Genomic DNA, 72,089 nt, shown 5'->3' on the forward strand with positions numbered 1-72,089 from the left:
ATCAAGTGTGCTGATGATTTTGTGATTGTCGGCTTACTGCAGGACCATAAGTTGGGCCACGGTCCAGCCTTGGACGGTTTCATCAAATTGTGTGATGACTCACTGTCTCTAAGACAAAAGAGATGCTTATGAACTTTTGCCAAAACCCTCCTGTTATGGCACCTACTTTGATCAGTGGCATAGCTGTGAAGACAGCAAGCCAATATATAAGCCCAGGATGACAAACTGACTTTCGATGCCAACACTGACTCCATCTGCAGAAAAGCCAATCAGAGACTGTTTTTCTTGAGAAAGCTGAGGGGTTTTAATGTTGTCAGATTGCTTTTGAAAATGTTTTATTTATCTTTTATTGAGTCAATTTTAACTTTTGCAATGATTTATTGGTTTGGCAACCTCAGCATGGTTAACAAAAATAGGCCATGAAAGATTGTTAAACTTTGCCAAAAGACCATTGGCACTAACCTGAATGATTGTAGCCACTCAGAGGTCAAAGGCCATCCTGGTGGACCCTCAACACCCTCTTCATGCAGGGAGTAGGTACACTTTTCCTAGGAGGGCCAAATCAAACAGATATCTGAGATCATTTGTTCCCTCAGCTGTTGGGTTTTAAAACAAGCTGTAGGCCCAGTTGCTATTGCACATACTCCTTAACAAAGGACTGATGAACTCTTAGTGCTTTTATAGCTCATTGCAAATTTATTATGATTACATCTACAGTATGTTTACTATATAAGTTTATGTCTTTTGTTGACTACTGTATGCAAACCAAATTGCCCCTCAGGGACAATAAAGACTATCCAATCCAATCCAATATACAGTCTGTTGGTGACCACTTGCTGTTTGAAAGCATCTTTACACTTTATAATGCAGGATATCTGCATTTTTTATTGCATATTAAATTACTCTGTGTTGTGCAGTGCTATATTTTGGTCGTCAATAATTGATTGTGAGTGTACTTCCCCTTCTGTGTTTGTAGCTATTTTCCTTTTAGACAGACCGTAGTTTACTCTGCACCACAAGTTCAGAAGCTAGCAATTGTTTTTCTCCTCTGTTAGCAGAGCAGGTGGGGGCGTTTGGCACTTCTTCTCTCTGTTTGTGGTCTCCAGTAATATTGCATTCACAATGACAGGCTCTATCTGCGGTCACTCTCATGTAGGAGGCACAGCAGGCCTGGCTGTCATTCAAATTAGATCCTGAATAGACACAAGTTTTCGAAGGGTCTCCCTGAAGGCGTATTCACATTAATCACACATTTCCACATGTCCACATTTCCTGTTGATAAATAAGCAACAGAAAAGCCTCCATGATGACTAAGAGTAGATCATGTCATTGGCAGCAAAACATATTTAATGGTGAAATCCTTCTAAGAACACTGTCATCTTGCATTTGTGTATGTAAAATGTTCAAACTAAAAAGTCAGGTTCCAGTTTTATTACTTTAGAATCAGAGATGGAAGGATTTTTCTTTTTTAGAAATTCAAAAAACTAATTTATTGGCAGCAGCTTTAATACACAAGAATGCTAAACTAGTCATGAGACATGTCATGGTGAGATTGCAGGTGCTTTTTGTTGTTTTTTATAGTGTGATTACATGGGGAGTTGGTGGAAAGATGAGAACGTAGCCAGATTTTCTCTCTGCAGCATCAATCAAGCCAAAGACAAATCACAAATTGAAAAAGTAGAAGCATAGCATTCACACTTTCCCCAAATCTGTTTGGCACCACTTCACGACTCAACACGGAGGAAAAAGAGAGAGAAACTGGAGGAAGATACATCACTGCTAAAAACATTTTGAACAGAAATTCACAAAGATAGAGATATCTCCCTCAAAGAGACCATATAGGAAAAGGTCAAATTATAATCTGTTCTATCTGATATGATAACACCAAACTCAAAAAACACATTCCCATACATGAATTTGAGATTTTCAGGGGTTCAATGAAGGAGTTTGAGACTCATGTAGGATATCATGAGCTTAAGTAGAACTAGACACAGTGGGATGAAGGAAAATGGTCTCAGTGAAAAAGTAAAAAGAAAGGGAGCTTTCTTTTAATACCACTGGGTAGTTTCTCAGCACAATGGCAGATCTAGAATTAACCTAAACACAGTATGTGTTGTACATTGCTCCTTTATTGCAGCAGATAAGAGCCAAGAAAGCAGACAAAAGACCTCTTGTTAACGATATTATTTGTATTGTTCAGTCAGATGGAAAGAAGAATACAGAACATATTTGAAGAATTATCTATGTTTATATCAATATTTTATTTACAGTGTGCACACTTTCAATAACAATCTTTCTTTATAATGATCATTTAAAATTAATGAAGAGACCATGTGCAGGAATGAGAAGAACAGAGAGAAAGAGGGGGAGATAAGAATAAAGAGAAAAAGAAGAAAAGACAACAGAGAGGATGAGCTTGATTAAAAAAAACAGAAGAAAGGTACTGTGAGGACAGCAGCGGATGATTTTTCAATTAGTCTTTCAACAGGAGCAGACAGGAATAAATGAAATGAAATGAAAGTACATTAAAAGGGATTTATGAATAACCATTCATACAGAATCAGCACAGTGTGTGACAACCCCACCTCTTTTGGCTGTTGAGCTGGCTGCTTGTCTTTGCTTTTGTGTTTTGTGTTGAAGATGCCCAGCAGGTGTGTTCAGGTAATTGTTTACTGGGAACACTTGGGCCCAGTGTTCCCAGTGCTATGATAGCACACCCCACTTATTCCATGATGAGAGAGAAAAGGGAAACCCTGCTCCCTATTCTCCATGCTCTCCATCTTTGTCTTTGCTTTTCCTTTTACTATTTAATCACTCACGCATACACGCCAACACACTGACGTACTGACTGCCACACCTCATAGCTTTTTGACATTTTTAGTTATTCCAAACAAATTAATGGTATTTTGCTTTAACTTTTTTTTGTGTCGTCTCCCGTCATCTGCATGATTTTTGAGCCAGTCATGACAAGTGTTATTACAGTCTGCAGAACAACGGGTTTATTAACCACTAAAAGTCGTTTTAATCTATGTTTGGCCATCAGGGGGCAGAAGAACAACCGATTTTTTGATAGTGCCATGTTCTCTCACATGAATGCATAATGAAGGAAACATGTTTGAACTGACAAAGTGTATTATATGTTACGCAAATACACTAAAAGATGAAAAAAACATACAAATATGCTGCTGCTGCTGCTGCAGGTATTGCTAGTAGACTGGAGGGGCTGCTGCTCTACTAATTTTAAGATACTTAGCTAATTAGACTCACTCATTACATACACTTAATGTTTGTTCTGAGCTTGTTCATAACAGTTTGCTATTAGTATAACCAGCTCTGCATGGCTGTTACAACATGTCTTTTTACAAACGCATTAGTATTCCAACTTTAGGCTGATAATCACACATAATAAAAAGTGAAAATATGTTTATTTTTGTACTTGCTGCTATGATTCACCAGTCAGTGTCAGCTGATCATTCACCAAACGTCACTTACTTTACAGTTCTACTACCAACATGGCACTTAGTCATGCAGCACAATTTTTGGTTCTGATTTTGCTATATTTATCCTTTATGTATAACATATTATTTTGTGTGTGTGTGTGTGTGAGAGAGAGTGTGACGGTCCAGACGGTGTTATTGTGCCTCAAGCTCTCCTCTGTGACCCCCTGCATGACTTATTTAATAGGTTCCATAGTGAACCAGGTAGACACACACCAACACACATCTTCTCTCTCTCTCTCTTACACACACACACACACACACACACATACAGGTGCATGGTCTAATTTGGTTGTTGTTGACAGCAGTGAGCAAGCGTCAGTCCATCTGTCTACTCATAGTAACAGACTATATTTATATCTGAGTGTATGTGTGTGTGTGTGTGTGTGTGTGTGTGTGTGTGTATTTCAGCATTGTTTGTGGGGTGTGATAGATGTTTTTATGTGTATGTGTCTGCTTGTGTATGTGTGTGACATAGGTGGTGTGTGGGGGCGGCTAGACTGCTGTGCGCTCTACATCCTGTGGACTATGGGAGGCTGATTAGGGTGAAAACACTGAAATACATGCACATACACACTGACAATGTGCACACATGCACGGAAAACATGCACATATGCACTGAAAACGTGCATATACATGCTGAAAATGTTCACACCCCTTCACACACACAGTGGCATATAGGTTACTTGTGTGTGTGTGTGGGTATCTGAATGTGTGTGTGTGTAAAATAATTTGTAGTGTGTAACAGGAAGGCAGGTTAAATCTAGACCTTCCTGTTTCAATGAACTGACTTCCGGACACACTGAAAATGGTTGGCACAGAGCCCCATGCATGTGTGTGTGTGTGTGTGTGTGAGTGTGTGTATGTAAAATAATTTCAGTGTACAACCTGGACCTCCATAGCTCTATGGTGTTGTTCTTACAATGATAAAGACGCAGTTGTAACTGTTAATTGTAGTTGGCCTTTTACCCTGTGTTCAGTCATGGGTAACTGCATTCTGCACTGCATCCAATCTATACAAGGTAACCCAGTAGCCAGACACTTCACTGAACTGTGGCACCATGACTCCATGCAAGACCATTTTCAGTGTCTGGAAATCAGGTCATTGCAAGAGGAGGGTCTAGATCTGCATCAACTTTATGGAAAACGGCCAAAGCCTAGATGAGGGGGGCTATTATTTCATATACATCTGCCAAGAGAAAAAACAACAACTTAAAGGCACAGTTAGAATTAGAAGATATAATAAATAAACTAAAAAATGAATTTAAATGTTCACCTACTAAGAAAACCTGACAGAAACTTGAAACAGCTTGCTCCTCCTTTGACCAGCTTCTTAATGAAAAGGCAGAAAAGGCAATTTTCTATGCAAAACATACATTTTTTGAGTGTAGGAACAAACCAGGAAGTCTACTGGTGCATTTAGTGAAAGGCTGAAAGGAAGACAATATAGTATCTTCACTTACACAAAAATAGTGTAAGACTCTTTGAAGCAAAACATATTATTCAAATCATGAAGGATTTTTATGGAAAACTATACACATCGGAATGTAAATACAGTTGTACTCTGATTAACAGTTTTCTGCACTACCAACTCTGTCTGATGATGCAAGGGCAACCTTATGCTCTCCAATTACTGAACAGGAAGTAAAAGAGGCTATTGGGAACTTACAAACTGAGAAAGCACCAGGACCTGATGGGTTTAGTTAGGAGTTTTACAAGCAATTTGCTAACTGCTTAGTGGAACCTTTAACCAATATGTTTTCTGAGTCATTCCTAAATGGCTGTCTCCTCCCTACCCTTAATCTGGCTCACATATCTTAATATTTAAAAAGAACAAACCAACTGAGAGTCGTTCCTCATATAGACCAATCAGTCTGATCGGAGTAGACTATAAGATACTGGCCCGGGCTACCAGGTTGGAGAGATTTCTTCCAAACCTGATCATTCCCGTCCAAACAGGACTTGTTATTATATACATGTGATGATCATTAAATGTTATCCAGTACTCTCAGACCACCAGAACCAAAACTCTTGCCATTTCATTAGATGCAGAAAAAGCATTTGACGGGGTGGATGGGAGTACTTATTTAACGTAATGAAGAGGTTTAAGCGAGTGACACATTTATCAGTTGGATGCAAATATTGTATTAATCACTAATGGCCAATTTCTTGGTAATGGAACCTGCTCAGACCCATTCTACCTCCAGAGAGGGATGTGCCAAGGTTGCCTCCTGTCACCCCTCCTTTTTGCACTAGCTCTTAAGTCATTTGCAGAAATTATTAGGGAGCATAAATAAATTAATGGAGTTGAATTGGCAGGAGTGGACTACAGAACTGCGATCTGTGCAGATGATGTTTTGCTTTTTGTCAAAAACCCTGAATCTTCAATCCATATAATCCTCTCCATTATAAATGAATTCTCCAAAATCTCAGGTTACAAAATTAACTTACCTGCTAACTGCAAATCTCAATCATTTTTATAAACAAGAATTTTACAAATATCATCACAGGAATTAAAACAGATCTGAATCACTGGCTGGATTTATCCATATCTTGATGTACAGACCAAGCTTGATAAAGATGAACATATTTCTAAGGTCTCTCTACCCAATGCAAATGTTCCCACTTGATATTACAAAAACCACAATTATGATATTGAAAAATTTATTTCTAGATACTTATGTCATGGGAGGAAAGCAAGGGTGAAAATGAAAACACTGCAACTTCCTGTAGAATTGGCCTGTAATTGGGCTTGCCATGCTCGAACAATTTATAACTGGATACATAATTTATTAGAGGCCAAAAAACACCACATTGACTCCTAGTGCTGTCACCCACAGTCATTTCTAAGTTATTTGTGAAGTTATGTTCAGCTCTCTACAGATATTTTTTTAAAAAATGTGATTGTATTCACCACATTAAAATCATGGTATGATATTTCTAAATTGGCAATTTTTCATCATACCTTACACCAGTAATTAATAACAATTTCTTTCTACCTGGACAAGGGAAATGTGTTTTTGAAAAATGGTTTGCAAGCTCCATGGTAGCTCCAGGTTAAATATGAAATATCTTTCACATACTTTTTTGCATATTTGCAGATTAGACATTTTATTTTCACTACCTGCAAGTTTCCTGATGATAAGCATGTTAGGAGCCCTCTCAACTTTTTCTTGCTCCAAATATTACAAAAAACTTTATTTCCCTTCTTTTTATCAGAAGCTGCAGTCCCTGGATCAATACAGCATTGATAAAACCATCAGCACACGGGAGAAGCAATCCAACCAAGCCAAGAAGAGTGGTCTAATGTATTCTCTGTCCTTCTCTACCACAACTAAAACATTTCATAGTATCTGATGTTGCAAAAATGACATAATTAAAGTCACCCGCTCTCAGTTTGAAGGTTAAGCTCAGCTCCTCCCTGCTATTATTCAGGATCATGTGTAGTCAAGTCAAGTCAATTTTATTTATATAGCACCAAATCACAGCAGAAGTTATCTCAGGGCACTTTTCACATAGAGCAAGTCTAGACCGTACTCTTTAATTGTGATTGCCTTCTGTGTGACACTACATATTTTAACTGAGGAGATTTACAGCCTAAGGGGACTTTCCTTATCTGGGAGACTATTTTTTTTCCATGTCAAGATAACTCCCATGTCAGCACTTCATCTCTAATGAACAAGGGCATATTTGACAAAGTCACAAAGTCAGAGGCACAACAGATACAAACATTTCAATCACCAAAATCCCTTTCTCCACCACCGCGTTCACCTTTTCAACGCTGTCTACAAAGATGACCACCACATTGTTCATCTGAGCAGCGGACTTAATGTTGCTGTGACCCACAACATGCCCCACGGCCAGACTGCAATCCTCCACTGAACAAGAGAAAGACGGCGCAATTTTAATACCGAGCTTACTTGTCAGTTTGATCAAATCAATACCGGCATTTAGCACACTGACCAGGAAATGACGGTCAACTGCAAACAAACACACAACCTCCCTATAACCCCCTATATACACACCAACACAGTAACAGCTGTAATACATCAGGCATGGATGTGATGCGTCACATAGGTGGGACAGAGGGGCTTTAAAGCATTTGCCACTTGAACTATTACAAAATAAGACCTGTCTAAATGTCCACTGTAAATTTATTTTCATGTGCTTTCAGCTGTGTGTGAACCAGACCATATTGCCTTTTAACGTTTTGTAATCAAGTTGACCGAGCGTTGCCAAGTTTCAAGTTACAAAAGACAAAGTACAGATTACTCATGTTGTTTTCACTGTTTGTGTTTACTCATGGACAGCTCTCACTATAAATAGGAGGAAAGCGGTGGCCATCTTTTTATTACTCCAGAGAATACAAAGAAGGGGAAGATTTTGGGTACATCCACTGCATCTACAAAAAGACAGTAGGGGACCTTCGATGACCTGGTTGCAGAGCTGGCTTTAGACAGTGCAGCTACTTCAGGATGACTCCACAACAAATGGATCATCTTCTGTCTATCATTGGAACAGAGCTTCATAGCTTCCATCAAACCAAAACAAAGGCTTGCTGTAACATTGAGGTAACAAAACATAATTATTAGGGCTATTGTCTTGAATGTAGCTTATTGATGTCATTTCATACCCTGCTTCATACAGTAAACTTTGCAAAAATAAAACTTGAAATGTAGGACTTTTGAAAAAAATGGCAGCTTCTTCTTGCATTGTGTACCCCACCCCACCCCCCCTCCATCCCAACAACCATCACCTCACCTCCAACTCATAACATGTAGTGGAGTTCTTCTCTTACCACTTTGTAAGTACAGCAGCATAAAGCAAGACATAATCAATTGTAATAAAAGCTGAATCACAAATTCATTACAGAGTTATCAAGGGTATGTTCACACAATTATAATTTCAAGCAACCACACTATGTACAGTTAACAAGACAATATAAATACTGTAAAAATAAAGGAGGTGGGCATAAATATTTAGTAGCCTAATCTCAATAACGACAACAACAACAATATAGTTACATGTATAAATTCACATACACTTTACCTATATAACGCATATCACAACCTTTTGGGTTTGGTGTATTTAGGTCGCAACACCTAACATACCTAAAACTACACAGTATTTACAACATTTACAGATAAAGAAACCCACTCACAACTGCTTACGCACGACCGCCCAGCGCGCTCACTCCTTCCACTCAGAGAGAGAGAGAGAAGGGGGTTGTTTGAATAAAGATATAACATACCTTAAGCAAACCAGGAACCAGGCACAATACTACTGGCACTGGCAACAAAATAAACCCTCTACAAGCCTGTTTTATTTTACTAGAGAGTTCCAGGTCTGTGATGTCCTCTAGCACAGGCCTGCATGCATCAAGTCCCTCTGCTATGCAGGCAAACAGCGTTCTCGAGAGGAAACATGGTGGGGGGCCTGCATGCACCAGGCTGACAGCAATTTCTCTGCCAGCTATGGAATGCCTGTCCTCCCGCACAGCTAAAAAAGTCAACGATAAACAGGATAAAAACAAATCAGTGGTGGCTTGTGGGTAAATATCTGGGGAGGCACAGCACATTCATATTAAGAAGATGTGGCTGGCACCATGGCTGGTTAGATCAGTGATCTAGAGGATTATAATGACAACAGCAGTGAATCACTCTGATTATGATGGGATGTGATGCTGCCTGACATGGTGTTTTATCCTGAAAGACTACACCTCAGAAACCACTAGCCAAAACTCAAAAGCACTGTTAAAATAAATCAAAAGAAGAACAAACAGACAAAGAAATACACCTGTAATACATGTACTATGAAAAAATGCAGTTATACACACCAGAGGAAGTGAGAGCCAAGTTGACGTTTCCCTCTGGTCCTTCAAACATGTCTGACTCTGCCAATGCTTCCATCAGCAGGCGCAGAAACTCTCGGCGGGGGCCACTGAGGTCCACAGCATCTTCCGTGTCATCGGAAAACTTTATGGAGAGCTGTCTGAACCCCCTTATTGCTCCATCAAAGACTGCAGAACAATTGATGTTGAACTTGCACACTACAGATTATCAATTCTGTCACTGAGTTCACTCAGAATTTAACTAATGGGGATGTGTTCTTTTTGCTGCCTAAAAATTTGATTAATAGATCTATCAGTAACTGCTTACATGAACAATGACAGGAGTCTCTCATCTTATCAGCAAAGAGTGAGCGTGGTTCTGTCTTTAAGGGGTTCATTGATGAACTTTCAGAGAAAGGGCTAAAGCTCCAACACTGTTCATTTGACACTAATGGAAAAACATTCAAATTAATGCAGAAAGTTAACCCTAACCCTAACCCATTTTTTCATTTCCAATCCAATTCCCTGTACTACAGTGGACAACAGTGAGGCCTGAACTTAGGTTAGGTTCACAGCGTTAGTTATCATGTCGATACAACCTGATGGAAAGAGAGCCACTGACCCAGGTTTAAGCTCAAAATTATATGACTGTTACCAACGTAAATCCCGCTTCATGAGACAGACTTCAGGGTCTCACTGATTTGTCCTTTGCTGCTTACCTCAAGGTCTACTGATGGCCTCATATAGCAGAGCCCTTCTGCAGACCATAAAAGCATCTAATTGCTGGCCGTTGCCAAGTGTGGATGTAACCAGTTTGTTCCCACACAGCATAAACATCTCCAAACTGGAAAAAAAAATGTATTCATGCACAAACAAACAACCAACCAAATAATTACAACCACAGCCTTACTAAACAACTGTAAAACAATAATTACTACACAATTCACAACTTCACAAGAAGGTGAACCAAGAATCCTCAAAATACCGATAGCCTTCTGTGACTGGCTGCATGCTGTTGCTACTGTCCATGAAGTTTTTGTTTTCTCCAATGTCATTGGTGGTGCACTGTGCCGCTGCCCAATCTGAATCAGCCATAGATGTTAGTTGTGCATGCGCCATTTTACCAATGTCCTGATAAAAACATCAACACGATGGACTAGAAACCACCACTTCCTGTCCAATCTGTCAAAATAAAACCAGGGTGAACATGATAAAACATTGATTTGTAAGCGAATAATGTGTCTTGGAGTGACAGATTGTGTATCCAGGCAATATGCACATATGCACAATTAATCGTGCTCACAGATTTAGGAACAATATTCAGTTCAACATTCCTAAACCTATGGGGAGAGATATTTATTGCACATCACTTCATTGTCCTGAAGTCAGTTCATTGCAACAGGAAGGTCTAGATTGCAAACTCAACCTGCCCTCCTGTTACACTACAACAACTTCTGTGCACACTGAAATTATTTTACACGCACACACTCAGATACCCAAACACACATAAATAGCCTATATCTCACTGTGTGTGAAGGTGGGTGTGAAGGTGGATGTTTCAGTGTGTATGTGCACATTTTCTATACGTATGTGCACATTTTCAGTGTGTGTATGCACATTGCCAATTTGTATTTGCACTTATTTCAACATTTTCCCCCTAATTGGCCTCCCATGCCGATTAGGGTGAAAAACCATGCAGACAATAGAGATGAGCACCAGTGCTGCACCAGCCCACTAACACTCTTTGTGCTTATCACTAACACACACACACACACGCCTTTTTTCATCAAAACATGCCTTATTTACATATCTCCTCTCTTTTTTTTTCTCCTATCCCAATTTCTTTCTTGAAGCAGATGCTCATTATCAGCGGTCATCTTTCTCTTCCTCTCTGATACTGCTTCTGTTTATAGCATGTGTGATGTCAAACTCCTGTAGTGGCAACCATATTTTTTTCGGCACACCCCCTTCCCCAAGCCATCCATATGAGAAATCAGAGGTCAAAGTCAACCACAGAACACTCAAGTACACCAAGCAGTCTAGAGCTGCATCCCAATTCAAAGGGTGGATCCTCCGAATCATGCAGTCCTGAGGACTAGAAGGCAGAACCGTAGACAAAACTAATGTTGTTAAAAATGTATCACCAGGAAGCTGTGCTCAAATTGCCACCACTGTTAAACGAGGAAGTTTCATGATACTACAGGTTAAAATACAAGTTTTCACTATCACTTGAACTGGCCGACAGTATACAAGATGAAAATATATGTCTATGACATGATTTTTTCACATTTTGCATCAACTGGATGTATCAAAGGGGACATAACATGCTTTTTTGTGATTTTCTGTTATTTTATACTCCCCATCTGTGGCGTCACTACAGAAAAGGCATCATGTGGAGACTAACAGTGGCTTATAATGACAGTGTGAGGCTGCTGCTTAAAGCTCCAAGAATCTGTAGCGCAAGCCAAATGTTTTTCAATGTTAATCCCACCTGCTCTGCTGTAATATGAAATCTTACAATATAGATGTATTTGTAGGTTATCTGATTTTGCAAACGGTATTAATTTAGCCTTAACCAACCCTGAACTGAGTTCCATCAGGTTTTTGTCTAGAACGTGGAACCATTAGTGTTCCAGCCTGTATACAAATGTCTGATCATTGTGGAATGTCTTTTGTTGTTGTTGTTGTTGTAGTGATTTCTTCTTTTTTAGATAGTGTTTTTTCTTCTTCTTTGTATTTTACTGAGCTATGTCCTTAATAAAGTCTTAACTGAATTGAATTGTTATGATGTTGCATGTTAAACACGGTCAAAGTTACCAAACTTGAGGTGAACATATGGAAATGCTCCCTGCAAGTCAAAAACCAAGGCTTCAACCTGCTCTGACTGCCTTGTATGTAATGTTACCTCTACTTTCTCCTCGTGATGACATCAGACAGTTGTCTGTTCCATAGCCTTTGTTGCTAAGGTTGTTCAATGGATTGCTTGTATTGTCCTCTCGCATATTTCAGATCAGATTTGGGTTCACACATGTACAGTCGATTTGGGAAGTTTCCATTTCAAGTAAAGAACGAGAAAAAGAAATGAAATCTAACGACTACTGTTTGTTTATGTAGCCTCCCAAGCTGTTGCTGACACAGCTTTCAGATGCTAACCAATCAGAACAGAGTGGGCTCACCAGGAAGAGGGCCTTAAAGAGACAGGAGCTAAAACAGCCTGTTTCAGACAGAGGCTGAACTGAGGGGCTGCATAAAGGGCCAGTATGAGATAAATTAGTTATTTATTAGAGTTTTTTGAACTGTAAATCATGCAAAGATATTCCTGCATCATTGCATGATGTGTCTCCTTTAACAGGACTGACAAGGCACATACTTTAAAACAGTTCTTCAGTTTTCTGCAAATCTGGTCCCATAGAGCATGATAAGATAAGATAAGATAGGCTTTTATTGTCCTGAAGGAAATTTGTCTTGGACACATACAATAGTGCATACTTACACAGACAGTCACCCATACACATGCGCACACAGTACCTACAGCACATAAACAGACTGCCATTAACAAACAAATTGTACACTGCTCGTCTTAAGTCATCATAAAGTGTACATGTGTTCAGTAAGCATTTAAATTAGAAGCAGCATTACAGGGCTTAGCCTTTGGCTAGCTTGCCATTCAGGTCTTTGAAGGATGAGGACGAAGGAGTTCCTAAAGCAGTTGAGCCTGCACTGGGGGACTCTGTAGCGTCTGCCTGAGCTGGTACCCAGGGTGGAGGACATGGGTAGGGTCTGAAATAATTTTTTGGGCTTGTCTGATCATTGTTTCATCAAAGATAGCCTGGAGTGTGGGATGTCGCCTGACTCCTATGATTTTCATGGTTCTCTGTGTTAGTCGGGTGATCTGGGCTGGTAGGGATCTAATTGGGGACCTTCATCCATCTGTAGTTTGCTAACCGTGAGCTTCTCCATACATTTCATCACAATAGAGGTTAGAGCAATAGGTCTAAATTCATTGGTCTTCTGTGGACAGGGTTTCTTTGCAACAGGTGTCATGATAGCCTTTTTCCATTGTGATGGTACAGTGTGAGAGTCTAAAGACTTCTGGAAAATGAGGCACCAGCATTCAAGTTCTCCTGTCAGAAGAAAATATAATAATGCAGCTCTTTATGACTTTCAAATTTATACTGTATCTAATGGCTCCACTTTAAGGAGTAATTTGTGTGTGATTATAAGTAAAATTTTCTTAATTTTTGTCTCATTTGTAATTGTTGTATTAAAAAAATAAGTGTTTCTGGGAAAGAACATGTCACCCTCTATCTGCACATCCATTTCTGATAAGCAAGGTAGCTCAGAGGTCCTACTCCTTAGCCACGTCCTCCAGCTCGTCTTGGGGAATCCAAAGTGTTTTTAGGCCACAAGGGATATGTAATCCCTGAGTGTGTTCTGGATGTGCCTAGAAAACCTCTAAAGGGAGGCGTTCAGTAGGGATCTTAATCTGATACCCAAACCACCTTCACTGGCTCCTTTTGAAGTGAAGGAGCAGCAGTTGTACTCTGAGCTCCCTCCAGATGTCAGAGCTGCTCATTGTGTCTCTAAGGGTGAACCCACTTTCCTTGATCCAAAGGAGGACAGTTGAAAGAAATGACACCAAACTTTGACACTCGAGAAATTCTGCAGCTTGTCAGTGCACCATGTGTCTTAGAGTTATGGTGTGGGTAAAAGTGAAAAGGTTCAGCCATCGCTGGTGAGTCCTGACATCTTTATGGCTCAGCGCTCTGAGATGCACAGCTTCTGCAGTAATTCTTCCCGTTTGAAGTTAAAGCTTTTCCATTTGGTGTTTATATCATGTGTTGTCAGGCAGCTATTTTTGATCAAATGTCCCCCGAAAAAGGAAATTATATTTTCAAGTTTATTTGGACTGAATATAACAACTGGTAATTAGTAAGACAAAAAGTCACTGTGGCTGAACAGTCAATGAAAGGACTGCCACTTACAGAAAAATTACATCAACTAAAATTAAAAAGGTTACTTTTCTACCCACATCGTTCAAGTGGTGATCTCAAGTACAAGAGTGCAAAAGTGTTACAACTTTATATTTGTAGCTTGGTTCATGTGTCTTATGTCAGTTATGCCAACATTATACTCAACCCGTTCTAATCCCAGTTTGTCGGATACTGATGCTTTGTCACGCCCCTCTGGCATCTCATGCAGACACACAAGGCACCCTTGGGTGTCTGCATAGTGACGTACCAGGCTCTCAGCAAAATCCAGTGTACACCCATCCATGGCAATATTACATGTTCAGAGCAACTAGTGTGGTCTGGTTAAGTTTAGGCACAAAAAACACTTGGTTAGAGTTAGGGAAAGATTGTGGTTTGGGTTAAAATGATCACTTGAAATGTTGTCACGGCAACACTAAACACCACAACAAAAAAACGTCCCAAGTCTCAGTTGGAAACGTGATACTCACAGTTGGAAGCGGAAGGCAAACAGTAGCAAAGTCCACCTTTTGCCATCTAAAAATCTAGCCACCCACCCAACCTGCCTCATCCTAAGTGGAAAATGTCACCTTATATAGACATCATCAGTCTCATGGTGTCTAATAATGATGCAAATGGGTTTATAAGTGAGTGAGTCTAAAGCCTGGTGCGTCTACTCTCTGCGTACAGACGCTAAAGGGTTTTTTGTGTCGATATCAGACACTGAGGGACGTGACAAAGTGTCGGTATTTGACACCCTGGGAATGAGAACAGCTGTTATACTATAATGGACTAAATGTAAGATAATATTTTATTCTGGAAATTACATTTGGAAAAAGTTGGGGTTGACAATTATGTGTTCACAACATTGGATCTTCTTTTTGAGTGGAGATTGTTGTATTATGGGTTGTCTGTAGCCTTTAAGTTGCTAGGCTAGTGAGTTTCCCTCAGTCTGTTTATAGTGAGTCTGTTAGTCAGTCAGCGCTAAGTGTTTGGTTAGCTCGGTTTAACCTGCAGGAGTTTCTGAAGGCTTGTGTAATGTGTTTTTCTGCCACAGAGGAAATAAATTCATGACAGCCAAGAACTTCTCCTGTCAAGGATGAGGAGGAGCTCAAAACGACTGTGTAATAAATGCAAATTACAGGAGAAAATAATTTAAACCGCTTCCAAGAGCCTGACAGGAGAGTGTGAATACGTGACTGATACATAATGTGGGATTTACATTCTGATTTAATAGTATTTAATAGTATATCTGGGAAACTTTCCCAACAAGACGACTGTGAAAGTCTGTTGTATCTTTAAAAAGTTTTTTTCCAAAAACAGGTGTTGGAGAAGGAGAAACTGATTGAGACAAGTAATGTAGCAACCAACTCCCAACATCACAAAATCGTTAAAAATGTCAACAAGGTAACATACACAGCAGTCAGATAATCAGACTTTAACCAAACACCAGGTTAGGTTAAACTTATTGAGAAAACACAGACAAAAATTAAATGTTTTACCGAGACTGTCGATTTTTGACATCCATCAAAGTTTGCTGACTGAATTCTTGGCTGAACCTACTGACAAAGTTGTGAGTAGACACAGTTTTCCTGAGCAATGAGGGATTATTGGTGATATTTCAAGTAAGCACACTTTCAGTATTACCCAGAAATATACTATAGTTTTATAATGTCTCTGATTACATGACATTTGATGATACTCATATTAATAATAGCTTCAATGATGACAGACTTTATAACTGCCAGAGGTATCTTTTCTTTATGTTTCTGTGAAATATTTAAAATTTATAAATGTGTTGAAGGATGTTATCTGAACCCATAGTCAGACACATGACATTAGTGCATAAAGGATAATACATGGGCTCAGGGAGGCTGATATTTGAGATTTTTTTAAAACAATGGCTGACCTGACTATGTCATAATTAAATATTTAAATATTTAATCCGGTCTTATATTTGAAAGGACAGTAATTGCGCTGACATCTCATATGAAAACAGATCTCCTAGTTTGACCACATGGCATTTGGCCTGAGTATGATGTCACAGCTTTAGTAGTGATGATATCAAGGCTTTTACTGTATGTCTTGTTGCTTTTGCCATCAGGATACATGGATTTATATTTAAGCTTCTTATATCTAACCAAGTATTTTCTTTGTCTTAGAGATGGTATTTAATGACTCAATATGGATATAAAATAAGCCCCCAGTTAAAGCTCCTTTCTCATGCAGATTCCTCCCAAATTGTATTTGGTATCCACGGTTTTATTATAAAGTAATGTGGGTGACAGAAAAGCTTCTAATTATTTCTTACTTTTCAAATTTTCCAGAGATGTCAGAACTCATCACAGCTCAGACAGCTTGATATATTTGGACTTGACAGCTTTAAAAAAGCAGTTAGTTTGCTTCTCTTGCTTCCCACCTCCCATTCCTCTCTGTCTGTCTCAGCCATGTATTAAATATGAAAGACAAATGCAACTGAAACCTCCATCTCAGTGCTACATTAACAAGGTTTCCACTATTCTGCCCTGCGCTGCTTATCAGTCTTCTTTTTCTAACATTCAAACTTTTCTTAATATACAGTACCAGTCAAAAGTGTGGATACACCATCTCATTGAAGTGAATGGGAAGGTGTGTCCAGACTTTTGACTGGTTCTGTAATTTACCTCAAACATCCATCTCAGCAGGCTGTTGTTGCAATATTATTTGACACATACAACACGCTTGATAGATTTGAATTGAATAACATTTTTGCTGTTTTTAGGAAGTCTGGCTTTGAGGTTGCATTTATCTCTTTCGTCTTTCTGATGGTTTCTGTACTTGCAACTGAAATTTACTCTGTTTATTTAATCTAAATGATTATGTAAAGGATGCTCCCTCTCTCCTCTGCTGTCTGTTCTCTCCCTTGAGCCCCTCTCAACAGCCGTTATGTCATGTTTTAAAGGCCTATCTTGTGATCAGGTAGAGCATCTTTATATGCAGACGATTCACTGCTGTATGCGTCTAATCCAAAATATCCATCCATTTTTTAAACATACTGTATAGTGTCAGTCAATTCTCTGTTTACTTAACATCAAAAGGTTTTTATTTCATATGATACATTTTAATGATACAGCACAGATGCTGCATACAGCCAACCCTACATGTTTTCACTTTAGTTTGGTGAATATTTTGTGAAATATAAACAAACACACAAAAAAAAAACATCACTGAGAATAGACTGAGCCTCATGACAACTAAACCAGTGTTGTGTATCATCTCAAATTTTTCAGTGCTGATACAAAATGAAAATTTAATAATATAAAATTGTTTTTTTCTACAAATCTATTTTTTCATTTAACACAATATGCCAAGCTTCTCAATACATCACGGTTTAATTTTGTCCTAACACAGAGAGAATAATTATTTTGCCCGAATAAACTTACCAACGCTATGATTAATATCAGGAAATATTCCATCAAATATAAAGTAAATAAAACTGAAAATCTGACTGAACATTAAATGCCAACTTTTATTACTTGACAGTTTTTGATTTTTGATACCACAAACAAATTTAGTTTTATACATGAATAAACATTTTAAACATTATACTTTAGATATAAGTTTGTCTTAAAATTAATCAGATTCTAGTTGTAGTTTGGTTAGTTGTGGAGAGATTTGGGATTTGACATCCCCATAAGAGTTGCCGTGTTATTGCAAAATGAAAATATGAAGCAATTTAACCTAGAAATTATGTCAATCAACACATTCAACAAGTGCGTGTAGCAAATGGCTAATTAGTCCACACATCTATTCAGAAACCAATGAGGAAGGTTTAGGAGGAATTCAACAATATTCCTTGAATATTTGCCATGTTATTCCATGAATGACAGCCAGGGGAGACCCAGTGACTGGTTCACTGATACGATCAGGTACAGGAAACATTCATATTTGAGTCTCACTGAAGATAATTTTTTGTTTTTTAGTTGACAGTCGAAAATGCTGAGAGACAAGAAACATTAAAATTGTTACCAAGCTATATGACAGAAATGTAAAAATCACAATAATGTCAGATATATCGTTATAAAATCTTGATTAAACTGTAATATTTTAACCTCACATGTGTGAACTACTGTTATATTTACCTCACATGCTCGCTGTGACAAGAACTGACAAACAGGGAGGGAGAAAAATGAACAGAACAGAAAAAATCAATATAAATGATCCCGGTGGTCGGGTGAGGTTTTCACAGTGAATATGGAGCTGATATGAATTGCTAAATACGCTTGACATTTTTCACAAAGTACATGTTTGAGTCCATACAGCTGCCCACCTGGATTTTAACACACACACACACACACACACACACACACACACACACACACACACATAGTGTCAGTGGTGTGCTGAGAGTGGACATTGAGAGGCAGTAAAAAAAAAAAAGTGTGTGTGTCCTTGTATAAGCAGGAATCCCCTATAGAACAGCAGAGCAGACAAGTCACAGCAGCACTAAAAAGAGCAAACACCTTCCTCGTCTATTCTCCTCCTCCTCCTCTCTTTTCCATTCATAGATTTTTCTCAGCTCCTCTCTTCTCCTCTATTCCCCTCTTCTTTTTTTTCTTCTCTCCTCACCTTTTCTCCTCCCCCCATGTTTTATATTCCTCTACTCCTCCATTTCCTCTTCCTCCTCATTTCCCCCTCTGCTGCTGTTCTTCTCCTCTATCCTCTCCCTTCTCCCGTTTCCCTCTCCACTTCTATTCTTATCCTCTGCTTTTCTTCTCCTCTGTATCCTCCTTCTCCTCTCTTGTCTTCACTTCTCTTGTCTTTTGCTCCTTACTTCTCTCGTTTCCTCACTTCACCTCCTCATTCGTTTCTCTCCTCTCCTCTCACCCATTTCTTTTTTTTTATTCTCTTTGTATCCTTCCCCTGCTCTCCTCCCGTCCTCTCCTCTCACCTCCATTCTATGCTTTCTCCTTCGATCCTCTTCACCTTCCTCACTCTCCTCTCCTTGTCTCCATGCATTTTCTTTTTCTCTCTTCATTTCCACTTCTTCCTCTTTTCATCTGCTCTGATTTTCTCTTCTCTTTTCTGTCTTTGCTTTTTTCCTCTCCTCATTTCTCTTCCTCCTCCTCACCTCATGATCTCTCCTCTTTACCATTTGTTTATTTTTCCTTTTCCCTCCTCTTCTTCCTTTCTCCATTCACTCCTTTTTTCCTCTTTCTGTTTTGCTTCCTCTTCTCTCCTCACCATTCTCTCTTCTTCCTTCTCTTCTTCTCTTGCTCGTAATCTCCCCGGCCCCTTCATCCTCTCTTCTCCTTTCCACTCACTTTCTCATTTCCTCTGTTCTCTTTTTCATGTTTCATGTCTCCTACCTCCACCTCCTCCTTTCCTCAGTGTTCTTGGAGTCTCTCTATGTGTGTGTGTGTGTGTGTGTGTGTGTGTGTGTGTATCTGGCAGATAGCAGCATCAGTATTCACCTCAGTACGTCTCCTTCTTTGATAGCCCACCCCCCTATTGGCTGCCCATCGGAAGTGTGTTTGTGTGTGTGTGTGTGTGTGTGTGTGTGTGTGTGTGTGTGCGTGTGTGTTAGCAATGAGTTTCTCCATCTACATAGTGGGACATTAGTAGTCGTCTGCCATCTTCCCTTCCTGTCCCTCCTTCCACGCAGCTCTCCTTTCTCCTCTTTTTTTTCACTGTCTCATTTCTATCTTAAATATGCAACACACACACACACTCTCTCTCTCTCTCTCTCTCTTTCTCTCCCTCTCTCTCTTACAAGTCTCCTTCTCACTTTTTGATATTCCATTCAACTACCTTATTGTGCTGTATCTCTCTATCTGCTGCGAACGGTTCAATATCAAATGAAACAAGCTGCAAAAAAAGTCGATGCAATTTTTTTTTTTTAAATGCTCGCTTGAAGCAAAACTTTTCATATGAAGAAATTATGTTATTGCTCGAGGTTTCTGTCTAAATTAAGATAAATTAGTATCCACTTCTATGCAGATAAAATAATAATATAATAATAAGATGAAACTGGAAAATTTGAACACACTGTGAAATTTGAATCATTTTTCCTCAAGAGTGTCAAAGTTAGGAAAATTGATTATTTACAATGTAAAGCTCACTTTTTAAATCCTTTTCTAATGAAGAAGAACATTGATATTGGACATGTCTGCAGAACCATGGTTTATGTTCAATGCCAACATATTTAAAACTTTACTTTTCTTTTTAATGTTATATGGTTAAACCTACATTAACTGATATTTTGGCCACTTGTTTTCAGCGGGAACAAGCAGTGAACACAACACAGCATCAGCTTTTGAGTTGATTTGTTGAACTTGTTATCAAACGGTTGCTTATTTCCACATCCAGCAGTCACAGAGCAACATTATCATTCATCTGGTGAACGTAAGTCCAATATTCACTCTCTTTTAGCTCTGTTTTTGCTCTCTACCAACTCCTGAGGGAAATATCTGGCTCTTTAGCTGCTAAATGCTCCGTTATGTTCACCAGCTAGTCTACAGCTAACTGTGTCTGTTTGCCAGTTGAGCAGGTGCTGAGCAGGTAGTGTACAGTTGCTTTTTAGAGCTTTTTCTCTGAAAATAGCTGCCTGCTGCGGCTGAAAATGGTGCTTTGCGAGCACTGAGAGTGAATGAAAACAGTAAAGTTTCAGCCTGACAGCTAAACAATGAGCTGAAACTCGGTATAAAGCTCCGTGAAGCCGAGGGGAGCTGCAGAGTCGCTGACAATTCTCTGTAGGTTCATCACTACAAGCCACAACCAACACATTACACACTTCATACAGTGTTATTATAAAAAAAACATTGATTATAGCAGCTTTAAGGTTAGCAAAAGGTGGTTATTGGAATTGAACAATGATTAAAGTATATAAAAGGACAGAACTCCCCATGCACAGCCAGTATTTTCAGTCAGGTGCTGATCGGTTGCAGGAACATATAAGGTGAAAATCACTTTACTGTGACTTTATTAAGAGCGAACAACGCGTTTCGCCTGTAGCTTCTTCAGGTTTGCTCAGTGCAACTGCTGAGTACTCACAGGTGTGATAAATACATCTGAGTCACATGACTAATTATCACAATCTTCATGTTCTCAAAGTGAACATTTTACAAAGGGCACGAAAATGAAAATATACATATTACAAAGAACATGACGTGATTAATGTTACACAAAGTTACAAGAATTACACCATTTTATATAATTAAACTTCATTACATCTCACAAACAACTGACTGAACAGGATGAGCAGAATGGACTACAGGTCCTACAGCTGTCCCTCTACATCACTAAATGGGAAGGTGAGTGCCAGAGGCTCATCTCTCCCTAAGAGTCCAAATAGCCTGTGGAGAGAAATACAAGTTAATATTTACATATCTCAGACAGAAACTCAAATCCTGTGTTTCATAAAGTTAACAAACTCATATCACAGAAAAGAACTCAAATCCTGTGTTTCATAAAGTCCATAAGGTTCAATAGTATTCAATTGATAAATCCAAAATGTCCCCCTTCTTAAGAGCTGGTTAATCAAGTTACCACCTCTTGGATTGTGTCGCACTCTTTCAATGCCGAAAAATTTGAGGGACGTAGCCGACCCATGGTTTTTCCTCCTTGTAGTGTCTAGCTATGGCATAATCCATATTAGCATTTCTAATGGCAGCCTTATGTTCAGCAACTCTTAGTTTGAGAGAAAATGATTAAAGTATCTTTAAGGTTAGGCAACTACAAGAATAAATAAAGTTTAGGGATAAAGTGTAGTTGTGGTTAATAAAAAGATGAATAGAAAGTCTTTTACAAGCACCAACCCACCAACCCAATCTCTACACCTTTACTTCCTGCCTCAGTACATAACACACATTCTACTTGTTGCATTGGCACTGGATGTTAAACATGAGATGTGTATTTGTCCATTAGGAACATAATTCCTCAAGATGTTGGACTGAAATGTGCTTGATATTGCAAAAGTAGTTTAAGCATGTTCTAAAGGTTTGTGTTTCAATTAACTTTGTTCAGTCTTAACTTGAATTGTAAAGCTGAGAGTGGATCCATAAAGACATTTAAGAAAATGTCTGTACTGTATGAGGTGACCACTGAACCTCAACTCAATAAGACTAAAAGCCTTCTTTCCTCTGACGACCTCAAAACTAATGTATCAGGCCTTCGGTCATTTTAGAAAGTGCTATTGCCATTTACCACAAAGGCCCTTGACGCCCCCACTGCTCCAGCAGCTGCACAGCCCATTTGGTAATCTATTCATGTCCAGCTCCATGTCGATACTTTGAAACTCAAAAGTGTGTTTTGCTCGATCTACCATTTAGAGTCAAAACTTTTAGAGCATTCTGAAAATATCACCATTTCCTGAAACAGTACTTTGCTATTTTTTTTTATCAGTTCTTTTAAGCCTCTTTGCAGTTTCCCGCATCCAGGACATTTACAGATTTGTTTCAGAGCAGCTGATGGAATCTGATGCTCTGAAGTCGCATTTAATTTGAATTAGTTTTATCTCTCTCAATCTTGTACTTCCTCACATCCTCTTTTCCCTCCACTTCTAGTCGGCAGTAGCGGCCTCAAGGTCGGAGGTCAGGCTGAATCCTACAGCTGTGTATCCTCTCAAAGTTTCCTTTAGTAAGACACTACAGCCATGCCTGCTGGACAAAATCTGAAATGTAAAACTAGTTTGTTTCTCTCCTCTTCTTCTCCAGCAGATCCGTTTTCAGTCTTGAAAAATAAACAGATGGGGCAGCAATCTCAGATGGAAATAACAGGGGAGATTTATGTTCACCTCTATCACCACCTACGCAGTTCTTCTGTTCACTCAGATAGATAGATAGAAACTTTATTGATCCTGAGGGAAGTTTTTATATGTGTGTGTGTGTTTACTGTTTATTTATATATAATTTAAAATCATGTTACCTCCTGCTGCTCATAAGATCCAAGCAAGTCTGAAATCCCACCAGATATCCCGCTCAAACCCCTGAAAGATTGAAATAAATGCTGGTGTTTATTGATCCTAGAAGGAAAGCTGGATTATTATAGCAAAAATTAGAAAAAAAATATAGTAGTAACACCAAAGACTTAATAAAGATAGAACAAAGTCACAATACAGAGATCTTACCATTATTTTTAGATTGTTTATTGACAGATTTACAGATGGACAGATGTTTGCTGTAAGCACTCAGTGAATAAGCCGTGTTTGTATTGACTTGAACAACTGCTGTAAAAGCTCCAACCATCAATCCTTTTAATCCATATCAAAACTACAGAGGAGGCGAGGCCCGCATCCATTTTTTGCACACATTTTGACTTGTGCTTGGAGAAAAAGCAGTTAAGAAAGTTGCAGTTGAATACTGGCAGGCTGATCTGCTTCAGATGCTTTAACACTGCTTTGATTGCTTTTATTTCAAAAACATCCTCCTGCTCCTAACTTTTATGGTGCATTTCAACTCTGGCACAGACTGGATTTAACTTAGATCACAGACTTCTTAAAATCACAGACATACACCCACAGCAATTCCTGAGAAGATATTTGGGTCACTACAGGTCTCCAGTATGCCGCCACTTACTTCTCCACCATCGTGTGACAGCTGTGTCCATCTGAAGTTCCATGGACTCAGTTGCTCCAGTTAATTAAACTGGAACAAAGATTGCTCCAGTTAATTCCTGTCCATATCATGACAATCCTTGAAACACTATGTGCAAGGACCAACACTGTGCAGAGATACCTCTCATACTAGTCCACCTCATGATATCCAGGTGTTCAACAGAAAGAAGTTACAGACGCTGCAGCCAGAATTTTGACCAATACAAAAAAAAGGTATTTTTACCCCTCTGCTAACTAACTAACGTATCTACGACATAATCTAGCAGCTTCATATATCAGCGACTGCCTTTTATTTTATGTCCCAACAAGAACTCTGGTCCTAAATTGTGGAACGCTCTCCCCTTGAATCATAGAACAAGAAAAAAGACTCATCTTCTTAATTTGGCTTTTAATTTGTATTTTGGCTAATTTGGGTTTATTGGTATACACTGGAGTCCCTCAGGGTTGTGTGCTCAGCCTCCTCCTATTCACACTGTACACCCATGACTGCAACCCCCGGACACGGAGAGAACTCTGTTGTGAAGTTTGCGGACAACACCATCATCATCATCGGCTGGATTTCAAACAATGAAGAGAGTTCATATCAGGAGGAAATCAACAATCTTGCAGAATGGTGCACAGAGAACAACCTACTGCTCAATGTCAACAAAACCACGGAGTTGATTGTCAATTTTGGAAAAAAAGGAGGCAAACACACACCCCTGCACAGCAGTGGAGCTGAGGTGGAGCAGGTGAACAGTTTTAAGTTCCTGGGTATCAGCATCACGGAGAACCTGTCATGGACATCAGTAAAAAAAAAAGCTCAGAAACAACTGTACTTCTTGTGAACTTTTACAGAGGAGCAATAGAAAGCATCCTGACTGGAAACATCACAAATTGGCATGGGATGTGTAAAGCCCAAGACAGGAAGGCTCTGCAGCGGGTGATTAAAACCACCCAGAACATCACTGGTACCCATCAACTGAGCATCAGTGATATCAGTGAGGTGAGGAGCCTGCAGAGCCCAGAGGATACTAAAAGACAAAACCCACCCAAACCACAGCCTGTTCACCCTGCTGCTGTCTCACAAGAGATACAGAAGTATCTGCTGTCATATCACCAGACTACAGAGCAGCTTCTTTCCTCAGGCTGTGAGACTCCTCCATTCATCCTCTCTACTCCATTATAAAAAATGTTTTATTTTTATGACTTATTAATTATTAATCCTTTTATATAATTTTTGTTTTTGTGAGTAGCATTAAGGGACTACAAACTACAATCTTGTGTTGTAAAATGATAATAAATGAATCTTGAATCTTGAATTATTGTTAATGTTTTATTGTATTGTGATTAAACTGTTTGTTTTTCTCTCAACTTTTGCTATTGTTTATTTTAATTATTGCTCTTTTAATTATTGCTATTCTTTATTTTCATCTCATCTTGTTTTGTTAAGCATTTCAGGCTGCATCTTTGCATGAAAGGTGCTATACAAATAAGTTATTATTATTATTATTATTATTATTATTATTATTATTATGATCCTCCATCTGTCCTCTTCTTGTCACCATGTTAGAAATCCTTTTACAGTTTTTTTTTTTGGAACTAATTCATTGGCTCTGTACTACAATTCATTGGATTTGAAATGAAGTAGTGGCTAAAAGTGCTAAAACTGCTGACTTTCAGCTTTACACCCCATTTATACCTGGTATTAAAAGGTGGTCTGTATCTGGATATGTTATCTGGATGAGGAAAAACACATATTAATGCAGGTGTAAATGCACTCAGAACGCATTGTGATCATGATCGAATTGGCCAGACCACATTTGGAGATGGTCAGGCTGGTATTGTGATCTCAGTCAGGCGTAAATGCAATCTGTACAGTGTGATCACATTCATAAGAAAAAAAACTGGTCCATCAAGTTGAAAGGTCACCTAGCTCCGCCTCTTCCTGCCAGCTAAAGCAAACCCTGCAAAAACTACAAGCAGTGGTAGCAGCCAGAAGCGTTCCCTCACAAAAATGATTTAGAAATGAATGACGTCCATCAGTGGCAGCAGTTTCCTTGACCTGTGATGCAACATGTCATCCGCCAGCTTCCCCCATCACAACTGAGAAAATGAGAACACATTTTAATTCCAGGTGTAAATGCAAAGATCCATGGATCCAGATACAGATTACATGTAAACACCAGGTGTAAATGTGGCCTTAATCAGATGGTGTTCACATCCATATTGGGTGATGTGTAGGAACTGTTGACCTTTTTATTCAGGATGCTTTCAGCCACAGTACTGATTCATTTTAAAGGCCCATCTAGGAATGGGATTACAAACTAGCTAGATATAAATGCTGTGGTATCTAGCATTGGTTCATTCTATATACTTCTCACTATAAATATAAACATAAAAAAACCCTGTGGTCACGCAAGAAAACATTTCATCTCATGTTAATTTTGACACATTACACTAATCAAAGCAATGACAAAACCCTGAAAACCACATACCAGTGAAACAGAAACCATTATGCCACCTCTATAGACTGCTATATTAATTCAAATAGAACCGTAACTGTCATGGCCCTGACTGTGCCTCTAGTGTCCCCCCTTTGTGTTTCCCGTGTTTTCCCTTTTCCTTGTGTTTCTTGTCCCGTTTGTCTCCTCATGTGTTCTTGTTTGTGAGTGGCAGGCGTGGCTCCTCCTTCCTCCGGCTTCTCCCTGATTACTCCTGATGCACGGCATCTGCTCTCATCAGCGCACCTGCCATCCATCATCCCATCTTCCCCGGATTACCAGCCACTCTTCGCCAGATCGTTCAGTCAGCTACAGCGGTAGCGGTCACATGCTCTCAGCCGCTCAGTCTTTATGTGAGTTATTTCCTCGTGTTCTATACTTTGTGTACTAATGTTCTCCTCTGCTCTCAAGGTCATCACCATCTGGTTACCTCAGCCTGTCTGCCAATCAGCCTGCTGCCCACACCACTCTCCTGTTAGACCGACTGTCTGCCCCCCTACCATCACCGTTCCCCTACCTGCTCACCTGCCTCATCCCAATAAATCTCTTTCTACATATACTATTGAACTGTCTCTTAGTCTGCATTTGGGTCTACTCACACCACAGATCATAACAGTAACTGGACAACTGAAAAACCCCAAGCACCTCCAGTGTCGACAGCCTGTTAGCTACTAGGGTATCAAAATGGATCGTGACTGGATCGTGAAAGTTGGTATTTTAAATCACTGAAAGAGTCACTCCTCACTCTCAAGACTAACACTTATTACAATTTTCTCTCTTGAATCATCACCAGGCAAGCAAAACAATTCACATTTACTCCCAACTATCTCTACGCCCAGTCAGTTAGATTTAAAATCACCCTTCACATGCCCTTACTGAAAGTCAGCACTTAAGATCCCCCTGATACAGCAGGACAAAGGAGATTATATGTCACAACATATAAAATGTATAAGTTTGTAAATTTGCAACTGGCTCAGTGTCCACTCATTTATTTCCAGGTCAGGTTAACAACAGAGCGAGGATACGTCCTATATGATAGCAGCTTCCATCAGTTATTCTGGGGGGATCTCTATACGCTGCTCGGGCCAGATGGGAGATGCTCCCTCTGCAGTCTGTCCTGAGTCGGCCCCCAGTGGTCTCCTCCCTGTAGGGTCAGGCCCTGAAAATCTCCAAAGGGAGGCCTACCAGGTGCTCAGATCACCTCGGCTGGCTTCTCTCAGCGTGGAGGAGCAGCTGGTCGACGTCGAGGTCGTCCTGCAGCCATCATCAGCCCCTCACTGTATCTCACAACGTCAATAATTTTTATTTTATTTTGCTGTGAATGTATATATAGTCCATTTATACTATTTTTAACTATTTATTTTCCTCTGTATACTGGGTATTGTGGGCACAAAAATTTTTTTTTTGGATGAATAATCTTATTTTATGTTTATACATTATGGAGGTTTTCAGATTAGCGATACTTCAATTTTGAGATCCCTTTTATGTGTGTAAACCAAGCACATAGCAAACAAGCTACTTTATTCTTGTAACATTTTTAAAGAGAAGTTATACAGTGCTTTACAGGAAGGAGAGAAAGGAAAGAGGCAGACAAAAGAGATAGAGAAGATGACATATAAAACAAGCACAATTATGTGTCAGCCCACAACATAAAAGGTATAAAATCAGGAAAAGAAAAAAGCATTTTGCTTGTCAGAGATATGGACTGATATGACTTCTATGAGACTTTGTGGGAGGCTGTTCCGATGTCGAGGCACAACAACATTAAAAGCACAATCCAGAAGTCCTGAAGATCTGAGGCTGCTCCCAGAGATTAGAGAACACGACCTCTGTAAGCACAGAAGTGCCTTAACATGTGTCTTGTTTGTTAAGAGTAAAGATTTAAAATCAATCTTAAAAGTGACAGAAAGCCAATGGAGTGAAGCTAAACCTGATGTAATGCATGATTTTTGTTAAAAACATTGCTGTAGAGTTCTGGACCCGTCACAGTCGAGGTAGGAAAGATTTGATGAGGCAACTGAACAAAATATGGATGATTTTTTTCCCCAAATCTTTAGTAGAGGTAGTAGAGGTCTGATTTTTCCAATATTCTTTCGCTGGAAAAATGAACCAGTGATATGACATGAAGCTCAAATGTAGGTTGATTGTTATGCAGATTAAAAGGGAGATACAGCTGTGTGTCATCAGCACAACACTAATAGGCAATATCAAAGTAATAAATTATGTAGCCAAGAGCAGCATGTACACAGAGAACATGACGGGATCCAGAATTGAGCCTTCTCATTATGATTATAGATGGAAAAATATGGATATAAGTGTCAAATATGAGTTCCAGACACTCACAGCACCTATTTTTAGACAGAACTGTCCTTTAAAGATCAGTTGACAGCGGTCTGCCCTTCTACTGTTGAGAAAAAACAAAAAGATTTGTGCTTTAATCTAATTTTATTTGGGTTTAAACATAATAAAAATGTACTTATGCTTCTTGCTCTTTGTTGGACCCTCTCGCTGGATTTGTTTATGTTTTGATTTAATTGTCTGACATTTTGACAGGTTCTAATTTTTGATCACTCTCCAGCTTTAATACGATAACTCTGAGGAGATGACAGCTAAATGTGAGATTTAAATTAATTTTAGGGGGGGATGTAAGATTTGTTTGCTCAATCAAAGAGATAAGTTTTTGTTTTTTCATCGATCCTGCTGGGAAATAGAAAAAATGGAAATATAAGCACACATACAGAGATAAGAGGTGACAGTTATACTGTGTAAGAAATAAATCAGAAATCAAATGTAGGGATTATGTAAACAAAGTAGAAGTTATTACATATTTCACATTTTATTTGGACAAATATTTTATAGTATTTCACAATTTATATTCCCCCCATTTCATCTCATTTACTTCTGCTTGCAGAGATCAACTTCATCAGCGCACACACTCATAAACATTCACACAGTAACCAGTAACACTCTGTAATAAATAGATTTGTTAAGCATATGTATGAGGCACACATAAGCTCGCACACACATCACAGAAATCACTGATTCACTGGTTCGAACAAATAGCACACACAGTCATGAACAGCTAACACAAACACATACACACATACACTCCGATTAAGTGAACACAGAGGTCAGTAGAGGTCAGTGGAGCGCCTGTTAATGTGACTTGCTGTTGTTTTGCTTCAACTGTTCCTGTGAACACTGTGTTTTACAAGCTGCCAGGTCACAGTCGAAGAAGCTGGACGACAGAAACTTTGTCTGGAAAAGAGTATAGTTAATGTAGGCAAAATGAAAAATGACTTTTATGAACTGAGCATCAAATATCACACTCAAACCGCAACATGAAGTGTTGTCTCTGGAGTCATTTGACAACACAATCACATGTCAAAAAGGTCACACATGAGTCAGTGGCGTAGGCAGAAATTGTATTTTGGGTACAAATACGAAAGTGGACAACACAAACAGACAAACTGAAAAGTTTACTTTGTAATGTAACTGCAACACAAAGGCAACAACAGCATAACGCTGCCTATCTAACATGCTCAACCAACAGAGCATCAGTCTGTAAAGGCTGAACACAACAGTATAGACAATAAGTGGTCTTTTATATTCTATCCAGTCTAAAATACAGTATATTTGCACTGACAAGACCAGCTTCACATCAGCTCTACAGTGTACGGCACTCTTAATTAACAATTTTATTGTACAAAGTAGCAACTAAATGTAAACCAGACAGCAAAGAAGGTGTTAACTTAGACAGAAATTGCACATGTAGCATGTCCGTCATGCATGTAATGTAAGAAATCATTACCGCAAGGGCTGCAACTAATGATTATTTTTGTTATCGATTAATCTGTCAATTATTTTCTTGATTAATTGATTAGTCTTTTGTTCTATAAAGGACTGGCCAGGCTTGCCTTGGACCAGCCTTTAGTTATGCTGCTATAGGCCTAGACTGCCAAGGGACTTCCCACGATTTAATAACGATTCATCGACTAATCGTTGCCACTCTAAACTCAAGTAAACCTTGATGAAGCTTGGAGGTTTAGGGAAAAATGTGTCAAAATGTAATTAAAATCAATTTCTTTTTAATGGTTTAGTCAGTGTTATGAGAAAGTGAAATAAGTACAAAAAATGTACAATAGATATATTCTCTCTCCGTGTTAACTTATGTAATATAAAAAATACAAGTAAGTGAATAAGACCATAGTGAAATCAAAGGGTTATTCTATCAGGGAAGTTAGATAGGAAGAAATGTAACTCAATTAAATGTTAAGTAATTCAATTAGGTAACAAGACAAAATATGAATAAAGATAGTGTCTTGTAAATGAACCATCCCTGACTCTAATAACGTGTAGGCTTATAATACAAACGAAGAGTCAACAAGCGGTGCAATTAAAACTAATTATTTAACTTGTCTTTTACCTCAAATCAATCACAGCACATCACCTCTTCGTCACTCTGAAATGTGCTGAACTGAAACACACTGATGACATCTAACAGTGGAAAAGTGTTTTGGGGGAGAATTTGTCTTTTAATTGTCGGAGCTGATGTACATCTGTTACTGTCACATGTGATAACTGCCTCAATGCTGCAGAATTATTAATGAAGACGTTTGCAACTCATAATCCTCCATATTACACTCATCAGCGCTCACATCCAGCTGATGGAGTGTATTCAGGTGTCCCTTTAAGCGAATCCCCCCAATACTCTGTGTGTGTGTGTGTGTGTGTGTGTGTGTGTGTGTGTGTGTGTGTGTGAGCAGGTGTCAGCTCTCGTTGATGTGGACACTCCTCATCGTTTCCTCTCGGGAGCCTGAGTGAGCGGTAATTTTCCCCTCCAACCTTCTCTCTTTCTCTCTGTCTTTGCTGTTCATTTGCTATGTCCCTCGCCCTTTGTCCCTGCAGTTCAATAGCTCTTTTCTCTCCTATTATATATTTCGGTCGCTCATTCTTTCACTCTGTTCAGCGACTGTCCGTCTCTCGCCTACGGTCTCTCTGTAGTCAATTTGTCTTTATTTTCTCTCTCTCTCTCTCTCTGTTCTGATTGACTCTTATCAAGACCTATTAGGATGCTTCGGGCAACACAAACACACACACACACACACACTAGCTGACGTATTTCAGCCAATCACAGAGCGCCTGGGGTGGCTGTGACTCATAGTCACTCAGTTTACGGGATTGAGTCGACAGCAATTTACTGCTGATGTGTTTGTGCCTCCTTTGTGTGTGTGTGTGTGTGTATTTGGGGACGGTCAGGGGGTGGGGGCTAATTGCTGATATGGTCGGGGACTTCCATTGTGACTTGCAGTCAGTAGGTGAGAAAAGTGAGGTTGGATTTAACCCAGAAAGTCTTTCCTCGTGGCAAAGTCGAATTCTGCTGCGCTGTTTGGGGAACATTTTTATCATATAAGTGTGTCACCCGCAGTCTACAGTAGTCATATCACATTAGCAACATGCTAGCAACACATTAGCAACACAACAGTAACTGTTCACAATGGTCTCGGTGAGTTGTGTTTAGTTTTACGTTCAAAGCTCTGAAAAAACAGAGAGTGGACTGAAAGAATTATCTTCAAAGTAAAACATTATGTTGCAAATGCTGGGACTACATTGTTTGGCTAAATGAATGTGCTTCCCAAAGGAAATCTGGTTTGTAGTGAGGCATTAAAGACTACACACCTCAAAAAAATACAAGAACACAAGAAATAATGATGAACATCAAACAGCACAAAGAGTAAACATAAAAGCTCGATCAGGTAAAGAAGATGGCACAATGAAAAGTGAGTTTTTTAAGGAGATCTTAAAGAGAATTATTAATGTTTGGAGTTCTTTTACAATATTCTTTGTGATTTTCAGCACATTGAAAACACATTACTGTACTTTACTCATTGAAACGACTGTATGCAGCACATCAGTTTATCTTCAAATGACCTGAGCAAACTCTCCACCTTACAAGACTACCTAACAGCTATCAAGAACTGGATGTCTGGATGACAACTTCCTCCAACTTAACCCTGACAAAACAGAAGTCCTTATTATCGGCCCTGAGAGCTTTTCTGTAAAAGTACAGCAGTGTATCGGTCCATTAGCAGTAAATGTCAAGCAAGCCTCACAAAACTTGGGAATCCTCTTTGACCGTCACATGAACTTTGAGTGTCACATAAAGAAAGTGGTCCAATCCTGTTTCTTCCACCAAAGGAACATTGCAAAGAAATCAAAGCCATATTATCCAATCAAGATCTGGAAAAAATAATTCATGTGTCCTCCCGTCTTGACAATTGCAATACACTGTTCACAACCCTGAGTCGTTCTTCTATGTCTTGCCTCCAGTTGGTACAAAATGCAGCAGCCAGACTGCTAACTAATACACGGTGTAGGGCACACATCTCACCAGTGTTGGTCAACCTACATTGGCTACCAATAGACTGTAGAATTGATTTTAAAGTTCTTTTAATTACCTATAAGGCACTACATGGACTGGCCCCAACCTATATATCTGAATTACTGAAAATGTGATTGCTGTTATTAGTCTTTGGAGCCAGTGCAGTGGTGTGACTCACTGATGTGTTTTAATAGATTTTGGACAACAACAGAGGTCTACGGCACAGAGGAATAAGATATATCAGGCTTTGGATACACACACAATACTTGTAAGTAGATCAGTTCATTGTTGGTTTTTGTTGAAAATAAGAAAAATATAGAAAATCAGCAGCCGTATCCTTATAGAAAGAGAAATGAGGAGATGAGAGAAGAAAAGGCAAAGGAGGAGTGGAGAGAAAAGAAGAAAGCAAAATCAAAAACAAAAAGACCAAGAGGTGAAGTGTTGCCGGTGCCAATTCAGGGGGAAGAAAGGGAAGCAAAAAGATGAGGGGAAGGAGGGAGCGGAAGAGGTGAGAGAAAAGAGGAGATGAGGTGAGGAGTCAGCAGAAGACAGAGGGAAGGGAGGTGTTGGTGTCATGTTGGGAGGATCAGTCTGGCGCTCCTTTGATGTCAGCAATGAGAACACACACACACACACACCTACCCTGCAGAGGGATGTGACCTGTGGATTCAAAACTACACAAACAGGAAGTCACCCATCAGAGAGCTCAATCTCACAGGGAGATCTCACATTGTTTATTACCTGCAGTGGATGAGGATTTTGGATTAGCTGCCAAACTTCCATCTTCCTGCCTAAGGCTTCTCCGACTTACAATGTGTTCACAGATACAGTCATACTGAAGTTGACAGTAGGGCTGTAGTCTGCTGGTTGATTAGTTGGTCGATATGCTCTTGTCCAACCAAATTCTCATTGGTCGGACCCATTCCAGGAGCTGCGTCCGGGGCTTCCAACCTCCAAAGGTTTACCTCATCTCCTCTTTTCTCTCACCTCTTCCGCTCCCTCCTTCCCCTTAACCACTCACCATAAAACAGAGAAGAAAGATATCGCTGCTGAATACCCAGCGGCAGGCCGAGGAGACAGCCACCGACCAGGGTGAGTCTGAGACCAGGAGAAGCTTTGTGTGGGCTCATCAGGCTCTGAGATCACGTTATCTTTCCGCCCTCTGCTTAGAAGCGGTGAGTTTACAGCTCATAGCAACTTAATACAATATAGTCTCTGACTTTTATTTGATATCTAGTGTTGGTTTCACTAACTAAGACCACGCCATTTGTGTATAGTTTTAAATGGTTTATTTGGATTGGCAAGAAGATTCAGGAAGTGGATGAATGGTGGCTGGTTGGAGTTGAGTCGAGGCTGGGAGAGGCGCAGGTGATTTGGATTAACGAAGCACAGGTGTTTTGAAGGGAGCAGGGCGTGGTTTTGTTCCTGAACTTAGTTATGGTAATAACTTCATAAAAAAATGTTGCTGACACTAGATATCACCTGCTAACAACATAGCGTGCTAACTATGCTAGGGCTAACTTGGCTTGTTTACTTTCCCCCCATTGACCAATCTATTGGTTGAAGATAGGTACGATTTCAGTGGACTGAGATTTTCTTTGGTTGACTACAGCCCTAGTCTACACTCTCTGGTCTTGTGAATCTGTAGTTCTGTGTGTGTGTTGTGTTGACCTCATTAACATACTCTCCTCTGACTGGACAGTTATTTTCTGACGTTGCTGCCGCACTAATAAACTAACAATAACAACGGGTTGAAAATAACTTTCTCAGTGAACACATTACCTTGTGTCAAAAAATACTTCCACAAGGGATCCACAAAGGAGACAACGTCTCTATCAGAGCTGTGATGAATGAGGACAAATAAAGACCTCCACCTCCGATGCAACATGTTCCCCTGAGTCGTCCTCAGTTGTCCCTGCAGTGTCCTTCTGTCTCTGATGAAAGAAAACCGGTTTGTGGTTTAGCTTCTCTCCTGTGTTCCTGTTTATAGTTTACTTTCATATATCTGCTTTATTTGACTGCTTCCTATTTAGACACTAACATCATTATAGATTAATATTTCCCCACATTTGAAAGGTAGTTCAATTTTCCAATAAAAAAGTGACAGCCCCATTAGCTAAAAGCGTGCATCGAATCTGTATTGCAACCAGGTGCTGTTTGTATATTATATGATGATGTATATGCAGCATTGATCACTGACATGGTGGTAAGGTATTGCTAGTTTTACAAATTAAATAACAAACCAATTAAACCTCTGGATGCATCATTTTTTTTTGTGAGTGATCAGTCTCAGTGATCCTCTTCACATTTCACTGTGAAAAGGTTGAACTCAGCCTGAGGCACCAACACTTTCAGGGTTACAGGTTCAGTTCTCTGTGTGGTTCAATGGATAAATCAAAGACCTACCACCTTATTTCACTGTTTTTATTCAATTCAGTAACTCTTTATTACAAGTCTGGTGCAGCATAAAAATATGGGAGAAATAGACTGTATATACAACAGCAACAAAAACACTATAAAACTTCAAGTTTACAAAGTGCAATGAGTAAAAAAGTGCAAGTAGTAGAATATACTAGTGCAACAATAAAAAGTGGACTAGAGTTAATGGTTGATGGCAGCAATTGCCTTTGGAATGAAGGAGCCTTGAGCACTGGAGCTCCTGAGTCCAGACACTGTGTACCTCTGGCCAGGGGGCAGAAGGTTGAACTCCTGGTGTAAGGGGGGTCTGTTAAACAGAGACTGAGCTGAGACACCCCTGTAATCTTAGAGCAGGTGTTCACCACTCTGTAGCTTTGTCTTACTCTTCATGTTAAGATTCCCAAACCAGCAGATCAGCACAAAAGTTACAACTGATTCAATAAGAGATCTATTAAATAGAGTCATACGTGTTTTGTCCAGTTTAAAAGAGTTTAGCTTCCTCAGTAAAAACAGTCTTTGTTGTGCTCTGGAGTGGATGGCATTGTGGTTGTCATTGATGAGGGGATCCATGCTAAAAACATGTGTTCATATAGTTTTGCCATGTTTTTTTTAATAAAAATGACAACCACTTGACATATATAAATGTTATGGCACATGATATGGGTTGATATATTCATACATACTGTATGTGATGACGTGTTGAAAAGATTCATCAAACTAATGTGTCGTCAGATCAGAAACCTCACTCAGGACATAAAAAATCTTCTGAAATATGAAAGGTTAAACGTATGTACCAGGGAAGTAGCGTTGGAGATGTGTATGATGCATAAAATGTAAACAGTATAGGTGAAGGTGTTTTCAAACGTGCGCTGTTTAGTCAAGTTGAACTCTAGTAGGTTTTCCTCCTTGGTACACAGCAGTCGTACATCACAATCACACCATGACCCTTTACAGGAAGTGGTCTGGATATCAACAAATGCCAAATGTGTCGTTGTCATATAGCAACTTACCTAACAGAAATATGCACTTATCCAGAACACAGGAGCTTCTTGCTGCGTTTATTGTCCCGCTACCGCCCCAGATACATGTAACCAATGAGAGGAGGGAACGTTCTCACCTGGCTTGTTGTGATGCTTTTTGGTTCTCTTGGTTTTTTTATCAGTGTGAAAAGTTTACCACTGATCCAGACCAGAGCAAAAAAAAAACTATCGCTTTGAATTTTGTTCAGAAAATATAGGTCAGTTAGGTTGGTTGTACGGTTGAGTTGTTAGGCTTTGCCCACAAGATATGAATGTTGAGTGTATTGATGTTTATGATGTTGAAGAGCCAAGACAAACCACATTAAAAGCTTTAAAAATGGTTTTGACAAAAAAAAAACAACCCCTCTAGTTCCTCTCACTAGCTTTTACTGATACTGAAACTTTCAACAACAACTTTCTATTTCAACTTTCAATCACAAAAAGCCAAAAATAAATCAAACATTGGGTAAATTGACCATGAGTTAATTTTTTTTGTCAATCTACTATTTCCAAGAATGAATGTTCATGCTTGACTAATAAATAAATAAATAATATTATGTAATTCATATCACACATTTTTGGTGTGTATGTTTAATGAGTGTACTGAGGGGCTCTGCAGAAGTCTCGAGCATTTTGGAGATATTCTAAAGATTTTGAGTGTTTACGAATTGTATTCTCAGATCTGGTGATTTGTTAAAATATTAAGAGCAGAGAAGGTTCATTTCACAGGTAAACAGTTGGAGGGATTGATGTGTTGATGAGAAAATTCTGTCTCATTGAGCTGAGAGAAGTTTGCCAACAAATCACCAGAATTAGATCCGCAGCAGTGATCTAATGTAACTGAGTTTTGATGACCAACATTTTTCAAAAGCCTGACTCTGCAACTTTTTTGGAAACTGACGAGTGTTGGTCTCACACTTTGTACCAAAAGTTTAATTTTGATCGTGTTCACTGGTGTGACTTTGCTGTGGCCTTGTTTACTATGTTCACTTCACAGGAGTTTCAGCAGCATTTCTACGAAAACAAACTCGACAGCTATCTTCAATTTAGGGATGCACAAGACTGACAGCCGAAGCATTTTCACAGAATTTATAATGGATCATCAACTTTAAATAGGAACTTCTGAGGAGTTAAAGGCACGTGAGTGTGTAGGCTTAATTGCTCTGTCTGTTCTGGATTGCACTTTGCTGCATTAATTGCCTTTTTGTGGACTTATTCCCTGAGCTGCTTTAAGTGCCCTTTGTCACTTTAAATGTCCTGTGCTGCCTTGAGTGCTCTGCTGAATATAAAAAAAAAGGCTTTTGCTAATCTCAGAGTAATATTGAATAATGGCATGAATAGCTGCGAGTGTGTATATGTGTGTGTGTGTGTGTGTGGCAGGTTTCGGCATCTTGCAGATTACAGCGGAGCTTGCAGGTGTTTGAAGTTTGAATCATCTGACCGTGTTTGAAGATCAGTTCAAGGATGAATTCTTAAACACTCCTGGGTATTAATTCCCCAGTTCTCAGTTCGAGATGCTTAATAGAACCTTTCTTCCAGTCTAAAGTCATCTTGTTCTGAGGGTCAAAGAACATTAAAGAAAGAAAGAAAAAGCCTGTTTGACTTTTACAGACCTTCATTTTAAGTTTTAACAGTATTCAATAAAATGAGCCAATATAAACAAAGTGTTGGCCAGGCTTCTGATTGAAAAGCCTTTAAATGGTTTGTCTGTATTTACTAAAAGTTGACATATTTTTAACATATGGTGCCTGAAGCTGAGCCGAGTTTAAGCTGTCGAAGCTAAAGGAAGGCGTACAATGCATCGATTTTCTCTTCCTATTGAAGTATCAGAGGACAAACAGGCTCTAACACAAGCTCCTTTTCTTAAACCGGTGTTTGTATTTTAAAGGACAGGTTCAGATTTTAAAGACACTATTCATAAGCATATATGCACGTTAAAAGAGATAACTCTCCTCTCCATACTGCACACCGTCTGTCTCTGACCTCATACTCTGCTATTTTTACATGAATGGTCTATTTTTTGCCGGAGCAGCTTGTGTCTCTTAAGTGTGAAATTCACTCATAAAAGTATATTCATGCTTATATTTATTGGCAGGTGACTTAAAAGTCAACTGTTCTTTAAATGTAAAAGTTTAAAGAGATAAAGATGTGATTTCAATATGCTTGCAAAACATGAAACACGACAACAACATGAATCAGCAAAATGACTGTAAACAATATTGGAAATGAGTCACTCCACTACTGAGATGTTTCCAGTGGACATTGAAACCACAGCAGCTACTGTTCAGTATTATGGTGTCTGATAAGCCCTTCAAACTCATGGACTTCTTCCAAATTTACAATCTTTTCAGTACGTTATTCCCTGTTTGTGTTTATAACCTCCACATAGCTCTGCATGGAACAACATTTTGTTTGAAAAGCGCTGTAACTCTGGAAAATAAACCAACTCGATTTGGATGACTCAGACTTCTGAAGCCTCATAACAGGACTGTGGATTTTGTTCCTCATCTCTTACAGCTGAGTCATGCTGGGAAGGACTTCTTCATGGCAAATAAACCTTTTCTTCTGTTGTAAATAGTTCTGTCTTATAACCAATACCATGTCATCAAACCATTTCCTTTAACTAGGAGCACAAGAAACTATCAATAAATCCATATCTAAACACTAAAAACCACTTTAAACCAAAGTTATATCTTAAAGTAGTTAAACAGTAAGCAGTAATATCACATCACAGTTTACAGACCGACTTCCTGTTTCAACTTTGACCCACCGTACTCAGTTTTCCTTTCCAATGAGCAATTACTACTAGAAGTGGCACAGTTAGTGATTTTATTGGTGAAGTCGTCCTTTATCAAAAGCCCTAATTATCCCAGACAGAATTCAGATATTCTCTAAAAATCATTATAAGATAAAACATCTCTATGATAAAGTTCATTTTGATGATTTTGAAGTAGAGTTTTACATCCTGAAGTCGTTCTACTTTTTAAGAGCACTCTGTAGTTATAGTGTAGTGTGTAAACCATAACCAACAGTGCATTAACCCATCTCTCAATACTTCTGGACTTCCTGCCATGTCTCTCAGCTCCGAGTCCATTGGTTTCTATTGACGAAGTAAAACTTTAAACACCACATTTGATGCTCTAGTGAGCAGCCTACTTGTGGCAGTGGGATGGTGTGTGTGTGTGTGTGTGTGTGTGTGTGTGAGGTCTACAGCACATAAGAATAAGGTATATTAGGCTCTGATACACACATAATACATGTTAATGGGATTAGAAGGCGATTCATTGTTGTTTCTGGTGTTTTCATGGGATTTGTTGACTGTAAGATCATGTTTCACATCATTTACTGGTTCGTTAAGTTAGATTTTGTAATAGCTTGATTATTTTAGAGGTTACAAGGCAAATACACATGGTATTTGTGTGCTTTAGTGTTGTAGTTCTCTATAACGGGAATACATTTAAGTCACATCCATGGAAATTTGACAGTTTCCATCACCCCTCGTCTCCATCACTTCTTTTTTTCATCCTGTGTGCATCCTCCTCCTGATGTTCTCCTCCTCCCAACCTCCCATCCATCCATCCATCCATCTGTCCTTACATTTCTCCATCCCCGCTTATATTTAGTTCTCTCCTCTCCTCAGCTTTCCTCTCATTCATCCCCGTGCCCGTTTTTCCTCCCTCCTTCTCTGCCTCTATCCACTTTTAACCACTTCACTCTCCCATCTGCTCCTCCTTCCCTCCTGCCATATATCTGTCCATTTAATCCAGCACGCTTTGAAGAGGCCTGTCAGTCAGAAATGACAAGCAACCCCCCCTCCCCCCCTCCCCTTCGTCCCCTGACACATAAACACACACGTTTTCCCTCTCTGAATTCAACACACTCCCTCTCCGTCATGTCTCGTGCTGCCACTCCTTCTTCTTCTTCTTCTCTTCCTTTTCACATCTCTTTCTTTTTTTTCACTTATTGAATTCTTTCTCGCTCCTCGCTGCTTCTCTCTCTCCTTCTTTAGGCCTCTATTGCTCTCTATCTCTCTGTTGTTGGACAAAAGTCACCTTTCCTGTCAGGAGGCTGTGTGTGTGTGTGTGTGTGTGTGTGTGTGTGTAGGTCTGTGTGTGTGTGTGTGTGTGTGTAATAAGCACACTTCCTCACCTTAATGTTGTTATCGGACTAGTGACAGCTCTAATTCTCTATTCTTTCTCTTCCAGTCTCTCTCTCTCTCTCTCTCTCTCTCTCTCTCTCTCTCTCTATTACACACACACACACACACACACACACACACACACACAGGGCAGACCTACTAACCATAGTGAGAGTTGAGAACAATCCATTGCTGTCTCTTTCGTTCAAGTCCTCTATCTGTGATCGGCTGGGCTGCAGGGTGTGTGTATATATACAGTATATAGATGTATAATATGCATGTGTGTGTATGTGTGTGTGTGTGTGTGTGTGTGTGTGTGTGTGTGTGTGTGTGTGTTCTCTGGTGCAAAGCTGTTAAATTGCTATCTTAAAGGTGACCTCCCCTGCAGACAGGAGATATAAGACTTTGAACAACTACAAACTGGACACCAGTGGATACACATGTGTGTGTGTGTGTGTGTGTGTGTGTGTGTGTGTGTGTGTGTGTGTGTGTGTGTGTGTGTGAGAGAGAGAGAGAGTTTTCTAACAGTAACAGAACTATTTTAATTATTATTAATTATTTCTATAACACAGAGAGTCATCAGCAGGCAACATAAACAACAATATGAGACGTGAACTGAACAACACAACAGCTGGTTGATTGTGGATTCGGACGTTTTTAACATACATGAAACAAACTGTAAATTACAGATGATTGAGTCATAGTATCAAAAGATGGCTATTTATATTCCTGCATATAGTGGAAAAGAGAAATACATATGGAGCCAGAGTGTGTGACACTTTTTTTCTTGCTTTTAATATGCACTATCAGTTAAAACCGTAATTTGTGTCACAGTGGTGTCAAACTGTCAGTTCTTCTTGTATATTTCTAACATGCTTATATAACCTTATGAGGTAGAAACTATATTCATTTTCAACTATACAGCATTATGGTTTAAAACTCCGAGGTAAATATACAGTACTGTGCAAAAGTTTTAGCCACTTTAGATGTTTATACGCGTCTATAATGCGACACCATCAGGGAGGCGTCGACCCCAAACATACATCCAGAGTCTTAAAGAACTTTCTTCAGTAGAAGAAGAACAAGGAGTCCTGCAACAGATGGTCTGGAGCCCTCAGAGCCTTGATCTCAACATCATGGAGTCAGTCTGAGATTAACATGAAGAGAGAGAAGCAGCTGAGACGCCGAAATCCACAGAAGCAACTTTTGCAAGATGCAGGAACAAGCGACCTGCCGAGTACCTGAAACACTGAGGAGAACTGCTGCTGTTTGAAAGGCGAAGCTGCTCACAGCAACATATTGATTTCATTTAGATTTATGCAAAGTTGAACTTGTCAACAAGTCTAGTTGCTCTTGACTCGACTCTTTTGGATATTCCATTACCTGGATAACTGAGAATCTCTACAGACCAAACATTAAACAAATGTATTTCGTGTACAATTATGAATTCACTGAAATTAAAACAAAAATTGGGGTGACCAGCTGGTGAGCTGTTTATTTCAAATAACCAAAATGTAAATAAGCTCATGGGCTGTTTTATCTCTTGACAACTACTGTACAAAGATATGATGCCTCCTGGCTGAGGCTGTGCATATATTATTTATTTATTTATTTATTTATATATTGTTGTGGAATTTGCCATCTTTAGGGGTTACACTGGGTCAAGCCTGGGCTTTTAGGTCACACACTGTTTTCTCTCCTCTCCTTGAGACTCCAGCTGTCTGTGATGTTTTGAGGAAAGCAGAAACCTCTCTAATAAAGAGTAAATCAGCATTGCCATGGTTACCAAGGTCGGAGAGGGCATTCCTAAACAACACAGATAGGTGGTTGCATAGATTCTATTGACACAATCCGACATTCAAACCGGAATGTGCTGATGGTGACCTGAAGTTCCATGCAACGTGACCTGAACTGACACGGGTAAAATGCAGTTCCTTGTTTAGAAACTAGTGAACCAATTAGACTAATTTTTCATATTGTTGGCTGATCTGTTGAGGTTAAAGACTAAGAGTCAGATCTTCAGGGGGCAGAACAGAAAGAGACAGCATCCGAGTTGCAGAAGACTTCGATGTTCACTATTTCAGTTTCTCCTTGATCAAGTGCTGACCATCGCTCAAAACATCCACAACATATATGTCATATTATCGTAATAAATCTTTTGGGTCTCAGTTGAAAAAAGTTTCAGATCGGCTCAAGGACAAAACTTCTCTTTGATGTTCAAAAAATAAAAGAATCATCAGGAGTTCTGAGCAGCAAAATGTACTTTTATGCCGGCAAAAAAGGAGAACAATATATAGTGCACACAGTGCTCACCACATATGTTATGTTATGAGTTCCTAGCTTTAGGGCGTGGTCTTTTATACCATTTGGGTCTCCATAGGTCACACCTTTTGTCCAACCTCTTTATACAAGCCAACTATACCATTATAATTTCTTTACATCATCTTTTGCAGACCCAAAATCAGCCTAGGCATATCCAGTTCTATCCAGTCATGCTCTTTTCCTTTTATGAGTGTTTAGGGTCACTTTACACCATTATGGCTTTATCTTTCTTACAAGTTACTCTTGCCATTTCTTATTTCTTGATCCTTTCTTGAGGTTATTTTTTTTTTAAAGGGTATGATTACTTTTAACATATTCTGTGTCCATATATTAATCACAAGTTTTTCTGTGATGTATACATACAATATAATAATAATTCAAAACACTTCTACTTAATGCTTATCATCTTAACAGTAATCATTTGCATTGTGTGTCTCTCTCAGCACATCATAAGTCATATAAAATGACACCACAGTATATCTTTTATATTGTCAATAAAGAAGCCCCGAGGTTAGGGAAAGATCATGATCACAGTTTTATATGAATAAATATTGATGCTAATTTGTACAAGGAAAATCAGTTCAGCTCATAATCAAAGTGCCGAACAACAGTCAAAATAAAATGATCGGAGCTACAACAAGACACCTCCATGCATGCAGCTAGAAACTATCAACAAACATCATGACTTTCACCACGAGCAGATCTACCAGAGACAGTAAAACCGTAACGCTCGCAGCCTCATAGCACACAGATGCTGCTCGGCATAAAAGCACAGACCAAACAGACTCAATAGATCATTTGTCAGCAGTGCACTTAACTTTTCTGCCTGTATCAGTTTCCAGATTTTACTCTATTAGCTGACATCAGCAAACACACCAAGAAGCTTTTTGTGGTCATTTCTATAGCAGAATATACACAGTCTGGGGGCCGAAAAAAATGTTGCCGTGACAGAAACGGACTGAGCAGACTGAGAGAGAATAAATGTCTGGAGAAAAGTGGAGACTGAGAGAAATAATTAATCTGCTGAAACAGTTTAATCAGTTAGAAGAGTGAAGCTCCTCCTCTGAACATGTCAGACAATCCAGTTTTAGATTGTGCAATTAGTTTCACAATTCCATTAAATACAATCCTGTTCCACTGGTATTAGCCACTGATCTACTGGACTGGAAATTAAATTATACTCATTATCCTGTAATGGGTACAATGGAATAGAAGTTTCTCCTTCTGGCCTTTTCTGTCCTCAACCAACCTTTTCTGTTTATATGCTGAGCTGGAAACTAAATAATAACAGTTAATTCCATCTTTATATTAAACATTTTATCATTTGCATAGTGAACATGCTGCAGATATGTAGATGCACAAGAAAACATTTAAGCATTTTTGATCCAAGACTTGTGAGCAGGAATTTCTCAAATTCCCACATACATGCTTGTGTTTCATGAGCAGAAACGCTGTACAGTGACTCTCAGATTTGCATATTTGTCAGTCTCATCCACTGGATACAAACTGATGTGGAAACACTAATTATTTTTTTTTTTTGCACTAATCCCTGGGAGCTGCAGCAAAAAAAAAAAAAAAAAATCCACATATGCAGCCACCAATTAAACTGAAGTTTCCTGTGGCCAAGCAGAGAAAGATAGTTATCCTGGGAACATTTTAACTTTAACACATTCTGCTGGTGCAGAAAATACAGGCCATGATAAAGTAAGAATGTGCATGCGGCTCTTCACAGCACAATGTTTCAGCCCTCATGAGAGCTGCTTTGCCATAATCAGTAATCCATTTCCAAAGTGGTACTGCTTTGCACAGATGGATGGGCTTCTGATGGCATGGTACTGTTCCAATGTCATGCTTCATGCTCAATATTGATCCGGACAATATTGTACTTTTGGAGGTCATCACACAGCATCATTTTGACAATGGCCTCAACGTTTATCTGGTCACCATAGATCCTGGAGTCTTTACACATGTATTAGGTGGGTTCCTCCATCTGAAAGTGTTGGGATATTAAAGACAGCTTCATTCAATAAAATCACAAGGATGTGTATGTGTTAAGTCTTCAGGGAAAGCCTGTTTAAAAGCTGTTTTTTCCACCAATGCCAAGTCATTGACAAGGAGCAATATTCCCATTCTGTTCTTCGTATTAGTCCACTGAGCCATTTTTCCCCTCTGAGCTGCCCTAAACCCAGTCAAGTCCATTGTTTTAGCATTCCCTGTGTAGCCAGGCCACTGACGTTGAGTGTGGATGCACTCTGCTGTGTTCTGGCACTGGAGAACCAAATGTTAGCCAGCTTTGTTTGATATTTTGCTAGATTTTGGATGTGTGGACAAAGAATTAGCTCCAGTTAGCATCACCTGGACCAACTTTGGACCAATGTGAGCATCTGAATCGAGCATTAATTAAAAAACCAGCACACCAATTTTGAACCTCAAAATGATTTAAAAATGCAAAATATTGATCCTAGTCAGATCTTTGTATGGCCAAAACTTGGTGTTGTTCTGTTTAGGTTTAAAGTCTCCCTCGCTTCTAAAATGTGTTTTTTCTACTTGTTACGTCAGTTGGATGTTTGAGCTTCACTGTGCAGAATGATTTATGTGCAGAGTTTGGCTCTAGAAGGATGTTTTGACGTTCATCTGTTGAATATTTTTCTGAGCTCACCTGAAATCTGAGTTTAAGGTACAAGCATGATTTGTGATGTGGTAATTTTTTTATTTTTTTATTTTAATGGAAAAAACCCATATCAGACACAAATTATTACTCCAAGCAGATTATCTTTATAAGCATGTTGTTCAAGTTAGCAGGATGCTTTTACGCTACTTTAGGTGGGTCTTCGAAGTAATTTTTGAGCTGTGGTTGAGAGTTCAGAACATGCAAGTGTTGTTTGACATTTATTTCAAAATCTTTAGACTGTGCAGAATATTTGAAGTACCACATATTATCGTTGTTTGGTCTTTTTACTAAGGCTTTTATCTTGGGACACACTGCACTCAACCTGTCTTGCTGTTTTAATCCATCCCTCATTTGAATCTGTGTTCAATTCATTCATCTGCCTGCTTCTCATAGATTCCTTGATTACTGCCATATGAAGAATGTCACCACAGTTTTGTAAACTGAATTTAACTGCAGTGCGATAAAACCAGGATTGAGAGCATAATACTTTAGCTGATTCAAGTCTGCATAAGTCTGGGAAGTTGTTGGTGACTATTATCACCACTTATACCTGATAATCCTGAGCATCCGGTGTAAGATGAGGATTAACAGTGACAATACTACTGGTGCAAGATGAGGCCATCAACTGTCTCCACCATAATCTCATTAGCTTAATGTGATTACAACAAGATATCACTATTAATTAAATAACATTTGAATTGTTGTGTGAAAGTGATACACAGCAGCCTCCACGCAAAGGTTCACTGTGGACTTTTGTTATCTTGTCAACAACAACAACAGTCCTAACAAAGATAGACATAGACAATGAATAACAGGGTGTGAAGTGACAAATACACTGTTTATGTGTGTGTGTGTGTGTGTGTGTGTGTGTGTGTGTGAGAGAGAGAGAGAGAGAGAGCGAGCAGTGGTTGCTGTTGTTGTTGTCAGGTGTTATTGTGTGAAGGCGAGGTGATTCCTCTTCTCTCTTATCTTGTTGTTCTCTTGTCTCTGTCAGCCAGCTGTCTGCTGCACAACTGCTCAAACACACACACACACCGACACAGGACACACACATATTGTAGGCTCCCACACACACACACACTCATTGTCATCTACTCATCTACACACAAACATGCACAAATACACTGAACAGAACAAAATGGCGGCCGTTAGTAGCCTAGAACGCAGTGATTTTTGCTTCTTGCCACAGCTGAATATTTAAGGTATTTTTTTTTTTGTATATTTTACTTGTAATTCCCAAATCATCTTCAGTATCCTAATTTACTTTCATACATTTTATTAATGGGTTGCATTTTCTGCTGTCAGGTCAATTTCATGGAGGCACTTCCTCCAAATATTAGAGGTCCTTATTCAGAGCTATTAGGTTTTGTAAAATTACAGGTGTGATATGCATTACAGCTTCAGGGCCAGTTCAGTTGTTGAGATGTAGTCAGTGAGTTTGTTTCATCAGAGCAGAGTCATCAGTCACTGCAGAAAACACCAGCCCTCTTGTGATCCTAGAGTGGTGTGACAGAGTGGTGCTTCCTCCTCTAATAAGCAATCTTCGGCTGACACTGGCTGGGGACTTCAAGTGCAACTTTACAGATTTTCACGTTGATTCTTATAGTTCTAATGTGGGAATATATATGAATGACATTAAACTTTACTCTGCCTGGATTGTAATACTCCTCTTCATCCAGATGCAGAAGTCTCTAAAGATCAGCGTTGGACTACAAACTACTTTTCCTTGTTTTTTGTGATGGTGCTTTTGAGGAATGCCAAAGGGAAGAGTCTGAACTCAGGGATCAAAACAATACGTCCATCATGTTGTTTTCTTGCTAGCAATAGGGCAAAGCAGACACTAAAATATCAGTATATGTGGAAGAAAACTATTTTCATGCTACACTGTTGGAATCAGAGATGTGGCGCTATCGTTACGTTAGGTTTTTACTAGTCATTGGGCACCAATTTCAAAAATATCTGCACGTTTCTACTACATAGGTGATCTAGTTTTCTCCTCTTTAAAGGTGCTGCCAGACACTGAGCGGCCGCTGTATGGCAGTATCGACGTTCTGTGTTTTGAATCCACTGAGCCAACTCTGATCCCACCAGCCTGCACACCTAGACTGCTGCTATTCACCTGGTATAATCTTATCACGCTGCTAAATAGAACAGGTTGTCACTTTAAATAGAGGAAATGCTAAGCAATATAACACAATTAATATACAGTGGTAAGTTTTACTAACAAGCTTGTCATAAACAATGTTTATTTTGTTTCTCTTCATTGATCTGTTTGTTCACTGCTCATGGAAAAGGTGTATATCATCAAGGTGTATCATACAGGAAACTTAGACAACAGCAAAATCAGCTGCTGTATTATTTCTCAGTGTGTTCCCTTCACTAAAAATAAACTCGTAAACTCCGATGGCAGCGCTAAAAAGAACTGTGCATAAGAGCGGCAGCCGCCCTCCCTCTCAACTGCTCGCTGTCTAAAAGCACCTTAATTACTGATGAAATTAACATTAATTTACTCACAGCTTATATAATCTGTCATCAACAACATCTGTCATGTCAACCAGGGAGAGTGAGGGTCAACTCCAGCGAAAAATGAAAAGCCTGCCGTCTGATTATTTAATATTTTTCTCTTTGTTAATTAACAGAGTGAGGAAAAACTAAATATTCTCTCTCTCTCTCTTTCTATATATATGTATGTCAGTGTCTTTTAACAGTTTAACCAAAAAAAAGAAAAGCAAAAAAAAATAGACTGAGCTAAGAACAAAATAGTTTTCTGTTACTTCCCCAAGTAACAGGGAGAAAGTGTTGCAATATAAGGTGTCATTGTAAAAATACGTCCACAGGAAAAGACAGTCAGATTGATACACACATGCACACACACACACACACACACACACACATGCCGAGGAGCTGTCAGGTCTGCAGAATGCTGATGTGGGCAGACAGCTCGGTGTGAGACAGCTGCAGTCTTTGATATTGAGATAAGAGGTCACTGAAGGCACACACACACACACACACACACACAAACACACACACACACAAAAGACATGAACACTTACCTGCACACAAGCAGACACTACATCTATACACAAAGAGAAACCTGAGGCTTTATTTACATGCCTTTAAACACACACACACACACACACACACACACACACACACACACACACACACACACACAGAGTGAGTGAGTTTGCTGACACTCACCTCTTCTCCACCTCAGACTGGATGTGATGGTTGAACTGAGAGCTTCTGTGTTCACATATGACACCATTTTCATGAAACATTCACTTACTGTTAGTTTGGGTCATTCAACTGTTGCTGAACACTGTTTTCATGTCCCTGCATGGCTGAAAGCTGAAGACAGAATAACACTGTACGCTGAAAACTTGCTAATAAAATAGTTTTGAAGTGACCATACTAACTTAAAGTATTCTTTTTCTGAAAGTACCCGATGTTCATGCCCACATGGCTGGTGAGGAGAGGTCATATTAAACTACATGAACCATAGATCAATGTAATAAAACTGTCAATCACAGCTGTCAATCAATGGCCACATGACAGACAACCAAAGCTATAAGTCTTCAAATCTTAACGGAGGAATAATTTCCAAAATCACCACCAGCACACTTATGAGAGGGCCTGAATCTAGTATATGGTATTAATATTTCTAGAGAGAAGTTGAGGCTTTTTAAATGGGAGTCAGTTGGAGCGTCTAGTGGCTGTCGGTGGCACTTTAAGACGTGGTATTAACCCTAACCCACATGTCAGAGCTTTTTTGCCCCCTAGTGGCCAAGAATCAACTGTTGTAGCTTTAAGGACATTTTTTTTGTTACTACAGCTTTGTGACAGAATCTCCTCTTGAAACATGTTTCATTATAATGTAAAATATTCCCCAAATGTTACAAAAACACATCATCTAACAGATTTAAGTTTATATTTCGTGGAAGTAATATTTCCAACTGTTGTCATCAGCGTCTCAAAAGTGAAATTCTGATCATACATTGCATCAACCAAAACACTGAAAAACATTTTAAAATAGCTCAGAAACATCTGAATCTGAGTTCCAACATGGTAAAACAACACAAAGAACCCAACACTGTGATGGATGAAGGATAACGTCTTGAATGAGTGCAGAGTGTTTGGCGTGTGACAGTTTCCAGTCTGCAGCAGCTGTCTGACTCCGTACTTAAGAGGATTCACTATAGAACCTGAATCTGCCGTCACATCGGAGCAGAGGCAAACATCTGCCTGCTGACACCGAAACCAGACACATGAATCCCATCTATAGCTCTTATGGAAGCTGTTGCATTTGTTGCTTTGATGACTTTTGTTCTCGTTTTCTCTTTTCTGTCTTTCTGCACATCTGTGACTTTCAAATACTGAATATTTTATGACATAGTAAACATCCCGGTTTTATGATCTGCTCCTGTTTAAATTAGCTGTTTATACAAACTCAACACTTCTCCATGTTTACCTGTTGTCATGTTAAATGATGATATAATGTTCGATTGCAACAGATTTTCAACAATCTTTACATTATAGGACATTATAAGTCTTTCAGCAGCTCAAACGGTGTAATTATTAACCATTAATAAACATACTATATTACTATTGACTATCCTAAATGCTCTTTAGCAAACACAATCTTTCATCTCTCAGTAAAGTATAGAATTTGCTGCTTTGTTTTGAAAAATGAGATTCAATCCTTTTACTCATCAGTGGTGAATAAAGCATCATGTGCTGGAGAAGAGTTGCATGACATGTTTTAAGTTGTTAGGCTTTTAATTTTAAACATCTACAGGAAGTGTTAAGTCTCATTGCCAGTAACCTAACCGTGCTGGAATGAAATCTGTCATAAGTTTTTGAATAACGGCTTTTAGAATTTAAAATACATGAGGATGAACACTTGTTACTGGCGGCCAGGTTGGGAGGGGTGTGAGGGGTGTGAGCTGGTCAGTTGCAAGGAGAGCCTGATGTAACAAAACTGTGTCATGATTGTAACGTAAGGAAGAGAGATGTCCAACTGGATCCTGGGAGTAGCAGGGAAAATGTCTTCATGAATGAGGGGTGGGCCAGGTACAATGTGATACAGTGTCAACGTGTGTTCAACCTGTATGTCTGTATAGCAGCTTCAGTAAGAACCTGCCTCTGGGTAATGTAGGAGAGACTTCACACACACACTGGTCGCCTACATCAGGCTGCTGCTGCTGCTCCGGCTGGCTGCTTTTAATGAGAATAATACAGTAGAGCTGCTGGATGAAGATGTAATACTATGTTGACAGCATGTTATTACTGTTGTGTGTTACACTGTTGTGATAAAAATATGTTCAGAATATGCTCACGGTACTTTGGAAGTGAAGTAGCCTGAGGTATGAAACTATATGTATGGTTACATTACAAAAATCTTGGCATGGTTGAAATGTAATTTGTCAAAACAAGCAGTCATTGGAGTAAAAGATAACATATTCAGTCATTGCATTATTGTAACAAAGTGTTGTGTGTGTAGCCTGATACAGCTTATGTCTTTATGTCATACAGTAGAGCTTAATTTCCTCTCAATACAAAACCCCCGACAGTGTGATTGGACAATACAGCCGCAGGGGTTTCTGCATAGCATTTAGTATCATGCTTATCCCCATGCTGTGGTATTTTTATTTGTTTGTTTACACATTAATTGATTTGTACACAAGGACATTCACATGTTATAAAACCACACTTTTACACTCATGAACTCAGAATGAACAAATACTAGTGCAGAGGGAATAGGTAGCTTCTACAAAGACATCTCCTAAAAACTCAATGAAGAAAAATAATGAGGAGTAAAAATAAAAAGAGAGAGAGAGAAGAGGAAACAAAAAAATGATATTTGTGGCTTTATAGAAAGTGTACTTAAAACACACCGTGTGAGTTAAGGCAATAAACAACATTAATAAAACTGTACAGCGTCCAGGGTTTTCTCTGCCTATCTAACTCAAAGGCTCTCCTTTGTATTACTGACAGCCGCCTTTGTTGAAATTCTGCTGACAGAACGAAAAAGGCGGAACTCAGCTGCGAGGGCAGTGCAGCACCCGGACAGAGCACAAACACGCCGGAGTTATCTTGTAATTCATGTTCAACACAGGCAGCGGTTACAAGCATGTTTTGATTTAATGACTAAATAATCACCTCTGTGAGAACAATGAGAACTATATTGTGAACTTTCTACGCCGTCACTCAGAGACCGACATTAGAGGAGCAGAGCAGTGAACGAAACCAGCTGACCAACACACACTGCAGCATTAAACAACTTAATCCAACCCTCTCAGTTTATTCTCTTACAGGCAGGAGACTGTAAGATGCCTTCAAATTAATTGATTGATTGGTTAATTAATGCAGTTAACTTTTTAAAATAAAAAGGCTACGGACCATTTACCTTATCTGCCAGTTATATTTCATATTGTATTTCAGTGGACTAAGGACACTAGTGAATGGTTTTGCACACAGTGTACTGGAGCAAGAGACTGAAAATAGTGCTGCATTTTCTATTCATCCAATCGAGAATCAGTTTTGAATGGAGAATAGATTCTGAATCGATTCGGCACCGAGTATTGTGATAGTCTTGAATCAGGAGATAGTCACATTGTCCCAGGCCTTCAAAATAAACACCGTCACAACCTTTATTTTTCATTTTTTTTGTTCCATCTTGGTATAAAATTTAAATCTCTATGGACACTTTTGTCTGTAAAATTGTGATTTTTTTCACTAAAATGCACAACACTCTAAAGGTGCGTGCGCTGCATCTCGCACGTTCTCCAGCCTTTGCCACCTTTGTCTCAAAAAAAAATCCAGGGAGAAGCCTGAGTGTCGGCTCAGCTTCAGTTAACATTCACAGAATAACTATTGCCTGAGAAACTCAGGAAAGTCCATTAAGCATGTGTACTGTATAATCCACACATTACCGAAGGATTAGAGCCCAATAAGATGGCAATATATAATAAATAGTGATAATACTTCAGCAATTTACCCATTTTAAATAAACACAGAGTACTAAATTGTTGACTTTCATTAAGACCAGATAGGATGGAATAACATGGCCTTATATTTCCATCTTTATCTAGACAGAAAACCTATCAGGAGATGTCTGTAAACTCACTAACTACAAGCTCAAGCAGCACATTATGAATCTGCCTCTCAAGTTTAAAGAAAAAGAAAGTGAAATCAATGGCTAAAGGCTTTTCAGGCTTTTGCCAATCAATGATTAAAAGTATCCTGTGAAGTTTTGTGCCTGCTAGCAGCAGTGTGGAGCAATGCTTTTATGAGCTGCTCCCCGTTCTGTTTGTCTCTAATGTACATGATCGTATCTCACGTAGAGCTGGATTTCTGTATAAATATCCTGGTCCTTGTTTATTGCATCTCTAATTGTAGCTTTTCAGAGAACTTACTGTCAGCCGCACTGACTTGCACTCATCGTGCTAACAGCTAATAATCATCGATGCAGCGTCCCGATACACAGGTGGAAGTGCATCTTTGATTTGATGAAAGGCATAATTTACAAATCAGACAAGTCTTCAACAAACATGAACTCTTCATTTAACCCACAGCTTCCACTTAGAATTACAACCAATCTCTCCGAACGTGGCCCCCGCGATGACGTTTGATCTTTTAAGGGCAAAGCGTTAATAGAAATATCAACCTTTTAATGTGACGAATGAACAAAGTTTCAAAGGCAATAAGGAGAGAGCGCATCGCCTTCAGCTGGATGGAGAGAAAATCGATGTGGAAATCAGTGTGGGCAGCGAGGAGCACAACAGTGATGACAGAATAATGATGGTAATAATTGCTTAGATGGAAGCACTTTGCTGAACAGTGGTGAACGTGTTTGCTAAAGGGTGAACTGTGGCTTTAACTGCAGCGCTTTATGGTGCAAACGAGACTAAAAATATAACTCAGTGGTGTGTAACAGCGTGACTGCTTGTCTCTGCTTTTTGTAATATCAGGGAGTGTAATGATGTGACCAAAAAAAAAACACAAAAGGTGTGTGTGTGTGTGTGTGTGTGAATATGTATGCATGTGAGCCCTCTCAGGCTCAGCACGCAGGCACCTCTCACCTAAGATGACAGCTCCACAAAACGGGGGTATAACGAGCAATTAGACGTGTCTGTTCGTCCAATCAGATCCTAATTAGCATGAAACACGATTACCAGCTAAAAAACTGCAGATAAGGCCCGGATGAGTCAAATGAGAAATGATTCACAGGCGTAAATGTTTCACATAAATGAATTTTAAAAGCGGCGAACAGCAGTGAGAGCAGCTCGCGGAAGCTTCGGGCAAGATGTTTATTCGCAGGGATGATTTACGCAGCAGGATTCAGGGTTGAAATGCTAAACGTGAATCGGTAGGGAACTGTTTAGTTTATTCATCTGCTCACCAGTGACATTAGATCATTTTCTTAAGGATGGAGTGTTGCCAATATCCACAGAGGGTTATAGAAGAGGAGACACAGAAAATGTACAAATTCAAGCAGGGTTCTTTTATATTCTGGTGGCTTCGCAGTGAGTGGAGACCATAGTATGGCTCCCCTGAGGGGACGGAGAGCAAAACATTTTAGAGAGAGAGCTGATATGGAAACTAGAGCAGCAACACAAACACTTCTAGCCCAATTCAGAGTAGAAGCACCCTTCATAAATTTTAACTGAAGAATAAGAGGAATAATTCGGACCAAACTACACACATATACATATACTATAACTGCAATTACATCAAAGTACTCGTCCTGACATGTACTTGGTCCTCACATTAGCCACAATCACAAATTTATCTCCGAGAGCTTTGTAACCTGCACATCATCCTTGCAAAAACTCACATCCACACACTGTCTCGTATATATAAAACTAAATTGTATCAGCAATTACATTTTTATGGGAACCATAATGCAGCCAGATTACGTTTCTTTATACTGAATGTATTTGATAAACAATCATGAAGTTATTTCATTTGTTTTCCTACAACATCTACTCAAAGCCGTTAAGGCATATTTGACATTCGTATGGTTCTGTTGAGGAAGCTCAAAGTACTCCGGTTAATGTTCTGGAAAGATGGCGGCTGTGGTTAAATACTGAGAAAGTCAATGATGACTTGAAGCACGAGATGAGAGACGTAGCTCAAACCTGACATCACGTGTCTGTTGTGTCGACGTCCTGTGTTTTGCACGGCCATACTTTATATGCCATGATCATGATCGTAGTTGGCATGTGCAGATATTGTAATAAGTAAGAACTTTAAAACTGTTTGCAATGGATACAATTTGGAGTTTTTGCAGAAACGTCTAAAATCTACACTCTGGTTTGGCGATATGATTGGTTGAGGTTGGATTAGACATGTCTGAATAAACAGTACCAGGCAAAAGTTTGGACACACCTTCCCGTTCCCATGAATGATACATTGTGTCCAACCTTTTGACTGGTACTGTTTATATGAACTCTTTTTTACTTCATTGATTAACCACTTCATTGCTGCTTTCCAGATGGCCAAGAGGCACAGAAATACATTTATCTTCACATACAAACTTTTTTTTTCTTCTTTATTTTATAACATTTTCCCTCATGTCCCTTTTTGGGCGCCATCTGATAGTACTCTGAACATTGTGAGGTAAAGGATATGTCTGGTGATTCTTCTTATTGTCAACAAATCTCATGTGCAGATCCAAACCAACAATGAACTGATCTACTAACAAGTATTGTGTGTGTATCCAAAGCCTGATATATCTTAATCCTCTGTGCTGTAGACCTCCGTTGTTGTCCATTAACTATTAAAAACACATCAGTGAGTCACAATGCTACACTGGGCGACATGTTCCTTAATTATGAAGAGTTTGGTCACGTTAGTTAGTTTAGAAACGTCTCCAAAGATTAATAACAGCATCATGTTTTCAGTCTCAGAGTTCTGTGTGAGGCCACTGAGCATGTGTGGGAACTTGATTGTGTTTACGATGCTTCGAAGGCTGCTACATATCACAACCCCTTGACTTTGAACTACATTGTATATTGCAAAGAACTTTAGTAAACCATTGAAAAAAGGTGAAAGATAAACCTCTGAAAATAAAAAGAAAAGAAATGCTTACATCTGAACAAATGTGGAATTTCAAGGGAAATGCATCTTTAAATCAACATCTTCATTGAACATGTATAAGTACTATAATAGGAAGCAAATAATCATCTTATTCTTACACACTCATGTCACACACACCCTTAATTATTTTCCTCTGCTGCTCTGACTCACACACACTGACACATGCATGTATTTGCACTCTTCAATGAATAGAACTTTTTTTCAGACTCTGGTTTTTATTGTCTCACCACCAAAAACATACCAATTTGTGTCTCATGAATTGAACTTTTGACTGAATGATTGGTTTAAATTCTCAAAACCATGCAGCTGAAAATCTGAAAACAGAAACTGAAGAATTGTGTTCTCTCTCCTAAGGTTACTGTCCAGCTCGTCCTTTTCTGGTTATTTACAAATTCAGACATTTAATTTGCTTTGTCCAATAGCTTAACTTAGTCTAAATTTACTGTGTTCCCTTTTGGAGCCAAACCAACAATGAACTCATCTACTAACAAGTATTGTGTGTGTCTCCAAAGCCTCATATACTGTATCTATTCCTCTATGTTGTAGACCTCTGTTGTTGTCCAAAAACTATTAAAAACACATCAGTGAGCCACAGCGCTGCACAAAGGAAAGAGATGTATATCAGGCTTTGGATACACACACATAATACAGTACCAGTCAAAAGTTTGGACACACTTTCTTATTCAAAGGAATGGACACACCTTCCCATTCCCTTCAATGAGAAAGTGTGTCCAAACTTGTGAGTAGGATCATTTATTGTCAGTTGTTTACTGTTGGTTTGGCTCTGCACATGAGATGTGTTGACAGTATGAAAAATATAGAAAACCGCCAGTTAAATCCTTTAAATTTAATTTAAATCTTGAAATTAGCTCCTCACAAATGAGACTGACCTCCCAAGAAAATCGATAGCATCGTTCGTTTCAGCAAATCCCCCGAAACAGCATCTGTTTATGTTCAAGTGACAAAACCCTCTAGTGGCCAAAGGAATTATGACTCGTCAGTCCATAGAAAAGCAGTCATTTTGTGTGATGTTATAGAGCCACAAAGTCTGTACAGGGAGGAGGTCAGTGTGGACGGATGGGTCAACAAATCATTGGACTTAAACGTGAGAGACAGCTGTTCATTAACCATTTCATACCGTCAGTCAAGGTGAGTTTCTTTTAATCATTAATCTTAATCCTGACCAAACCTTGACCATAGCGGACAAACTACATATTTTGTTGTTTAATCTGATTGTTCTAAAACTTGCAGACACTTTGAGCAAGGCAGCATGATGATGAGTGCAGCCAGTGGATAGCTAGCTGCCCTTTGGGGTTAACAAGGTATTCAATATCTTCTTTATCTTATGTGAATAAAGAGCAGGGTGCAGCTGGAAAAGGGAATGTATGCTGGGTTATGTTCAGCTTCACCAAAAATTGAATTGAAACTGAATTTTCTTATTTACAGTGTAATTGCAGAGAAAGGAGACAGTAATTTCCAGCAATCATCCAAAAGAAGAAGAAAGAAAGTATCTTTGCCTCAAGAGAGAACATTTTATGATGATAGAGAGAGAAATGGAGGCAGAAACCAACAGCAGATGAACCAAAAATGACACATTCATGAGCACACAAGGGTTTTGGTGGCCTTGTAGTGACACTGAACTGGAAAACTTCAATTCCAGTCTGAAGACTTTTTAGTCTGAAGACAGACTGACTTTAACGTTTTATGTTCATCTTATACTCATGTTTATATTCATGTTTATATTCATGTTTGTCCAGAACTACCATATGTAGGTATTTGCAGAGTAAAAACATTAAATGGCTATTGCTAAAAAAGTACAGACCATAAATAGTATCAAGAAAGGGGATAGACATGATGAAAATCGTAAGTATTACAACTTCAACAGCTATGCTCTTATTTCCTAGAACCTATATTTATTAACAGTTAAAAAGTCCACACTGAATGAGCTAAAACCTAATTAAAACTTGATGTAAAATTGCAAAATTTGGTTTCACTTCATTCATTCTGATATTGTGATGTAATATGGTGACATTTTGTGTTATTTGTTTTTATGTTGTTTGCCTGTACTCGTTGTTGTTGTTGCCCTGTTGTTGGCTATTTTTCTCTTTATTGTCTACAAACAGCCAATAAATGTGTTTTCAGGCTATGAATCATTTAAGGGATTTATTAACTGAACAGTGTCGCTGTTTGGACCCATACCTGGTATTTAAATGTGATCTGTAGCTGGATACATCATCTTGATTATGACATCCAATCTGTGTGCCTTTGCGTTTATTAATAAACGGCCTCATTATCTTGATTCAACATGCAATCAGTTAGGTGGGACAGGAGGTCAACAAACATGGTCTACCCCGGGTCAAAGGAAGTAATGCAATATGATCACAATGCGAGCAAAAGATGTGGTCTGAACGAAACGATTCAGATCCAAATGCATTTGTGTGTTTTTCCTTATGCAGCTAATTTATCCAGATACACATTATGCATAATGTACATGTGCTCATCTATATCATCATGTAAATTTCTCGTTTAAATTGAAAGGTTTTCTAATGGTGTTCAGTTCACCTAAACCAAATCTTTTTTCACCTCTCTTTGAATTCCATGCCTCTAGCTTCACAATGTATCAGAACACATCTTTACCCTCCGGTCCAAGACACATCATCACATGATGTGTGTCATTTCATGCCTCCGGCACACACAGGACATGCTGCAGCTTGACATATCAGCGGGTGGTGCTCTGAATATAAAGCGAATGTGAAGCGCTACCCTGGATTCAGGAGCCTTTTGTGTTTTACTTCACCTGATTCCTCAGCTGAAGAGTCAACCTCTTCAGCTGTGGCTCCTCAGCCGGTGTCATTTTAATATTATCTCTATAAAGCAGGAATGCGGGTCGTAGAGGTCTAGAAATTGTTAAACCTCAACAATGAATGTTCCCCCGTCCGCTGTGACAGTGACAAGACCGCAGGGGGAAGGAGAAGAAGAATACTTTAGTTGAAGATGTGACACAAACACCTGTCAAATATAGTGAAACGTCCCTGCTCTTAAGTCTTTGTTTAGAAGACTAGTTTTGATGAATTATATGCATGTACGGTTTATTTTAAACCTTTGCCTCTCAGAAGTGGTTCATACTGTTTGAGACATCATGTGCAATTTGTCATAATATCATGATGCTTTGGTTCTGCAGAGGGATGTCGTGTTTTGACATCTACTGACATCTGACAAGACAAGAAGCTCGGTACAATCGCTGGGACCCTTTACAACCACCTCTGATGACACTAGTGGAGCATGGCGTCACCACTGAAGGCAAACTGCTCTATGTGTTTGTGATTTTCTGTTATTTATATCTTGTTATGATGTCAGATGTGAAACATAGTCAAAGTCCCAAAACTTGAGGTGAATGTATGTAGAAATGATCCCTGCAAGTCTAAAACTAGAGCTTCAACCTGCTCTGAAAACTTCATTTGCAACATTTTTTTCTATCTTGCTAATGAGCTGATTTTGGCTTGTTGCACATGCCCATTGTTGGCGTTGTCCATTCTCATATTTTGGACTCCAGCTCAACCATGTATGAATGTATTTGAGAAGTTGACATTATGAGTAAAGAACAAGAAAAAGTAGTGAAATCCTACTACTGTAGTTTGTTTCATGGTTTATTGACGTTGCATCATGACCAGCCGGGATGCCTGCCGTGACGCAGCTTCCGGAAACTGACCAATCAGAACAGAGTGGGCTCACTAGGAGGCGGCCTTTATAGAGACAGGAGCTAAAACGGCCTGTTTCAGACAGAGGCTGAACTAAGGCGCTGCATAAAGGGCTGGTTTAAAATAAATAAGGAGATTTTAATTGTAAATCATGCAAAGATATTCCAGTAGAGCCCTAGAATATAAATATAAACCTGAAAGTGTGCATGATATATGATCTTTAACTGAACATCTTTAACCACTAAACTTAAATTCAGCATTATTTTCTTTGTGAGGATCTGACAGAACGTCCCCAACAACCCACAATGTCCTTTAAAGACAGCATGTTGTCAAGTTGGTTCTCACGACTACACACACACACACTAATCCACATTGTATATATACACAAGCTCCTCTTCTGAGCATCACTCCATATGGAAAGAGAGGTGTTTCCACTCCAACAACTCTGTGTGAGGCTAATTTGCATCTCCCCAAACACAAAGTTAGCAGCGCTCGCTTAAAGAACTCAGACAGAGAGAACATGGATGGGGTGAGAGAGAGAGAGAGAGCAGAGGGAGACAAATTTTGGGGGAGGGAGGAAGGGACTGCAAGGGAGAGATAAGCGGGACGAAAGGAGATGAGGTGAAAGAGGAAACGAAAGAGACAAGCATGAAGGGAGGAGGCAGAGACAGAGAGGGAGAAAAGAGAGACTTGTCTTGTTAAGCACATCACACTGTTTTCGCAGAGTTTGACAACAACTGTTCCACCATCTGCACACTTGATTCCCGCTCTCTGTTCCCCCTATCATCTTCTTTTCCTCCCCTGCTCCCTTCGGCACTGTAAGACACTGACATTGACTGTTGGTAGAAGACAGGATATGGAGTGCAGTATCTGTTGTTGAAGAAGTGCACCAAATATTCCACCGCAACACTAATAGCATGTTTTCAGCACAGGAAAACAGAGTGTATGAGAATGAGCCGAGAGAATAAAGTGATGGAGAGACTTAGCAAGTGAACAAGAGGAATGAAACTTAATTTTCTATGTATTTTATCAGGTTATGTCTCCTTTGCATCCATTTAATACAACTATTCAAAAATCAGATTTGCACCACAGTAAATACCAAGAACACATGATGACTGTGTTGTTGTTTCCTTGCATGTGTGAAATAATGCTTCTTAAATGGGTTCTTAGACGCTACTGATGCTGTGGAATCACAAACAGGAATGCAAAAAAGAGTTCAGGTTCTGAGTTCTTGGAACTATTTGGTCAAAAAGGTCTGTAGGACTCTTTGTAGTGTTAAAACAACATCCCACTACTTCCATCTTTGCAACAGAGAGAGTCTTTATTCAAATAATCGCAAGAGATTATTTGTCAAATCTCATGTTTGGATCCAAACCGATAATGAACTGATCTGCTTACAAGTACTGTGTGTGTATCCAAAGCCTGATATATCTTATTCCTCTGTGCTGTAGAGCCTCTGTTGTACAAAAACTATTAAAAACATGTCAGTGAGTCACACTGCTGCACTTTGTGACGTGTTCCTTCATCATGATGAGGAGTTTGGTCACATTAGTGTGTTCAGAAACGGCTCCAAACAGCAATCACGTTTTCAGACTCCGGAGAGTAGTTTTATGTAAAGCAGATTTTACTGAGCATGTGTGGGAACGTGGTTCCATTCACTGTGCTTTGCTAATTTGTGCTGCATATTACAACCTCTTGACTTTGTACTCAAGGTCTTTGAGACATTTACAAGGTAACACAACCAATGCTGTTGCTTGTCTGGCAGTATATTTACAGAAACATATAAAATATGGAAATAATTTAGCTGAAGTTCACCTGAAACACTCCTCTTCTTGTCATACATCTATAAACACCTTCTAGCCCTACATGCATCTTTACACTTCACTCCAACATCTGAATATCATACTGAAAAGGGAAAAACCTTCTTGTAGCTAACCTTCATCTGTTTATACTCACCTTCCTTTATCAGGACACAGGCTGCTGCGGAGTCCTACACAGCTCTGTGTGTGTGTGTTTGTTTGTTTGTGTGTGTGTTGTTTGTGGTCTCTTTTGACACGGCTTCTCTTCAAAGCCAGAGGAAGGAAGTCAGGTGTTCAGGGCGGCTGGTTGGTCCCCCTGCAGGGGGATCAGCAGATCAAAGTCTGTCCTGTCCGGTGGCTGCAGGCAGGAGGGAGGATGGACACTCGTGTCCCGGCGTCTGCTCTCACCAGGAGGACACAGCGGGACGAGCCGACTCAGAGGAACCTGCGGAGTCTCACTTACACGCAGCTGGTCTTTGTATTCAGGATCACTGGTTTGATCACAAAGTCTGCTCCCAGCAAAAAAAATATACTGGATGTACAGGTGAGTGTATGTGTATATATACCTGAGTAAACATGTAAATAACATCTACTACAGGAAAAGATATAATCACCATTTCTGATGGACACCAGCTGGAACACAACCAATTTACAATTTGAAAACTTGACAGTCACGATTAATTGTTTTGTTTTCTACCAACAGCACCAGTGACAAGTTATTTCAGCTGTGAGCAGCCTCCTTTTGTTTATGTTGTTACATTGTGTGTCTGTCGATAGTGCACTCAGTATTGAACAGTTTTAAACTGTATGCTGGCATTTGTAATGATTTTTTTGTCATGTATGGATGTACTACAAACTCAAACTGTGGATAAAGTCAATATCTAATGTTTAAAGTGACACATGGCTTTTATTAACCAGACATGAACATTTTAGACTTTTTTTCTGGACATAAGTCAATAAGCCAGAAAGCTCCAGTGCTCTGCAGTCCACACCAGATGCTAAATCAAAAACTTTACTGCCATAATATACAATATATCATGTTCTAATATCATACATACAGCACATTGCAGTCAGAATGTAACACACTTATTGCATGACATTGCATCAACATGCTTCAATTTTTAGTTTACATCCAGAATAAAAGTTATAGCACTTTATGTTGTCCTAAAATGACAAGAAACCAAAGTGTACACAACAAATAACAACAAAATAAAAAAGGAAATAAAAAAATCTAATCTTTTTACTTAACATTTGGTGTCAAGTCTTCTGAAGTCCTTAAAGTGTACAAGACACAAACATCTTCACTTCTTGCTTGTTTCTCTTTTTTTTTTTTTGTTTGTTTGTTTGTTTTACTTTAGTCTGATCAAATAGATTAATGGCACATGACAGTCAAAAATATTCCAGTCTCTTGATAAAATAACTTCACAGAAGTATATCTAACAATGCCTCCACCCCTCCACCACACCACCTTTCCCACCACAGCTGGTAAAGCTGCTGACATTTTTGCACCTTTAACAGTAACAGCAACAACTGTAAAGTGCTGCAGTTATTCGAAAGGCTGCACCTAAACTTCATGATTAGTTCCTGTAATATTCTGAATGGAATATTAAAGGAAGCATGTGGTGCAGGTTATAGTTTCTCACAGTAGAGAATGATGGTCTGCTGTCGTGGTGATGGAGGACGTGCGGCTCAGGTCCTATTCTGTATGGAAGTTCCTTGGTGAAATGATTCATTTTGTCATCCTGTTTTTCAAACTGTAATTTTGCTTTCTTGGTCTCCTCTGTAACACACAACATCTATTTCCTGTCTGTCCATCCTGGAAAAGAACCTCCTCTGTTGCATTTCCTGAGGTTTCTTCCAATTTCCAATTTTTCCCTGTCAAAGGGTTTTTTGAGGGTAATTTTTCCTTCCTTTGCCTTTAATCAAGGGTCTAAGGATTGAGGATGTTATTTCGCTGTAAAGCTTGTAAAGCCGCTTGAGGGAAATTCAGATTTGAGAGGTTTGTGATATTTGACTTGACTTGAATCCATTTATGATTTTTAGGGATTGCTGTCTTGCTACATTCTCCTAAATTTTGGGGACTGTATTTTTAAAAAAAAGCAACACATCTCACACCATTTAACCAAATGCGCTTTAACCCCCATAGTCAATGTTTCATTTTGAATTGGGATAAAAAGCGTCTGCCAAACGAATAAATGTGAAATATGTAAATAAAACAATTTTAAAAAAAGTATTTGCTTCACTGACTTTAAATGTGAAACCACTGTATCTTAAAATATCAGAATATGTACACGCTGTATGACCATGTGAGCGGTTCAACAGTCTGTACAGATGACTGAGTGCAGCTCTATGGGTGTGGGCCAAGTCAATTTGTTACTTTCCTCCGTTAAACACGCACAAGCATGCACACACACACACACACACACACACTAACACACACTGGACAGAAACACATACATACACATAAGATTACATACAAATACTCATCTCCATGGACACACACACACAGACATGTTCGCACTCCCTACGGCTTCAATTTGTTCTTATTTGTGCTTGGAGATGAGAAGGCGGGCAGAGCGATACGGATGGATGGACGGCAGCGTGGACAGAAAGCAAAGGGAAGAATGAAGGGAGGGAAGAAAACGAGTTGACGGTTAAGTGTGTACATTATTCATGCGGGAATAAATGCTTCGTTCGTAACTGCGGTGACATCACCATCCATCAGCCCGCCTGCCATCTTCCTCCTCCTCCCCTCGCCTGGCACTGGCAAAGCTATGCATCTATCTGTGTGTGTGTGTGTGTGTGTGTGGAGGTGTGAACATCTGCGTTTATTCTGATTTGGCTCCATCCAGTTTTTCATTTTTTTTTTCTTTTTTGGACCACTTCTCTTTTTCCATTTGTCAATCACTGTCTATCTTTCTCATCTCTGTCATGGCAACCAATCGTCATCCCAGTTATACAATAATCAAGTCGACCGCGACACCTCGTTCATCCATCTGTCTGTCCGACACCCTTCCAACAGTCCAATCACTGTTTTCCTTTCCTCTCTTCACCATAGTAACCAGTCGTCATTTCAGATGTTTTATAGTGAACAAACAGTCCGTGACGCCCCCTTTTATCCATCTGTCTCTCCCTCCCTTTTTCATTTTTGTAATGTTTTTTGTGACCGCTTCACTTTTCCAATCAACATTTCAGTTTCTGTACGGTGACCTAATCATTCATGACACCTCCTTCATCCATTCATCTGTCTGTCATCACTCCATTAGTCTGTTACCTTTTGATTTTCGTGTCTGTTTTTGGCCCAAATTTTTCCACCAATTACAAACCAAACATCACTTCAGCTATCAAACAGCAACCAAGTCATCCATTACACCCCCTTTGTCCCTCTATCCATCCATCTATCCATCCATCTACCAATCCATCCATACATCCATCTATCCAACCATCTATCCATCCATCTACCAATCCATCCATTCATCCATCTATCCAACCATCTATCCATCCATCCATCTATCCATTCATCCATCCATCCATCCATCTGTCCATCTACCCATCCATCCATCCATCTACCCATTCATCCATCTATCCATCATCCATCCATTCATCTACTCATCCATCAATCCATCCGTCCATCCATCCGTCCATCCATCCATCCATCTATCCATCCATCTATCCATCCATCCACACATCCATCTATCCATCCATCCATCCACACATCCATCTACCCATCCATCTACCCATCCATTCATCCATCTACCCATCCATCCATCTATCCATCCATCCCTTTTTCTGTGTTATTTTTTGTTTTCTTCTTTTTGACTGTGACGGCTGCAGAGCCTTTGGCTCTGTTGCCTTTGGTCCTGTGGTTTGTGTCTGTGTGTTGCAGGTCCTTGGATGGGTGGAGCCGATGTGTCATTCGAGTACTAACTGGGAACACCTGGCCAGTGTCCCAGAATGTATTTAAGCCCGCCTGCCCTGTTCCAGCCGCTCTCTGATCCTTTCCCCACTCACCACGCTGTGGTTGTTTTTTTGTGTTTCCTTTTTGGTTTTATTTTGCACTGACAACACACACCTCACATTAGACAACACATCCATACACTTTCAAACACCACTGATACTGACTTCCACACCCCATTGCAATTATTGTTATTTACTTTTATAAATTTCAGTTTATTATCGCTGAGTTTGGGTGTGCGTCTCCCTCCTTTGTTGCGGCCTGCGAGCCGGTCATAACATTGACTACTTCACATTTTCCACCTATCAGTTACTTTCCTCTTTTCTCCTCATCATCATGGTGATCAATCATTATTCTAGTTGTACAATGACCGAGTCGTCCCCTCCATCTCCCCCATTTTTTAATTTTTGTTTGGTTACTTTTTGTGCGGCTTCACTTTTTCACATGTGAATCACTTTCTTCCTGTTTTATCTCTCCATCATGGTAACCAATCGTCATTTCAGTCATTACATGGTGACCCATTTGTCTGCGACATTCACCCCGTCCATCCCTTTAGTGGTGTTGCTGTATGTTGTTAATCACTGGACAAGTTATAGCAACACACCCTTCATCAAGTCATCTGTCTCTCCATCCCTTTTCCATTTTTCCATCTTTCCTTTCTGTCAACCACTTTTTTTCTCTCTCATCTCTGTCATGGTTAACAGTAACTGGTAACCAGATGTTGTTTCAGTTGTGCTGTGACCAGTTTATCCATCTGTCTGTCTGTCATCCCTCCAACAGTCCATCGCTTTGGGCTGCTTTACTTTTCCCATCTGTCAGTCACTATTTTTTCATCACACCTATGGTGACCAAACCGTCCATGACACACCCTTCATCCCTCCAACATTTTTTGATTATTTTTTTCTTTTTAGATTTTTGGACTACTTCACTTTTTTTGGGCCGTCTTCCATTTTCCATCTGCCCATTGCTTTCTTCTCTTTTTCCATATGGGAGCCAGCCATTAATTAATTTTGTCTTTCTGTCATCACTCCAAAATTCTATCCGTTTTTGATTTCGGTGGGGTTTTTTTTGTTTTTGTCATCTGTAACACCCCCTCCATCCCTACGTCCCTCTGTTCTTGCACCAAGCCCTTGTAATTCTGATTAAAGCTACTCCATCTTAGAGCGCCTTTTTTTTTTTTTTTTCTATTCACAGCACCTCCTTCGTCCAATATGGCCCTCCCTCCCTCCCTCCATTCTTCATTTTCCCTATTCCTCCATCCTCCCTCCCTGTCATCCATCCATCACTCCACCTCATCCATACAACTCTAATTATCTAGATCTTTCTGTCTAAATCTACTCCATCACTGCTCCATCACGACCATTTCTCAACAGCACTCACCATCTCCCTCCATCTCTCCTTCCTTCCATCTTTCCTCCCACACTAACACTCCCCCTGAATTGCTCCATATAGGATGAATGGCCACAGCAGCGACCCACCGTCCTCACCCTCTTGCTGTGAAAGGATCGAGCTTTAATGAATGTTTCATGACCGTGACATCGTCCAACTACACTTTATAGGTCTATTTTTTTCTCCTCGGGCTATTTCACAGTGTAATGTTGCCCCGGCGTCGTATTGGCAGCAATATTTTCTCTGTATAGATCTTGCAGTCTGTACTGCAGTGTGTTGGAAGCATTGATTTTCCTTCCTGAACCTTCCTACACATCTCTTTGTAGAGGATATAATGTTGCCTCGGGTTGCATGGTTGTCGATGGATCACCTTTAAGAAGCACCTGGCCGTGTTTCCCTAAATATCTGCTCTCCTAGTGGATTATCCTTATCTCACCCTGTAAGTACCACAGTTTGTAACGTGGTGGTAGAAATGTCCGCCTCAGTAAACAACAAACATCGATTACAGAGGAAAATTCCTGCTGTAGGTTTAGAATGTTTCACACCTGCAGGCAACGGCTCCTTCTTTTCTCACAAACCTTAGATTCTTCTCAAGTCCCACTTCATGCATCCTTGCATTGTGCTCTTACACTCCTTAATCCTTTACTGTAGCCATACGTCAAATGACAGATGCAGTGAATGAAACGGGAAGATGAAGGGAGAGACTGGCTTCATCACTGAGCATCCTCCAGAAAGACTTTGGCTAAGATCCTTAGATATGGTCTTCAAGAGTGATCACACATTGGCAATCAGAGGCTGATTCATTCATCTGTTTTAAAAGGAGATCTTTACTGGCCAGGTGTACATCAGATGATGGGACGGATGATTTGGCAATAATAAGTAGGTTTATTTATCGATTGAAAATTTGGTATCAGATCAGCTTATGGAATCCAAATCCTTTCAAATCCATTTTTATCAGCTGGATCTAATTGGTTTAGCATTAAATGATTTTAAATGACAAAAGTTATATTACAAATAACAGAAAATAACAACTAAAATATGTTTTCTTTCAGATATATTACATATTTTTGTTAAACTAAATGATGGACAGGATGTTTTGTACATTGCACTTTGCTCACAAAAAAATAGAGAGAAGATACCAGATTTGACAAGATATTTAGTGATTTACATACAGTTTCACTTGAATGAAAGACACATTAACAGAGAATGCTAAAAAAAATAATCTAAAGACATAGTGTTCACTGACAGGAAGTATAAAATACTGGAAAAGAAAACATATCACACCCATATTTGTACCAAATTCAGAGTTTTCAAATGACCTAACCTGCAAGTCTTTGGACTGTGGGAGAAAACTTCAGTACATGGAAGAAACCTACACAAACAAGTGAAGCGACAGGGTTAACCACTTAATATAAATACACATTAATTTGCAGTTGTTTAAATAGCCAATAAAAATAATTCTTAAAAAGATGCAGTGCTTTATCTTTCCTCCTGGGCCCTATGAAAGACTCTTTGTGTCATAGTTTAAATCAGATTCTTCATTTTCAAAGGACTTTATTCCCTGCTCGCTCTCTTTGTAATGCAAATACTCTGCAATTTCTTACCTGCCCATCAGTTGACCTCAGTTTGTCATCACCTGTCTACATACCTGCTGCCCATTAGTTATCAGCCCTAGTGTATGAACCTCTGAGCCAGTATTAACCCATTTGTGGATGTCTATGTTGCTTCAGCTTTTTAATCCTGGTTGTGTTCTGCCTTTTATCCTGTTCTTCAAAGTTCTTCTTTGAGACCTGGCTGTCTTTGTTCCTTTTTGGGTTGTCTGCCTCTCTGTTTGCCTTCCTGGCAAGGACTGCCCTGTACATGTTTTATATTTATGACAAAGTTAATAATAATTTTGTCCCTGAACCTCTGCCTCATGGGTCTGTGTTTGAGTTCCCGAGCCAGTTTCCTCACACTTCGTTCTCTCATGGGGGATGGAGGACAAATGGGATATAAAAGGAACTGGGGGCCTCCAAGAACATGGTCTGGACCTATATTCTCTCAACTTCCATGCCGTCGCTTAACTCTCTGTGTCCTCAAGAATCCTGACCTTCATCCAATATTCTTTTCTCTCATCTGTTATAATGTAAAATGACCTTTCTGTCAGAGTAGCTTGCAGCTACACCTCATCTCCCATCACGCACTGAAAACTAATCTGCCGAAGCAGGACCTTCACCCCGCTGAACCATATTACATCTCTCCCTTTACTTTCTCTAATTGCTCTTTCCACGTAAGAACCTGTTCTCCATCCTCTCCTTTTTCTTATATAATCACTCTATAATCACAGGAACATCGTGGAGCCACTGTGAGTCTGACATTTTTGCTCCTGAGTATGACTTACAGAATGCTCTGACAAATCCTACATGCATACCCAATTTCTATCTCAGTCACCTATTGTATAGTTATCCATGAATAAGTAGGTTACAATGAATGTGCTCCGCAGACTCAAATCTTCTTATACATTTAATGTAAAGCACACTATTCATGGAAATCTCCCATCACGTATCTGTGCTACATCAGTGCTACATGATGAACAATACCACAAAATTCAATCTAAAATGTAGTTCTCTTTTTAGGTGCTGCGGCAGCTTCTCTTAAGACAGGAGACCCCGACTGCAGAAGAGAAACGATTGCTGCATTATCATATTCTATCTTTCCTGAGTGCTGATTTAAATGAAATTGTCTCATGTTGAAAAATTGCATTTTCTCTTCAACATGGAGGCTTTATATTCATCTTGACTGAGAAAAATTACAGCAGGTGCCCCAAAAATGACATGTTTACGTCCAAGTGACAGAAGCCCTCTAGTGGCCGTAGGGAGTATGACGGGAGCAAAAAAGTTATAATATATGAGTTAGGTTAGAATAATAATAAAAACAAGAGACTTCATTATCAAATTATGAAATTAAAAACAAATAAAAATCCATTTAAAATACTGATCCGTCAATTAAAAGCTAAGTTAAAAGGTTTTAAGCTGGTTTTTAAAGGACACTACTGAGGTTGCCTGTTTGATATCGGCTGGTAGGATGTTTCACAGTTTAGGGGCAAAGATGGAAAAAGCTGCATCTCCAATATTTTTTATATATTTAAGTATTGTGTTGAGAGAGCAGCTGGGTATTGAAGGACCTGAGGGCTCATCCAGGAATATACGGATTTAAAAGTTCAGTTAAATAGGTCAAGCCTAAACCATTTAAAGCTTTGTAAACCTTAAAATCAATTCTAAAAGCTACAGGGAGCGAAAGTAATGAAGCCAGAAGCAGCATGACATGGTTTCTCTTCTTTTTGTGGTATTTTTTGGGTTTTTTTGTGCAGATATATGTTCTGCTATTTTACTTTTTGTTGTAGTTATAGGCTATGTATTGTTATTTTAGGTACATATTTATGTCTTGTATTTGTGGCCATATGTTCAATTAAAAATAATACAGCAAGACATTAAAACGTCAATTTAAAGAACAGATAACATTTAATAAATGAAAACAGATAAAAAACTGAGTTATAGTGATAATACATATATGTAATAATATATAATATCTTGTTCAATGGCTATTTTCTCTTAGAATATGTTTTTTTTACTATATTTACAATATTTCACATTTTAATTGTAATTTTTTATTTATATAGTTACATCACCTATCTTTCATGGTATCTATCTGTTATGCACCACAACACCAAAGGAAATTCCTTGTATGTGTAACTCTACTTGGCAATAAACCTGTTTCTGATTCTAATACTAATAATACTAATAATAATGATAGAAATAAAAAAAAAAATTCTAATGCATCCTATTTATCTTATGCCATATCATCATACTGGGACCCCATGTGCTGCGTTCATATTAGAACCGAGTTTCATTCAGCACAAACACATGATTTTTATTTATATTGGGAAGTGCAGAATAGTAATCTTGAGAACTCACATGCTGTGTGCCTTCTGCTCATCTCAGCAGTAGACATTACAGCCATATTCACAGATTTCATATGTTTCCATCATATTGGAAACAGACATTACATTCAACAGGAATGTCATATAGTGAACTCATGGAGAGAGCATTCATTTGATGTTGAAAAAGCGTCTCCACACTGAGCAGAGGAGTGTCATTTATTCATCCTGAGGGGGCCGCATATGCGAAGAACAAGCTGTGGCTCATTCTTACTGTACACAAGAAGATGTGTGTGTGTGTGTGTGTGTGTGTGTGTGTGTGTGTGTGTGTGTGTGTGTGTGTTGAGAGGGATGAAGGGCAGCCCTGTGGGACGCTTCTTGCTGTTCAGTTTAACAAGGTGGCACTGGAGCCAAAAAATCTCATGCATCCTAAAAAGCATTCTCCCCACAGACGGTCATTAGAGAAAGCAGCACTGTGAAACTGTTCAGGAGGTGCTTACAACAACAGACAAGTCTAAAAATACCTTTCATACCATTTGTTTGTAATTTCCTTCTTCAGGTTTCCTTTGGATTCTTTGAATAAATGTTTTACAATAACTTACCCTCTTTGCTGTTTGTGATTTCATGTCCTGTCTGTGAGTATGTGTAGATTTATTACTGTGTTACTTCCTGGTCAACCTGGGTAATGTGTAGTTGTGCCACTTCCTGTGTCACTTTAACTTACATCACATGACACAACATAAAGTAAAATGAGAATATCACATCATGTCAAATAATATATAGCACATTCACATAATGTGCTATAATGTAATGTGATGCTACTTTGTGTGACATGATTTCATGTTAACTGTCACATATCAGCAAATATGACATGTTGTCATTGTATAATGTTACATAACATCAACTAACTGACATACTGTCATGTAACATCATGTTACATGACATGAGAGAGAGAGAGAGACAAAGAGAGGCACAGCAACAACAATAATAACAATAGAAATATGAATAATAACAATAGTGGTAGCTATTATAACTAGCATGAGATAGAGAATACTATGAAAAATATACTATTTAAGTAGTAAAAAGTAATATGAGATAAGATGAATAACAACATACAGTACAAGGTCCAATTCATGCTGAACTTACCAGTAACTGAAGACGACACAAAGGCAAATACCTGCTAAATACAATGTGATCTTTTCAGATTTTACAACTTGATAAGGAACATTTCTACTGTATATATCGTTACTGACTGTAATTATGTATTTGCTGCATGTCGTGTCTTTGATTTCATATGTGATTCAATGCTTCTGCAGGCTGTTATACATTGCAGGAACATGTCAAGGCCAACAGTAACATGCACTGTACTGAATGTTCATGAAGTCCATTCAAACATGGCAGAGAAGAAAATGTTTTTTTTTTTCCCTCTCACAAATACAGTATATGCTTACAAAGAGAAAAACAGATTCAGTTAAAAGTCTGAATCACCATGATGGAGTTTCATTCTAATAATAATTTCATAATATACACAAATGTTGCTCTGAAGTCTTGTAAAACCTGCTACAATGGATGACGCCTTACAACCGAAATATTCCATTTAACACTGATAATGACTCGTGCATCGTGTTTAAATGTGCACCATATATCAAATACATGATTTTTCTAACACTATTGAATGATAGATCTTGAATAGTGAGGAGGATTCAATCTAAGGAGGACTTGGCAAGGACAGACAAGAAAAGTAGTGGAGGAGTATTCTTGGGGAAAAGAAAGGGATGGAAGAGGACAGACAATGATAAGTAGGATGGAGGAGAAAGGTGTACACAGAGGGGAGATGAAGAAGAAGAAGAAAAGAGATATAGAGAGTGATAAAAGTAGTAGGCTGGGGCGGAGGAGCCAGAAGTAG

Source organism: Thunnus thynnus, chromosome 7 (genome assembly GCF_963924715.1).
Source record: "Thunnus thynnus chromosome 7, fThuThy2.1, whole genome shotgun sequence".
Taxonomy (NCBI): domain Eukaryota; kingdom Metazoa; phylum Chordata; class Actinopteri; order Scombriformes; family Scombridae; genus Thunnus; species Thunnus thynnus.